We start from the raw sequence: 67,430 nt of genomic DNA, 5'->3' as shown, positions 1-67,430 counted from the left end.
TCTCTCAAGTATATAACCTGACAACAATCCAGCTCCACCTGTTCTAGCTGTGCCTGCTCCAAACCCTAGCCGTGCGTCGCCCACCAAGACGCAATTGTCAAAAATGGTTGGCACGGCCAGGCCAGGTCTAATCGTGTCGTGCTTATGGCCAAGTTCATAACTGCTTTGACCAGTGCTTATGACCAACTATTTTAACAAAAACGGTAAGGCGCCGTCTCTCTCGGCAGGTCGTACGCTCCGCCGTCGTTGCGCGCGAATGATGGGGGTCGAGACCACTGCAGTGCAGCAAGGGCGCAGCAACGGCAAAGTTTTAAGGTGGGAGCTGAGTCGGCGGGAGTTCGATACTTCGCCCAAGTAAACTAAAGCACAAATGCGACTATTCTCCCCGAATGAACTGCCCCAAGCTAACGCTTTCCTTTTTTCCTTTTTTTGTTGCTTTAATTGTAATTCTCATCAGGTTTATTCATCTTATTAATATAATAGGCAGCTCCTTTATCGTTTCAAAAACAAGCTGAACCAACTAAAAATAGACTCCCTGTACACTGTACGATTTGTGCATCTCCAACATGCTGCCTTGTCCTCAAGCAGCTGGGCTGTGAGATTTCAACATTTGAACCGCAATGGGATGTTGAAATTATATTGTGCACCAATAAGAGTATATAGAAAAAATCTAATTTAACAGTCATGCCGATCTCTCTTTAGAGCATGGCCACATCCCAATAAATTTTATGTCTATGCTTTTATTTTTTTATTATGCCAAGGTTGATTTTATTTATAGTATTCTAACTAGTAAGTCACTAGTTAATTCGTGTTTTTAGAAGATAACTCAATTACTATTCCCCAAACCATAAAAAAGAGAAAATGAGCGCTTAACACTGACGGCGGGCCCAGACTGATTCTCGTCCTCAAAATGCTAGGAAATGCTCTGGCGGGGCACTTCTGGCAGAGAGATGTAGAGCCCTGGCTTGGTGGCGCTTTGACGTTTCTTTGGCGCCACAGCGTTGCGCGAAACGAAACCAGCTTTGGAAACTTCATGTTCGCAGCAGTGTGACCTAGGCCAATAACTTAGCTTTCTAACTGTAATATTTTATTATAATAATATTTAATTAAAAATTAGTCTCTTTAGTTTGTTTTACGAGTTAGTGTCTTTTAACTATATAACACATAAAATTAGAAGAAGAGATATAAATTATGTTAATTGAAGAGAAAATTATTTATGCCTTAAATTTGTACTCGAATCGTATACATGTATTGATTTGATTCATATACATTTTGATCAATTGTTGAAATCGTACATCAAGTATAGACAGTCTAACCAAATTCAGAATAAGTTTGCTTTGCTTGCATATTTTGTCTTCCTTGCTGTCTGCTTGATACGAAGATCTTGAGCTCCACGGTGTTTAAAAAAATCATTATTTTTCATTATGAATTTTAGCTATTGATAAATTGTAGTATTTTACATGACTCTTTATTTACGTATTTGATTTTTATAATATTTTGATTTTTTTTTCTAAAACTATATTTGTGTTGGGGATCATCTCCCGCCACCCCCTGACTCGAAGGGAACTGCGAAGTTTACTGGAGATGCTACGTGATAGCTATCGTGCTTATTGCAGGAGTTCGTCCGTCAGTCGCGGAGATCAGGGAGCGAAGTTGGTCGAAGGGTGCGGGCGTCCACGCACCTTCAGGTCCCCGAATCGGCGAAGGCGGAGGCTAATCGACTTCGACTGTCGAGCGAAGCCTCGGTCCGCGCCCTGCATCTTTTGGAACGAGTGAAGGCATGACCTGGTCTTCACCGGGGGGTGAAGGCTGCCCGTCATGCGGCCGGGCGAAGAGGGCTTCGACACCCTTCAAATGGATGGCCAGCTCGACAGTGGGCCCGACTACGGTTGTGCTGGGTACTGTTGTAATTATGTGATCATGCTCATTTGTACCATATTACCCCCCCGGATATTCCAGGAATGTAGCAGGTTAGGGGGTAAGATATATAAACGGGGCCCGTGATCGCCGGGTACGGGCTATAAATAGAGCCATAGTGTAACCGTAAGATGTAATTGAAAACTGTTCCACTTTCAGTACGTGTCACTCTAAGAGACCTTCGATACCTCCACTTTCGAAGGTTCGCCTTGTCTGGAACTTCGATCCCAACAGTTGGTGCCGTCTGGGGGATCGAACCCACGAAGGCATGCCACCCAAGAAGAAAGCGAAGCCACCCAGAGCAGCAGAGGCGTTACTGGAACCCCCAGCCGCGGTCGGACCTTCGACCGACAGAACCACTCCGGCCGTACCAGGATCAAGTAATGCTTCAGCCGGGGGGGAGGGGGGCTTCGGCTGGACGAGAGCGGCATTGCGAAGTTGATACAGGGCCACAACAACCTACCGATGGCCGACATGATGACACACTTTGAGTGGACACGGAGCAAATGCCGGTCATGGAACCAATGGATCGCACTCGCTTCGATCTTCTAGAAAAAGAAGGCGAAAGGGGGCGGAACGAAGAATGGGAGGAACTCGGCGATTTCGCGGAGTTTGAACATGAGGAAGAAACAAACGAAGAAAGAAATGCGAGGCTAGAAGCTGAGGAGTTGGAAAGGCAGCTTGCGCACAAGAAGCGCATGTTGGTGGCCTAGCAGCGAGCTGGAAAGCCGCAGAGTACCGCAGGCGGGCAGACGAAGCAAGAAAAATATTGGAAAATATCCAAGAGGAAATCGATATACTCCAAGCGGAGGGCATGTCTCGCCGGCCGACGCCACCGGTAGATTTGATACAAGCTGCGCAAGAAGTTCGGCAAAGACCTTCCACGGGAGATCCTGAGTCACCCCTAGCAATGGACCTGCAAAATCAACCATGGCTGCTGGGATTCAAGATGCCCAGAGTGGTTATGTTTGATGGAGAATCAGATCCGAGAGAATTTGTCATGAGTTTCGAGGCAGCTGTAGAGTCAGCCGGTGGGGACGGTGTAACCTTGGCGAAGGCCTTCGTATTGGCGATAAAGGGAATAGCAAGGTCATGGTACTCCGTCCTACCCCCGGGATCCATATATTCATAGGAACAGCTACGCACTGCGCTGTACAGCAACTTCCAGGGGAACCGGGCAGACAACATCACCGTAATCGACTTCTTCGCGCTGAAGCAGCAACCAACAGAAACTTTACAGAGCTATATGCGCCGATTCGTACACATACGTTGTCAGGCGAAGGGGTTGAGCGAAGATACGATCATTGATGCCGCAAGATAGGGCATCAGAGGGTGCCTGTTGGCAGGAAAGCTCACCAGAAAAAGACCCGCAAGCGTCCAGGAGCTGCTCAACAAGATGGAAGAATACTCAAGGTCTGAGCTCGATCATCTCCGAAGGAAAAATGAATTAACGGCCTCTAAAGTAAAACATGCACCACCTAAAGAGGCAGGTGGTGGCAATCACAGAGACAGACTTCACTGTCCAAGAAAACCCGAAGGTTCTGATTATCCAAGCCAAAAAAGAAGTCAATCAGATTAACCCCGGCCTGCCCGAAGCAGTCCAAGGATCGTGCGAAGCCTACAACTTGTCCAATAGAGGAGGCCGAGCGGGCAGGGGAAGAGGCCGCAGAGGTAGAGGAGGACGAGCTCCGCATGACCCAGCAACCTTCTACTGCGAGCTGCATGGCGAAGGAGCCGGCCACCGGACTAAACATTGCCCACAGGTCGTGGCTATGAAAGAAAGTTTAGCGAAGCAGTCGGCCGATAACGGAAGGACAGTTCACCATGCAACAAGCTTCACAAGAAGCGAAGGGTGGCAAAACCACAGTCAGAATGTGGTGATTTCAAACCAATGGCAGCAAATTCCAGCACCATAGTATGCACCCGCACCTTCAGCTCAATTTGATCAAACTAGGCAAATGAACATTCGGGGTGACCTACCCCTGCCACCGCCAAGACCCGCAATCGAGGCACCACTAGAAAGTAGCAAATCAGTTAATACTATAAACCATGGGTACAATGTGGTGCTGACCATTTCAGGGGGATCCGACCAGCAAACAGAATCCAAGAGACAACGAAAAGAATACGTGAGAAGGGTTGACCATGTCAGAGTGGGTCCAACGTACATCAATTCAAGGTGGTCTAGCATTCCCATTACATTCTCGCAAGAGGATATGAGGGTATTAGATTATCCGCACACAAATGCCTTCGTCATTACCGCGGACATCTCGGGAAATGAAGTACATAGGATATTGATCGATGGAGGAAGCTCCGCGGGCATTATCTTCGCTGATGCCTTCGACAAAATGGGGCTGCGAAGAAGTGACTTAAAGCAAGCTGGATCGCCGTTACTACGCTTCGGCAGAAACACAATCAACGCTATGGGAAAAATAACAATCCCAGTGTCGTTTGGCGAGCAGACGAATTTCCGCACAAAAGAAATTACCTTCGATGTGGTGGACATTAGCTACCCGTACAATACGATATTTGGGAGGGGGTTCCTCAATACATTCAGAGCAATACCGCACCACGCATATTTGTGCATGAAGATGCCTGGCCCGGAAGGAGTCATAAAGGTGTTGGGAGATCAGCGAGTGGCTAGGCGAATCGAAGTGGGAATAGCTCCAGGAAGAAGAAATGTCCACAACATCACAGACCCTTCGACGGGTCGCGAAGCAGGCCACAACCAGCCAAATACAGGGAAATGTGCGAAGGCTGCACCAGAAGGAGCTACCAGAATAGTACAACTAAATCATGAAAAAGAAGATAAAAAGATCACAATAGGAGCAGAGGCCCCAGCAGAGGATCAGCAGCAACTTGTAATGTTCCTTCGCGACAACGACGATGTCTTCGCGTGGTCCCCCAGAGACCTGCAAGGAGTAAGTCGGAACATCATTCAGCACAAGCTAAATGTGGACCCCAAAGCGAAGCCAAGGAAGCAGAAGCTTAGAAAAGCTTCGGGAAAGAGAAGAAGCAGCAAAGGCTGAAGTAGAAAAACTGCTCGATGCCGGAGTCATACACGAAGTTATGCACTCGGAGTGGCTGGCCAACCCTGTGTTAGTAAGGAAAAGCAATGGAAAGTGGAGAATGTACATCGACTTCACAGATTTAAATAAAGCTTGCCCCAAGGATGACTTTCCACTGCCTAGAATTGACCAACTTGTAGACTTCGCGGCCGGTTGCGAGATGCTAAGCTTCCTAGATGCTTATGCAGGGTACCATCAAATATGGATGGCGAAGGAAGACGAAGATAAAACGAGTTTCAGAACCTCCTTTGGAACATACTGCTTCATAAGAATGCCTTTCGAACTCCGAAATGTTGGAGCAACCTTTACAAGGTTGGTACAGGCTGTATTAAAGCCGTAGCTGGGACAAAATGTATTGGCCTATGTTGATGACATAGTAGTAAAAAGTACCAGGAGGAGCCAACACATCGAAGACCTCCGGGAAACCTTCGATAATCTACGAAGAGCAGGTTTAAAATTAAACCCGGAAAAATGCTTCTTCGGAGTGCAATTCAGAAGACTCCTAGGGTTTCTGGTGTCAAAAAGAGGCATCGAAGTGGATCCTCAGAAGATACAAGAAATTTTAGATATGAAGCCGCCGTAGAACAGAAAACAAGCCCAACGCTTGGCAGGAAGGCTAGCAGCATTGAACAGGTTCATTGCAAAGTCCGCCGAGCGAAGTCTACCATTCTTCAAGGTGTTAAAAAGTTTTGACCCTTTCAAATGGGGTGCCGAGCAGCAGGCATCCTTCGATGAGTTTAAAATCTACTTGACGAAGCTTACAGCACTGACCAGCCCGGATCCAGGCGCATATTTGCTGTTATACATAATGGCATCCCCCTTAGCAGTCAGCGTTGTACTTGTACAGGAAAAACCCGAAGACAATAGGCTGCGCCAAGCACCGGTGTACTATGTATCCGAAGCACTAGCAGGCCCAAAAAAGTCATACACAGAGTTGGAAAAAGTAGCGTATGCACTAGTAATGGTATCCTGCAAGCTCCGCCACTATTTCACTTCTCACAAGATTACAGTGCCAACTTCCTTACCCCTTCGCGACATATTCGAAAACAAAGAATCCATCGGAAGAATAGCGAAGTGGGAAACGGAGATCGCTCCATTCATGATCGTTTTCGTGCCACGAACATCATTAAAATCGCAGGCGCTGGCAGATTTCATGACGGAATGGACACCTTCATCCGAAGCCTCGGATGACAAATTACCAGAACCTATCTGGACCGCGTATTGCGACGGAGCTTGCGGAGCTACAGGAGCAGGAGTTTCGGTAGTAATGTTTTCACCTTCAGGGACGAAGCTGCGATACGCCACCAAGTTAGAGTTCCGCTCCACAAACAATACGGCGGAATACGAAGCTGTACTACTGGTACTTCGCAAGGTGAAGGCTTTTGGAGCCCGGAGAATACTTGTCAAAACAGACTCGAAGGTCGTAGCAAGTCAAATTGAAAAAACATTCCAGGCAAAGGAACCAGAGCTAATCAAGTACAGAGCAGCAGTGCGAAGAATGGAAAAATACTTCATTGGATTCATAGTCAAAAGTGTATCAAGGAATGATAACAACGAAGCAGATGAGCTAGCGAAAGCGGCTTCGCAGAACCTGCCTATGCCTCCAGACTTTTTCTAACAGAAGCTAACTGAACCAGCCCTCGAAGACAGTATCAACCAAACGCGCCTGGTTGCAACAATCGAAAGCGAAGACTGGCGTTTTTCAATAATGGCATATCTGCGGGGTCAGAGAGATATCGAAGATCGGGTCGAGGAAAAGCGCATGGCTCAGAGGGTCAGAAATTATAAAGTTATAGACGACAATCTATACAAAGCAGGAGTCTGCGCACCATTCTTGCGATGCATATCTCAGAAAGAAGGCCAACAACTGTTAAGCGAAATTCACAGCGGGTTGTGCGGTTCTCATATCGTAACAAGGGCTTTGGTCGGAAAAGCATACAGGCAGGGCTTATATTGGCCAACGGCTGTAAATGAGGCGGACCAACTGGTACGAAGTTGCCAACAGTGCCAATTCTGGGCGAAGGGATCAAGTAGACCGACGACGAAGACACAACTCATTCCGCTGATCTGGCCATTACGGCGATGGGGAATTGACATTGTTGGGCAACTGCCGCCAGCCCCAGGGAATTTGCGGTATGCGGTGGTGGCAATAGAGTACTTTTCAAAATGGGTAGAAGCAATGCCACTTGTGAGCATAACGTCAAGAAACATACAGAAATTCCTATGGCAGAATATTGTGTGCCGCTTCGGGGTTCCAAGCGAAGTAACCGTGGACAATGGCACTCAGTTTGATAGCACAGGTTTTAGAGATTTCTGTAATGGTCTGGGCATAAAAGTAATTTTTGCATCAGTATACCACCCACAATCTAATGGCGCAGTTGAGAGAGCAAATGGCATCATCTTCGCGAGGGTCGTGAAGCGTCTTCACGGATTTCCAAAAGGAAAGTGGGTCGAAGAACTGCCCAAGGTACTATGGTCATTAAGAACAATGGTTGCAAGACCAATGGGATATACGCCATTTTGACTCCTCTTCGACGAAGAGGCCATGACTCCAGAGGAATGCAAAACAAAATCATTCAGGGTCGGGAATGAACTAGACCAATGCGAAGAACTATCATCGAAAGATGCCCTTGAAGAAGTAAGATTGCAAGCCGCAAAAAACATGGCCAGTTATAAAAAAGAGACAAGAAAATGGAGAGATAGGAATGTATCCGAAAAGACCTTCGCCCCCGGAGACTTGGTGCTGCGAAGGTTCGGTACAACAGCATCGGTTGGAAAACTTCAGAGTAAATGGGATGGCCCTTTCATAGTTAAAAGATCTCTGAGACCTGGCTCATATCATTTAGCTAATATGGAAGGTGAGGAGCTTCCGCACACCTGGAACACAGACAATCTTCGCAAGTTCTACGCCTGAGGGTCGGCAACTAAAGTCCGAGACTCCAATGTAATTTTTAATTTCGCAGTATTTCTTGCAATCACGTTGTAAGGGTACTGCACTCTTTTCCTCACAGGGGGACCCCTTCACTAGGGGGTGAGGTTTTTAACGAGGCAGAAACCCATATAAACAATGATAGTGCCACCCCCAAAAAAATGTTGCTTGTCTCGAGTACTAGTAGTTTTCGTCGAAGTGCGCCAGCCTATAGATAGATTGGTGCACCAATCGACGACTAGAACGCGGTGTGAAGTGTAAGCAAACAAACGTACACTTGCGACCTTCGGGGGATTACAAAAACCGCTAGGGGGCTAAGAGTGCCTGCCCCCGCACCGAAGGGATAAACATACCTTCGGGAGAAAAAACGAAGTGTCGCTGAGCCAACGAAACAGCAGCGCACTTCGCCAGAAGTCGGGGGCTAAGAGTGTCTACCCCCGCACCGAAGGGAAAAATATACCTTCGGGAGAAAAAGCGAAGTGTCGCTGAACCAATGAAACGGCAGCGCACTTCGCCAGCAGTCGGGGGCTAAGAGTGCCTGCCCCCGCAACGAAGGGAAAAACATACATTCGGGAGAAAAAACAAAGTGTCGCTGAACCAACGAAACGGCAGTGCACTTCGCCAGAAGTCAAGGGCTAAGAGTGCCTGCCCCCGCACCGAAGGGAAAAACATACCTTCGGGAGAAAAAATGAAGTGTTGTTGAACCAACGAAATGGCAGCGCACTTCGCCAGAAGTCGGGGGCTAAGAGTGCTTGCCCCCCCCCCCCCACCGAAGGGAAAAGCATACCTTCGGGAGAAAAAACGAAGTGTCGCTGAACCAACAAAACGGCAGCGCACTTCGCCAGAAGTCGGGGGCCAAGAGTGCTTGCCCCCCCCCACCCCAGGCCGAAGTTACCTGCGACTAAAAGTCGGGGGGGGGGGGGGGACAACATTTAAAAAAATATATATTAGCCCCATGCAATCGCAGGAAACTGCGGCGAAATTCGGTGGGAGGGCTTCGCCAAATACGTCTGACCCGAAGATCCAACTAAGATTCAGAACGCCCCGAATCATAGAAAACGCTTCGGGCGCCATGCCACTAAAAGTATAACAAAAGGGCAAATCATAATACAAAACTGATTTATTCCACATCAGAATCAACATCTGGATCAACAAAATCCTTATACAAACGACTGAAAGAAAATTGATAAGCAATGCCTTCGCTGGCATGAAAACGCGACGTTGGGGCCGGGTGGGCCCCAACTTGAGTACAATATGATGGTGATGTAGGGATATCGTCGTCGCTACCACTGCGCCTCACTACCTGCGAAGAGGGACCACACCGATAGCAAATTTGCGGTCTGTGCAAAACCGGCTCTTCGTCCTGAGGTTCAATCTTTGGCTCAAGGAGCACCGATGTGCCTTCAACGTCTCCTTTCGCTGCACGGCGCAGATTCCATTCAGTTCGTCGACTAGCTAGCGTCGAAGGACTAACAGATTTCCAAAACGCTTTTGTCCTAGCGTTCATATCATCATACGACCTACACTTCGCATGCCAATACTGCTCGAGCTCGATATCGGCATGACGTCGGTGAAATAATTCCCAGCAAGACCAGGACACATAAAAATTGTCCCTCATCATGGTCAAAGGCACAGCTTCTTCGGCTACCTGCGCAGTGTCCGAAGGAAGGACCTGCGTAGGGAGCGCAAAAAGGTCAATACCACTTCGATATAAACATAAAATATATTACACAACCAATGTGTTACATCGTCAATTACAAAAGCGAAAGCATAAACAATACAACCCTTCGTGCCGATTCAACCCACCTTCCCAGTATCTTCGGCTGTCGTGGTCGTCGGTTTCGACGAGGGGTCATCCCTCACCTTGGCCTAACAAAAAATTAATAATAATAAATTCATTATTACTACACATAACCCCTTTTATAATCTTCGATCAGACAAAACAAAAGTTAACTCAACATACCCTTTGTCGGTTCATTTCGGCTTCTCGAAGAGCGAGCTCGCGGCCATGCTTGCACCAATAATTGGTGGTGAATGATCGAGCAGTGCTCTTCGATGCCTTTGTAATGACCGAAGTTGACAGATCCGAAGGGTACTGGAAGGAAGGCCTTTGGAGAGCAGTATGATGGTCGTAACCCGTCATCTTGACAGACTGCACAAGACTTCGGGCAGCAACCATTGCGCAGAAGTTGCCGTAAAGTTGTGCGGCAGGAAGGAGGCTACCACTGGTCTCATTGATCCAACTAATAAGTCCACCCAGCCCTACGAGTTCGATTGATGGGGGAGTCATCGAGGCGCCAATACCTTCGAAGGTATGACTGATTGCTTCACACGCGGCGGCCGCCTTTGGCTCAAGCTCCCCAATGACATTAAGAGCATCGTCATTATAAGCCTTCGCTTCGCTTAATTCAGCTTGCAGCCGCTCAGCTTTCTCTTTCTCCGACGCGCAAAGTGCTTGCAATTCGCACACTTGCGCCTCGAAGGACTGCAGGTTCTGGCGAAGATAGCTTACTTCGCTGTCCGCAATCCCCTTCTCCGAGCGAAGGGTGCTAACCTCCCTTTCAAGCTGCTCCAGTCGTAATTCTGCATCCTTCGCTTGCCGCGACATCTCGCGTTTCTGGCCCTCAGCTTTTTCCGCCTGTTTTTGCAACAAGTCAATCTGAGCCTGAGCGCTTTGGGCCCGGGCTTCAGATTTTTAAGCTTGCTTACGTTGAGCTCGTGAGAGGAGCAAAACCTGAAGTATCGAATACAAGTCAGCAAAATACCAAGTTTTTTAATGTAAGAAAATATACGATATACCTTCGCTATAGCCACATCGGATGCATCGATCAGCTCGCTTGTAGACTTCTGGGCAAGCGGAATCTCGAGTTCAATAAGGACGAAGGTTCCAAACATCTTCTTCGCATCACTGACCTTCCCGATACTCGGTTCAAAAGTGGCGGGCCGCAATGCCTCAGGCGCAAAGGCCTTTGCGTCAAGCAGCCCGCCAAGACCCATCAAACCCTTCCCTTTGCGGCGGGGCGCACTCGGCGTTGACTCTTCGGTCTCGGAAGATGAGCTCGAAGGTGATAAGGGCGATGAGTACGCCGCCACTTCTACGTCGTCGGCACCTACGGCTTCGGGCTCCTCCTGAATGGCGGGCTTGGTTATTGCGCCTGCCTCTGTCAATTCCTCCTCATCGCTCAGAATTAACGTTGGAAGATCAACGCGTGAGCAAAACAAGGACTTCGGCGCCTGGACCTCCTGCACGCCTTCAGAACTCTCCCGACGGGCCATGTCACGCGAAGCAGCAGAGCCCTCCGGAGACGTTTCTGTGTGAAAAACCTCGGGCGCGGCTTCGCGCGGTCTTTTCCAGAGGGCAACAACTTTCTTGGTGCGGCCCACCTTCGACGACCGCTCTGGGTTCTTCCTCTTCGTCGAAGGGCCAACAGCGGGCTCTTCGCCCGCTTCCACTACTGGGGAGTCCCCCGCGCTACTTTGCAGCACGGCGGCAATCTTCAGTCGTTCAGCATATGACAGACCTCGATACTCGAAGATTTTGTTCAGTCTTCGGGTAAGTCCCTGGTTGGCGCACAGCTGCGCTTCGCCAGGTGTAATCTTGCCAACTAACATTATAGCCTTCGCCTCCACCTCGACGACTGACAAATCTGGAAAAAATCATAACCGTTAGGCAAGGAAATTTAAATTATGTAAAAATGCGCGGACAAGAGGGCACCTGCGAAGCCGTCCAAAGTAGGATGGGGCCGGCAAAGCCCCTCGGGCCCCTTGTCCCCGAATTCCGGAATAACCCAGCCATGGCTAAGAGGCCAGACTCCGGCAGCCAAGAACTCCTCCACCAAATCACGGGTAGAAAGATGCTTCGCACACCTAGCGAAGGCTTCAAGGGCAATTTGCTGCGATGATTTCAACCGCACATCTGGCGCGCGGTTTCCCTTCACTTCTTCGCATTTAGATACAAGGTATTGTTAGGCCTCCACCTTGTGGTAGAACCACCACTGAGTCCAATCACTAGGCCACTTATTCTTGTTCACAACCGCGGGCGTAGACAAGCCAGCGCGATAGGAGAAGTTCAGACACCCATAGTGGGCCTCGCTCTGCACTCCGCGGGCGAAGACCGACTTAGGTTGGTGATGCAGTAGGTGCACGGCGGAGAAGGCCCTGGCGGACGCCTTAACCCCCTCCGAGTTAGCGTCCCAGGCGAAGAGACTCATTCTAACTATGACGTTAGGGGTCAATTGATGCAAATAGACATTGAAGAGTTTTAATACTTTGATCACCATCTCGTCACAAGGAAGCCGAAGGCTAGCCCAAAAATAGTGCACAAACACAATAGCCTCATCGTCAGCGGACTCCGGTATCTCTTGTTTGCCGGGAAGCCGGACCTTCGAGACATCGCTAATCAAACCTTCTCTAACAAGGCCAGCCAGAACTTCGCCGTCCACACTGGATTGTTCAATCCAGTAGGTCTTCGGTTGGGAGGATCTAAGCTTCGGAGCCATCTAGTCCAAGAAATTCCTTCAACAGCGCGATGACAATCGGGGGCTTCGTCTAAGGCGTCCAAAAAACTATAACTGACTTCGTACAAGAGCGGCAGCTTTTAGCAAGGGCACGGTGAAATTTTTTTGATAGCAGCCCGGTATTTATAGGGCGAGATGGCCGCGGTTACAATTTGCAGCATCAAAAATTGTACCGGCACCAAAAACCATGCTCGGATATCCACCATGAACATTAAATGCAGGCAGTTATAGAGATCGTTGCGTCGCCGCTAAGGAGCATTAAAAAAAACATACAACATCTAAAAATTAACAACGTGCATTGAATCCAGCAAACTTCGACAGTGCATTGAATCCAGCAAACTTCGACAGGCCGAAGGGGGACGACGTTTAGATATCTCGAAGGCTACAGGCTTGGCCTATCGAAGATAAACCTTGCCAGTAGGGGGCTATTGTTGGGGATCATCTCCCGCCACCCCCTGACTCGAAGGGAACCGCGAAGTTTACTGGAGATGCTACGTGATAGCTATCGTGCTGATTGCAGGAGTTCGTCCGTCAGTCGCGGAGATCAGGGAGCGAAGTTGGTCGAAGGGTGCAGGTGTCCACGCACCTTCAGGTCCCCGAATCAGCGAAGGCGGAGGCTAATCGACTTCGACTGTTGAGCGAAGCCTCGGTTCGCGCCCTGCATCTTTTGGAACGAGCGAAGGCACGACCTGGTCTTCGCCGGGGGGCGAAGGCTGGCCGTCATGTGGCCGGGCGAAGAGGGCTTTGACACCCTTCGAATGGATGGCCAGCTCGATAGTGGGCCCGATTACGGTTGTCCTGGGTACTGTTGTAATTATGGGATCATACTCATTTGTACCATATTACCCCCGGATATTTCAGGAATGTAGCAGGTTAGGGGGTAAGATATGTAAACGGGACCCATGATCGCCGGGTACAGGCTATAAATAGAGCCACAGTGTAACCGTAAGAGGTAATTAAAAACTGTTCCACTTCCAGTACGTGTCACTCTAAGGAACATTCGATACCTCCACTTCCGAAGGCCCGCCTTGTCTGGGACTTCGATCCCAACAGTTTGATATGGATTTTTTTCTATTATAATCCTAATTTTAATTATTAATAATTTAATTTTACTTGAACTCTTTATTTAGATATTTAACTTTCCAAACCTTATGGAAATCAAATTGCTACTTTTAAATAAGTTTTAATTCTAAATTTAGCTATTTATTAATCATATCTGATATGTATTTTTTGTTTAATCTAGACCGCTAGATGTTCATAATAATAAGTGATCTAAATTATTTTTCTTTTTTCAATTAACGTGGTATTTTCATGACTTTGAGAGTGAATATATTAATCATATTTGATATGGACTATTTGGTTTAATATAGATCGTTAGATGTTCATAATAATAAGTGGTAATTCTTTTTTTTCCTGATGAATGTGGTAATTTTGTGACTTTGAGAGCGAATATGGTGGCTCCTTTTAACACTCAAATAATAATATAACTAGCAAGGTGGTACATGCTAATATCGTGACTAGTCTTGTTGTAATATTTTATCACGATATTTTTTGTTTAAAAATTTGCTTCTTTAGTTTTTTTATTGAGGTTACTACCATTTAAGTGATCCACGCTAATAGCGTGATTGGTCTCACTGCAATATTCAGGTAATTCAATGTACTCAAATAGTCGTGGGTGAACTGTTTATCCTCTATCATTTGCTTCTTTCTCAACTCCAAAATCTATGTAGTCGAGAACCAAGCCTTGTCTTGAGTAGTTAGTGGAGGTGATTGTATCACCAAGATGGAGATTTTTTAGTGGTAGGTGGCGTATCCGTCAACATCAAGATATTTGTGACGACTTCATTAATCTCTAATTTCTGTATCTCCGGTTTAAGTAGACGTTATGTAAGTGCATGCGTGTGGTGATATTAGTATGTGCATGCTGCTGCACGTTGTGGAGTTTCGTAGTCTGTACATTAGATTTTTTTTTTCGTTTCTAGTAAGTAGAAATGCAATTGGCTCATCTCACGTTAAATGTCCTGGTTTGAAGAAGAATCAATATACTCACCATAATTTGGTGGTTTTGTGAGTACCCGGTGGCAAATGCAATCGGCTCATCTCACGTTAAACTACGCGGAATTCAAACCTTGCTAACCTAATCCCTGCACGCTATACGCACGCGGGTACGCGACTTCTTTTTCCCCTACCTTGGATGAGAGTTTAACGTGGGCCAGACCGATTATCGGCCTCAAAACGCCAGGAAATGCTCTGGTGGGGCACATCTGGCAGAGAGATGTGGGGTCCGCTTGACGGCTCCTTGCATCTCAGTTGGAGACATTTCTTTGGCGTCGCTCCGTGGGGTGGATGGTATGGTTCCGTCACCGCGAATGATCCGGCGTTTGCGGTTGTTGAGAGGGAGGGGGGGGGGTATGTGTATGTATTGACGGCGGTGATACCTTGAATCTTGAAATCGAAATCTATACGGAACCTGCTTCGGAAACTTTATGTTCATACTCAATTTGGAAACCAGCTTAAAACCTTCCAAACTTGAGGGGTTAGTGAAATTTTGCTTCGAGATCCGAACCTTGAAAGTTGAAATACACTGAAACTTCCTTGTGGCTCGAAACATGCTTTACTTGTGCAAGTTAAAACACGCTTGAAATTTAAATGTTGTTTGTTTAGGAAAAGAGAATTTAGAATTGTTGAAATATTTTGTGAAGCTTTTCTCTTGGAACTAGTTGCTTGTTTTTTTTAAACCTCTTTTTGCTAAAACTCTGTTGAAACTTGAGTGGAATAACACTTGAAAACTGCTACACCATGTAACTCAAATTGAATCTTAATCTCTCAAAAAATCAGACTTCCTATCCATTTGGAATTTAACTGTGCTTGTTGTTTTCAGTGAGAAGGATCGACGACAGATGAGTAGAATATTAGATGAGGTATGATTACTTTTACAGATGACCAGTCAAAAGAAGGCAATCCAAGGAACCATCGGAGACAAAGAAGCCAAGAACCAGGTTTTCACGCTAGCGCTGAAGTCAAAAGCTTCCAAATTTTATACTCGATAACTATTGACGCTTCGATTTGATCTAACGAATTGGCAAGCAACTTATTTCTTTACAGAAAAAAAGCTTCATCATATATCAAAAGTTCGAACGAGACCAAAAGCCAACCATATACAGTTTTCAGAAATTGCACATCAATCTCCATGTATAAATTTTCAGAAATTTCAGGAATTGCTCATCAATCTCCATGTATCGGTTTTCAGAAATTGCACATCAATCGCCATATTTCACAATGGGAGGAGCGTCTGTGGCTTCAGATTTAAAGCTTAAACATATAATACTATGTATAGCACAACGAGCACAAAACAAAAAGGAGAATATAACAACCAAACAAAAGGCACAAATTCGAATCCTATCAACACACCCTATTCAGGATTCAGCTACGAGCTGCCGCGTACACACGAGCGGATCCACTTGCCGCGAGGCCCGCGACAAGGCAGGCAGCGACACCCATCCCCACGATGGCGACGGTGCTCGCCCCGAACCCCTCCAACTGCGCCGCGGCATCGGCGGCGCCGGGCGGCGGGCGGGGCAGAAAAAAGGAGCGGAAGATGTGGATCGAGACATTGAACAGAGCAGCGAAGAACACGACGGTGACGACGGCGGCGGCCGAGGGCAGCCCGAGCTCCGCGGCGGCGGCCGCGAATGGCTCGACGGACCACGACGCGGACATCAGGGCGGCGAGGACGAGGAATGCGGAGGCGGCGGGGTCGGTTGGGCGGAAATGCATCATGGGTTGGCGGTCTGCTGAACGACGTCGCGCGACGAGTAAGTTGAGTGAGAGCATGGTCCAGTGGAAGAGCGCTGCAACGGCAAGGACGACGCAGGGGACGACGGCCGGGTGGAGATGAAGCTCAGCGGTGGCGTCCACGATCGGCTCCAAGTGCATCAGAGCGCTCATGGCGAGGCAGAGCGCAATGAAAGGGGGGAGTGGAGATCTCGATGCGGTGCCGGGTTGCGCTGGTCCGCCGGTACCGGTTGGGCGAAGCAGCATACTGGGCTTGCCTTCGGCTGCCCGGCGCGCGACGAGGAAGTTGAGGGAGAGGACTGCCCGCTGGAAGAGCGCGGCGACAGCGAGGACGACGCAGACGAAGACGGCTGGGTGGAGGTTTTGCTCGGCTGCGGCCACGAGCGGCTCCGCGTGCAGCACAGCGCCCATGGCGAGGCAGAGCACGATGAAATGGTGAAGTGGAAGTCTCGAGGCCGAGCCGGTAGGCGCTGAAGCGGCGGTAGCGGTTGGGCGTAACAGCACCTCGGGTTCGCGTTGGGCTGGCCGGCTCGCGACGAAGCAGGTGAGGGAGTGGATCGCCGAGTGGAAGAGCGCGGCGACAGCGAGGACGATGCAGGCGACGACGCCCGGCTTGAGATGGAGCTCGGCCGCGGCGGCCACGAACGGCTCCGCGTGCAGCAGAGCGCCCATGGCGAGGCAGAGCGCGATGAAAGGGGGAAGTGGAGTTCTCGACGCGGAGCCCATCGGAGCTGCTGCGGAAGTAGCTGTTGGGCGGAGCAGCAGCCTGGGTTCCCCGTCAGCTGGCCGGAGCGCGACTTGGAAGTTGAGGGAGAGGATGGCCCCTTTTATAACAACGGTCAACGGAGGGGTGGCGGGGGGCGTTCGGCGGAGGGGGCTGTTCGCTGAAATTGCGTCGGTCGAGACGAGTCACGAGTGGGAGCGGGGCCCACAACAATGCCACTCGGGATCTCCGGTCTGCCGCCTAATCCCCTGAGTCAATCGAGATGATGGGCTCGTGTCGTCTTGCTGGCCCCCGTTCGAATCGAGACGAGTGGGCACGTGTCGTCCACGTGGCCGCCATGTAGTGCGCGCTGTTCGGACGCCGGATCTCTCGCTTCCCTTCCCTCGTCTGAGTCAGCCGCCGCCGTTCGAATCGATTCTGAGTGTGTAGAATCGAATATTTAATCAGACGGGTGAATGATCGTGAAGCTAATTTTAAAATTTAAAATATCTCAATTAAATATTCAATTTATTCATAAAATTTAGTTCGAATGAACAGCTATCACGTCACTGAAAACGATACCTATAAATTTCCAACCGTTGAAATATCTTTAATTTTTACAGTAAAAAAACTAAACAATCATGCAAAATTATTCTTATAAAAATCACGTCAATCGAATATATAAATCTAAAGATATAAATTTATAAACAGATTGTCACATATTGTAACAAAAATAGATCAAACGTAAATAGTGCATGAATTATGAAAATTTGATCAATTAAAATTTTCAAAAATTACCTTGATGCGTAAATAGCGCATATATTTTTAGGAGTGGATACCGCGAGCAAAGCTATACTTTTAGGAGTAGATACAACGACCAAACATTATCGAATGCGAATACGAATTGGATTGTTCAAATCCGAATTTACATTCTAATACGTACTAAATTCAATTGTATACATAGTCCGCTTTATGTTACTTATATTTATATTACATAGAAGTATTTCTACATATTCGAATACAGATATTATGCATATCTATATCTATTTCTGGGAAACGAATTCAAATGTATCTATATTTGTATCCGTCTGTCAATCAGATATAAATTTTTCTAAACACATTTATATTTAACAAAATACACATATCAGATAATACGAATATCTCCTATCCATTATCCACCTGTATGTATTTGTTCCCCACGCGTAAACGTGCCAATTACCGATACTTACGGCCGCGCGGCGACCACCTGCCTATATTATTATCTACCACGGAACGGGCAGGGAAAGCTATTAGCCTATATTTTTTTCAGACCGTCTGTTTGCTCTCGACAAGTAGTTTTTCAAAAGATAAAAGCCTCTACATTTTATACTCATTTTATACTCGATGACTATCACTCTTCAATTTCACCGCCCTATGGCTTGGCAAGAGAGACATCTCTCTACAGAAAACTCCATATATCAAAGTTCGAACGAAACAGAAGGCCATCTGACAAGCACGAAAACAACCACTAGAAAAAGGTCTAGTTTTAACACAAGCATCCAGTGGCACAGCACGGATTACAGCACCCAGAACATCGACATCCTTCTGTTCATTTCCTACATGACCAAACACACCCACAAGAACATCCGGGGCACGACGGTTTGGGAACACTGAAGCATGATCTGCAGCAGCAGGTGCTGCCATCTTGTCCCTCGCAGCACGATGACTGGCACTTACAGCAAGAAGGCGGCCCCTTACAGCACGATGACTGGCAGTTGAAGCACTGCTTGCAGGGGCACCCAAATAAGTTGGAGCATTTGAAGGACTTGAAGCAACTGAAACAGCTTGAGCACCGAGGGCAAGAGCAGGAGCAGCATTGTGCACAACTGCAACATTGTTTGTTGAAGCAGCTACAGTTTGGCTTGCAGTCGCAGCAACCGTTAGAACATGAGTAGCACTGTCTGCATCTGCCGCAGGGGTTGCAGCAGGAGCAGCTTGGGAGGCTACAGGTGCAGCAATTTGGGCTGCTGCAACTGCACTTGATTTTTTTACAGCATGAAGGGATCTTGAAGCAGCTGCAGTCAAGTTTGCAGCATGATGGATGGCAGCACGAGCTGCAGTTCGGACAACAGGATGAGCAATCAGGTTTGCAGCAGGACGCGTGGCAACAGGACAGCAGTTCGGCCCACAGCACGGCTTGTTGCATGATTTGCAGCTTGGCTTGCAGCACGACTCATTGGAGCATGAGCAGCAAGAGCAATCGAAGCAACTTGGTCTTTTGCACTTAGGAAAGCACTGACAGGAACAGCAAAACCATGACATGCATATGCACAATTTTGATCTGCAGGAAAAAAAGAGAGAGTAAGCTCAGCATTTTCACAGTGCAGATAATTGTGCCAGAAGTTCAATAAGGAAAGTCATTTTAAGTTGTTACACTGCTACTAGAACAGGGTGGTACAAATGTGCATTGTATTGCACCGTTGTGAACAAGAAAATAAATTATCATCTTCGATTCGTATAAATAATATAATGGAATTAAATCAATGGAAAATGTTTTATGATCTACTACAAAAGAATATTATAAAGAATTCCAAGTAAAACATGAGTTCAGCCGTTCAGGGCAAAGAAGTGTCGTGCCATAATAAGTCTTTAGGAATTGCGGCTTTACAAGTTTCAGCAAAGAATAATCCCTCGGTGTGTCTTTCTAGTGCAATGGAAGGTTTCTAGAAAAACAATGCAGGCACCAGAACTAAGCATAAAAATTAGCCCGTTTTGCTTCATTGTAGAGTCTGACATCACTTTGGTTGAATAGAACATGTGCTTACAAAAATCAGATTTGATCACAGAACATATGTAAGTGCATCTTTGTTTTCAGAAAACCAAAAAGTTCAAGTATATCTTCCAGCAAGAAAACACTGCGGCAGCAACAAATAGCCTTGCTATTCCCACAAAAAGAAGGCAACCACGTCACCTGTAGTACTTGATGCTGGCATGTAGGACTAGTTACTCTGTTGAGAGTGGTAAGTTCTACAAATCACGTGTCATTTATGAAAAGCGACCGTGCCAAATGAACTCCACTAGCAAGAAAATGAGACTAAGCATGTCGAGTCCTTGCGCTATTTTTTCAAAGAAGCCAGTGGATTTGCAACTTCTGTACCACCAAAATGAAAATGCAACAATCTACTTGTTTGCTCATTGAGATGCAAGGACAATATTAACATGCATTCTCCAAGAAGAAATACATCATCAAGATTTGCATGCACCTGCCATGCAATACCTGAAAGGAACATATAATGGAATGCATACTTGATCCACCAAAAAAGATGACAGGATCTGTGCCTCTTCTTCTGTCTGAACATAGAACAAAACAAGAGCTCCCCAGAATTTTCTGAATCAGTCAACACTATGACAACACAGATGTTTTAGGCCTCAAAATGTGGAGAAAAAAAATCTGCATTTTGCAGGTGTACAATCTGTACAAAATTTTTTCCACAACATCCTTTTGCATACACAGAACTTCAAGCAACGCAAAGCAAAATTGTTGGGATCTTATTCTTCTTTTTCTTCAAACCGGAGTGCTCTGCTGCCTCTTCTGGGTCATTAGTTTACCGCGTACACATGTCAAACAAATTCTTCAAGAAAGTCCAAATATGTTAAAAAAATTAGGATAAAAGGCATAATCAGGATAATGGAGCATGGACCTTGATTAAACTTTCAAGTGAATGTACAGACTAATTTATTTGACATCCTAGATTAGCAATGTCCTTTTGTATTTTAAGTTATTTGATAAAATTTGCTTTTGCTTGAAAGGACTGTTTGCTGCTCAATTTTCAGTAGCATGCTACTTATCAAAAGGAGTAACTTCTTTTTGCCAGCTGGACCACATATATTGCACTAATATATGCTGATTGTACACGAGCGTAATAACCTGATTTCTAGTACCAAGAAGTAAATAATGTGATGTCTCAGTATTGTACAAATATCCTCTCTTACTTATTTTTGGGAGCCACAAGCAAGACTCGCTGGGGGTAACTATTGCACAGATATCAATTTCAATTATGCTTTGAGAGATGTAGTGAGCAATTGATGTACGGCACAAGCACTGAATCTCTCAGTATGATCAGTAAATCGGTGATGAATCCAAAATGCCCTTTGGAATGTTCAATAGAAACAGGACATACTCTTTTTACGTCAATCTTCAGAGATTCATTTTCTAATTGATGATCGTGCCAAATAAAAGCAACATTACAATTTCATAAATACTGATAAGTACTGCTAACTGATTCCACCATCAAACACTGCCTACTTCTCAGACATTTGATTCCAGCAAACTTTTGGGGTCCAACATGGATCCCCTGATCTTAAAGCACACGCTGGCAAATATCCACGATGTTTTTATTTTATTTTACTTTTTTTTTAATTTTTCTTGACAAACTACATATACTTGTATAATCTATGTTTGACATACACTCGTTCCTAGTATACTCTACACGACTGTACAAGTCTACACTGTATATTACACAAAGATCGCAAAACACAACGTAAATAAATCACTAAATCACGTAGTCGAATTTAACCACCATTGACCATCCATGCTGTTCAGCTGCGAGCTGGTGCGTACCCATACGCCGATCCACCGGCGGCAACAAGGCAGGCCACGACCCCAACCCCCATGGCGGCGATCGCACCGACCCCTTCCCACTGCGCCGCGGCGAGAAGCGGGCGGCGCAGGAAGAAGGAGCGGAAGAGGTGGACCGTAGCGCAGAAGAAGGCGGCGAAGAGCACGAGGGTGGCCACCATGACGGCCCAGGGCAGGCGCAGCGTGGCGGCGGCCGTGAACAGCTCGACGAACGGCGAAACGGACATCAGCGCCGCGAGGATGAGGAATGCGGAACGCACGAGGCGGGATTGGGAAGAGTCTACTTCGGTAACCAGCCCATTCGGTTTGCACCGTTTTCTTAAATAGATCGATTTTTGATAAAGTTTAAATTTAAAATTCAAAAAAATAAAAATTGATAAAATTCAATTGATTTCTACTTAATTACTATGCAGTTATCGTGGTTTTCATGGTAATCTTCGAAGGCCGGTTTTCAGAGGTCAAACGTATTTGTAAACCCTTATTACACCGCTTCATTTAGGATGCGACCTCTTGGAAGTTTACACAGGAGGGGAGTACACGGCAGCTCCGACTTACGAAGCACAGTTCCTAGGCTCCTTAGAAACGAATTGCAAATCCTAATTTGGCAGGCGTGGTCACCACCGAAATGTAATTTTTTTGCATGCTAGCAAATCAGAACAGACTATGGATTTCAGATAGGCTGGCCAAGAGAGTCTGGCCCCACAATTCGTGTTGTCTTCTGTGCAGAAAGTGATCCTGAAACAGGGCTCCACCTGTTCGCTGAGTGCAGATTCTCGCAACGAGTCTGAAAATATCTTACAAATTGGGTGTCGCAACCATCTCTCAAGTATATAACCTGACAACAATCCAGCTCCATTCACCAATGGTGGACAGGGATGGCTTATATCCCAAACCTGCCAAAACAGGGACTTAAGATGACAGACTTAAGATGAGAGACTTAAGGAGACTTAAGATGAGAGACTTAAGTCCCTGTTTTGGCCACATCCCAATAAATTTTATATGCTCGTATTTTATATGAGAGATCTCTCTTTAGAGCATGGCCACATCCCAATAAATTTTATGTTTATGCTTTTATTTTTTATTATGCCAAGGTTGATTTTATTTATATGATTCTAACTAGCAAGTCACTAGCTAATTCGTGTTTTTAGAAGATAACTCAATTACTATTCCCCAAACCATAAAAAAGAGAAAATGAGCGCTTACTTTGCAGCCACCTGCTGTTTCAGCATCAACACCAGAAGCAACACTCAAAATAGGAGTATATATCTTTAGGTAATTCTGTATACTCAAATAGTCAAGAGTGAACTCTTTATCCTCAATCTTAATCACTGTAGTCCAAAATCAAGTCTTAGCTTAGATAGTTAGTGGAGGTGGTTGTCTCACCAAGACATGTAACCATCGACAGCGACACGTTTATGGTAACTTTGTTAGTCTTTAAGCTCTGCAACTTATATCTATAGTATGCGTTGTGTGAGCACGTGTGCAGTGATGTTAGTGTGTACACATATTATACTAAGGTTTCTATTTTTTTCTGTAGTCAGTACACTGGATTTTTTTGTTTCTAATAAGTAGAAATGCAATCGGCTCATCTCACATTAAACGTCCTGGTTTGAAGAAGAATCAATATACTCACCGTGATTTGGTGCTTGTGTGAGTACCCGGTGGCAAATGCAGCCGGCTCATCTCACGTTAAACTACGCGGAATTCAAACCTTGCTAACGTAATCCCTACACGCTAGGGTGTACCAAGGGTGCTATGTTGGTTGGCAAACTTTTATCCATCTTCAAGCTTTTGCTCTGATGTGATGATTATATAATAGGATAGCTTGTTGTGAGCTTTTTTAGTTTTTGTCAGCTGATGTTTCTGTTCGTTTCTGGTAAACTGGTAACCTCGGTCTATTACAGAACTGATGTTTTCGCTTTCTATAATAGCAGGGAGTATCTTTTGTCTAAAAAAAATCCCTACGCGCTACATGTACGTAGGTACCTGGCCTCTTTTTCCCTGTACCTTGCACGAGCGTACACTGACAGCGGGCCCAGACCGATTATCATCCTCAAAACGCCAGGAAAATGCTCTGGTGGGGCACTTCTGGCAGAGAGATGTGGGCCCTGGCTTGGTGGCACTTTGACGTTTCTTCGGCACCACAACGTTGCGCGATAGGAAACCGAAAGTTAGCTGTCTGACTGTAATATTTTATTATAACAATATTTTCGCAGTGTGACCTAGGTTAATAACTTAGCTGTCTTACTGTAATATTTTATTATAACAATATTTTCGTAGTATGACCTAGGTTAATAACTTAGCTGTCTTACTGTAATATTTTATTATAACAATATTTCATTAAAAATTAGTCTCTTTATTTTGTTTTACAAGATTAGTGTCATTTAATTATATAATACATAAAATTAGAAGAAGAGATATAAATTATGTTAATTGAAGAGAATATTATTTATGCTTTAAATTTGTACTCGAATAGTATACATGTATTGATTTGATTCGTATACGTTTTGATCAATTACTGAAATCGTATGTCAAGTATATACAATCTAACCAAACTCAAAATAAGTTTGCTTTGCTAGCATATTTTGTCTTGCTTGCTATTTGCTTGATACGAAGATACTGAGTTACACGGTGCTTTAAAAAAATCATTATTTTTCATTATGAATTTTAGCTATTGATAAATTGTATTTTACATGACTCTTTATTTAGTATTTGATTTTTATAATATTTTTATTTTTTAAAACTATATTTGATATGGATCTTTTTTTTCTATTTTGATCCTAATTTTAATTATTACTAATTTAAATTTACTTGAACTTTTTTATTTAGATATTTAGCTTTCCAAACCGTATGGAAATCAAACTGCTATTTTTAAATAAGTTTTAATTTTAAATTTAGCTATTTATTAATCGTATTTGATATGTATTTTTAGTTTAAACCGCTAGATGTTTATAACAATGAGTGATATAGATTATTTTTCTTTTTTCCGATTAACGTGGTAATTTCATGACTTTGAGAGTGAATATGTTGGCTCCTTTTAACACTTAAATAATATTAATCGTATTTGATATGGACTATTTGGTTTAATATAGACCGTTAGATGTTCATAATAATGAGTGGTCTAAATTCTTTTTTTTTTCTTGATGAACATGGCAATTTTGTGACCTTGGAGCGAATATGGTGGCTGCTTTTAACACTCAAATAATAATATAACTAGTAAGATGGTTCATACTAATAATGTGGCTAGCCTTGCTATAATATTTTGTCACGATATTTTTTTTAAAAAAATTAGCCTCTTTATTTTTTCACGAGGTTACTACCGTTTAAGTGACCCACACTAGTAGCGTGGTTAGTCTCGCTACAATATTTAGGTAATTTAGTATACTCAAATAGTCGTGGGTGAACTCCTTTATCCTTATCATTTGCTTATTTCTCAACCCCAAAATCTAGGTAGTCCAGAACCAAGCCTTGTCTTGGGTAGTTAGTGGAGGTGATTGTCTCACCAAGATAGAGATTTTTTATATAGGTGACATATCCGTCAATAGCAAGATATTTGTGGTGACTTCATCGATCTTTAATTTTTTTATCTCCGATTTAAGTAGACGTTATGTAAGTGTATGTGCATGGTCATATTAGTATGTGCGTGCTGCTGCATGTTGTGGAGTTTCTAAAAAAATGTAGTCTGTACATTGGATTTTTTTTCGTTTCTAGTACGTAGAAATGCAATTGGCTCATCTCACGTTAAATGTCCTGTTTTGAAGAAGAATCAATATACTCACCGTAATTTGGTGGTTTTGTGAGTACCCGGTGTCAAATGCAACCGGCTCATCTCACGTTAAACTACGCAGAATTCAAACCTTGATAACCTACCTTGGACGAGAGTTTAACGTGGGCCAGACCGATTATTGGCCTCAAAACGCCAGGAAATGCTCTGGTGGGGCACATCTGGCAGAGAGATGTGGGGTTCTGGCTCGGCGGCGCCTTGCATCACAGTTGGAGACGTTTCTTTGGCGTCGCTCCGTGGGGTGGATGGTATGGTTCCGTCACCGCGAGTGATCTGGCGTTTGCGGTTGTTGGGAGGGTATGTGTATGTATTGACGGCGGCGATACCATGAATCTTGAAATCTAAATCTATACCGGAAACTTCATGTTCATACTCAATTTGGAAACCAGCTTAAAACCTTCCAAACTTGAGTGATTAGTGAAATTTTGCTTCGATATCCGAACCTTGAAAGTTGAATACACTGAAGCTTCCTTGTGGCTCGAAACATGCTTTACTTGTGTAAGTTAAAACACGCTTGAAATTTAAATGTTGTTTGTTTAGGAAAAGAGAATTTGAATTGTTGAAATCTTTTGTGAAACTTTTCTCTTGGAACTAGTTGCTTGATTTTTTTTAAACCTCTTTTTGCTAAAAGTCTGTTGAAACTTGAGTGGAATAACACTTGAAAACTGCTACACCATGTAACTCAAATTGAATCTTAATCTCTCAAAAAATCAGACTTCCTATCCATTTGGAATTTAACTGTGCTTGTTGTTTTCATTGAGAAGGATCGACGACAGATGAGTAGAACATTAGATGAGGTATGATTACTTTTACAGATGACCAGTCAAAAGAAGGCAATCCAAGGAACCATCGGAGACAAAGAAGCCAAGAACCAGGTTTTCATGCTAGCGCTGAAGTCAAAAGCTTCCAAATTTTATACTCGATAACTATTGACGCTTCGATTTGATCTAACGAATTGGCAAGCAACTTATTTCTTTACAGAAAAAAAGCTTCATCATATATCAAAAGTTCGAACGAGACCAAAAGCCAACCATATACAATTTTCGGAAATTGCACATCAATCTCCATGTATAAATTTTCAGAAATTTCAGGAATTGCACATCAATCTCCATGTATCGGTTTTCAGAAATTGCACATCAATCGCCATATTTCACAATGGGAGGAGCGTCTGTGGCTTCAGATTTAAAACTTAAACATATAAGAGACCATATACATGTAACTTTACACAACTGTAATACTATGTATAGCACGACGAGCACAAAACAAAAAGGAGAAAATAACAAAACAAAAGGCACAAATTCGAATCCAATAAACACACCCTATTCTGGATTCAGCTACGAGCTGCCGCGTACACACGAGCGGATCCACCTGCCGCGAGGCCCGCGACAAGGCAGGCAGCGACACCCATCCCCACGATGGCGACGGTGCTCGCCCTGAACCCCTCCAACTGCGCCGCGGCATCGGTGGCGCCGGGCGCCGGGCGGGGCAGAAAGAAGGAGCGGAAGATGTGGATCGAGACATTGAACAGAGCAGCGAAGAACACGACGGTGACGACGGCGGCGGCCGAGGGCAGCCCGAGCTCCGTGGCGGCGGCCGCGAATGGCTCGACGGACCACGACGAGGACATCAGGGCGGCGAGGACGAGGAATGCGGAGGCGGCGGGGTCGGTTGGGCGGAAATGCATCATGGGTTGGCGGTCGGCTGAACGACGTCGCGCGACGAGTAAGTTGAGTGAGAGCATGGTCCAGTGGAAGAGTGCCGCAACGGCGAGGACGACGCAGGGGACGACGGCCGGGTGGAGATGGAGCTCGGCGGTGGCGTCCACGATCGGCTCCAAGTGCATCAGAGCGCTCATGGCGAGGCAGAGCGCAATGAAAGGGGGGAGTGGAGATCTCGATGCGGTGCCGGGTTGCGCTGATCCGCCGGTACCGGTTGGGCGAAGCAGCATACTGGGCTTGCCTTCTGCTGCCCGGCGCGCGACGAGGAAGTTGAGGTAGAGGACTGCCCGCTGGAAGAGCGCGGCGACAGCGAGGACGACGCAGACGAAGACGGCTGGGTGGAGGTTTTGCTCGGCGGCTGCCACGAGCGGCTCCGGGTGCAGCACAGCACCCATGGCGAGGCAGAGCACGATGAAATGGTGAAGTGGAAGTCTCGACGCCGAGCCGGTCGGCGCTGAAGCGGCGGTAGCGGTTGGGCGTAACAGCACCTCGGGTTCGCGTTGGGCTGGCCGGCTCGCGACGAAGCAGGTGAGGGAGTGGATCGCCGAGTGGAAGAGAGCAGCGACGGCGAGGACGATGCAGGCGACGACGCCCGGCTGGAGATGGAACTCGGCGGCGGCGGCCACGAACAGCTCCGCGTGCAGCAGAGCGCCCATGGCGAGGCAGAGCGCGATAAAAGCGGGAAGTGGAGTTCTCGATGCGGAGCCAATCGGAGCCGCTGCGGAAGTAGCTGTTGGGCGGAGCAGCAGCCTGGGTTCCCCTTCAGCTGGCCGGAGCGCGACTTGGAAGTTGAGGGAGAGGATGGCCCCTTTTATAACAACGGTCAACGGAGGGGGGGCGGGCGGCGGGCGGCGGGCGGCGGAGGGGCCCACAACAATGCCACTCGGTGTCCCGTCTCCCGCCTAATCCCCTGAGTCAATCGAGATGATGGGACGTGTCGTCCACGCGTGCTGGCCGCTAAAAGAGGACGACGCAGACGAAGTGGCTGGGTGGAGGTTTTGCTCGGCGGCGGCCACGAGCGGCTCCGGGTGCAGCACAGCACGTGTCGTCCACGCGTGCTGGCCGCTAAAAGAGCAAAAATGTCTTGCCGTATCCCTGTGCATATATGGAATGCCGTTTTGCGTCCTGCGCCTGCTTCAACAGAGACTTCCCGTACGGAATGCCGTTTTGCTTCATGCGCCTACTTCAACGGAGACTTCAAATGTCTTTTTGCGGTACGCTACAGGGACGAAGGTTCCGACAGATAGCGGTATTTTGGCAGCGTGCCGACGGCAGCCTGTTCTGTGTATATGTATGTGAGTCTGAGAAAAGAAGAGGAAGAATAGAATGTAGGAAATAGAGTGTCTGTTGGAGATGAAAAAAATATAGGAGACTATAATAATGTTATAGAGTGTGGATTTTTAGAGTTTTTGTTGGAGTTAATGTTGTTCGGACGCCATATCTCGCTCTCTCGCTCTGCCTCACGCTTCCCTTCCCTCACCTGAGTCAGCTGCCACTGTACGAATCGAGTCTGAGTGTGTAGAATCGAATATTTTATCAGATGGGTGAACAATTGTGGAAGCTAATTTTAAATTTTAAAATATCTCAATTAAATATTTAATTTATTCGTAAAATTTAGTTCGGATGAACAACCATCACGTCATAAAAACGATACCTATAAATTTCCAACCGTTGAATTGTCTTTAATTTTTACAGTAGAAAACTAAACAATCATACGAAATTATTCCTATAAAAATCACATCAATCGAATATATGAATCTAAAGATATAAATTCGCAAACAGACTATCACAGATTGTAACAAAAATAGATCAAACATAAATAGCGCACGAATTATGAAAATTTGATCAATTAAAATTTTCAAAAATTACCTTGATGCGTAAATAGCACACATATTTTTAGGAGTGGATACGGCGAGCAAAGTTATACTTTTAGAGTAGATACAACGAGCAATAATTTTTAGGAGTGGATACGGCTAGCAAAGTTATATTTTTAGAGTGGATATGGTGACTAAAGTTGCCTATATTTTTAGAGGTGAAAACGGATATGATACGAATTGAATACTCTATTTTTTTCACATTAATATCTATATTTTAATACGAATACAAATATAAATCCAAACATTCTCGAATGCAAATACGAATTGGATTGTTCAAATCCGAATTCACATTCTAATACGTACTAAATTCAATTGTATACATAGTCCAATTTATGTTACTTATATTTATATTACATAGAAGTATTTCTACATATTCGGATACAGATATTATGCATATCTATATCCATTTCTGGCAAACGAATTCAAATGTATCTATATTCATATCTGTCTGCCAATCAGATATAAATTTTTCTAAGCACATTTATATTTAACAAAATACACATATCAGATAATAAGAATATCTCCTATCCATTTTCCACCTGTATGTATTTGTTCCCCACGCGTAAACGTGCCAATTACCGATACTTACGGCCACGCGGTGCCCACCTGCCTATATTATTATCTACCACGGAACGGGCAGGGAAAGTTATCAGCCTATATTTTTTTCAGACCGTCTGTTTGCTCTCGACAAGTAGTTTTTCAGAAGATAAAAGCCTCTACATTTTATACTCATTTTATACTCGATGACTATCACTCTTCAATTTCGCTGCCGCTGCCGCCGGCTGGATGCCCAGTGCCCGGCGGCCCTGGCGCAAGCGCGCAGCGCCGCTCGCCGCACTGCCACAGCCTGTAGCCGTGTGCCACGTGCTGACGCGTCCTGCACGGCTGCGCCCGAGCGAGTCAGTGACAACGCCGAGAAGCGAGAGCCCGCCGCAGCGCCGTCGGACGACCGGAGGCTGGAGTTAGGGTTAGATACTAGAGAGGGATTTCGATTTTTAGGGAATTGCTGTCTACCGCGGTGTCGCCGCCCGCTGGAGAAGGAGGAGGTGGAGGAGGCAACCGTCGGACCGGATTGAGGTGGAGACTGAGATGTGTTTCGTTCAGTGCTAGCAAGAGTAAGACGTGCGAGAAAATTAATCACATGAATAATTACCAAACTACTTCTGTTTATAATAAATCATGTTCCTAAATTGTCCTTATTAGATCAACGGCTCATTACAATCCGAATAGGAGGTACCACATATTCCCCTCAAGCACCGTAACATATCTCATATAATATATATTTTATATAGATGATATTTGGCGAGTGTTTTCATATATTTATTATTAGTTTCGAAGCCCTCTAGCATTAAGCAGGCAGCCCACATACAACTTTTCTAGCGAGAAGGCAATAGCAGCTGCCTCAGTGGTCATGCACAGGCGTGGCCACTGCCCACGCCGATAACCACAAGAAGGTAATCAATAAAATCCTTGGGAGACAAATTGAGAATTAGTTTTTCAGAAGATAAAAGCCTCTATATTTTATACTCATTTTATACTCAATGACTATCACTCTTCAATTTCGCCGCCCTATGGCTTGGCAAGAGAGACATCTCTCTACAGAAAACTCCATATATCAAAGTTCGAACGAAACAGAAGGCCATCTGACAAGCACGAAAACAACCACTAGAAAAAGGTCTAGTTTTAACACAAGCATCCAGTGGCACAGCACGGATTACAGCACCCAGAACATCGACATCCTTCTGTACATTTCCTACAGGACCAAACACACCCACAAGAACAGCCGGGGCACGACGGTTTGGGAACACTGAAGCATGATCTGCAGCAGCAGGTGCTGCCATCTTGTCCCTCGCAGCACGATGACTGGCACTTACAGCAAGAAGGCGTCCCCTTACAGCACGATGACTGGCAGTTGAAGCACTGCTTGCAGGGGCACCCAAATAAGTTGGAGCATTTGAAGGACTTGAAGCAACTGAAGCAGCTTGAGCACCGAGGGCAAGAGCAGGAGCAGCATTCTGCACAACTGCAACATTGTTTGTTGAAGCAGCTACAGTTTGGCTTGCAGTCGCAGCAACCGTTAGAACATGAGTAGCACTGTCTGCATCTGCCGCAGGGGTTGCAGCAGGAGCAGCTTGGGAGGCTACAGGTGCAGCAATTTGGGCTGCTGCAACTGCACTTGATTTTTTTACAGCATGAAGGGATCTTGAAGCAGCTGCAGTCAAGTTTGCAGCATGATGGATCGCAGCACGAGCTGCAGTTCGGACAACAGGATGAGCAATCAGGTTTGCAGCAGGACGCGTGGCAACAGGATGAGCAATCAGGTTTGCAGCAGGACGCGTGGCAACAGGATGAGCAATCAGGTTTGCAGCAGGACGCGTGGCAACAGGATGAGCAATCAGGTTTGCAGCAGGACGCGTGGCAACAGGAACAGCAGTTCGGCCCACAGCACGGCTTGTTGCATGATTTGCAGCTTGGCTTGCAGCACGACTCATTGGAGCATGAGCAGCAAGAGCAATCGAAGCAACTTGGTCTTTTGCACTTAGGAAAGCACTGACAGGAACAGCAAAACCATGACATGCATATGCACAATTTTGATCTGCAGGAAAAAAAGAGAGAGTAAGCTCAGCATTTTCACAGTGCAGATAATTGTGCCAGAAGTTCAATAAGGAAAGTCATTTTAAGTTGTTACACTGCTACTAGAACAGGGTGGTACAAATGTGCATTGTATTGCACCGTTGTGAACAAGAAAATAAATTATCATCTTCGATTCGTATAAATAATATAATGGAATTAAATCAATGGAAAATGTTTTATGATCTACTACAAAAGAATATTATAAAGAATTCCAAGTAAAACATGAGTTCAGCCGTTCAGGGCAAAGAAGTGTCGTGCCATAATAAGTCTTTAGGAATTGCGGGTTTACAAGTTTCAGCAAAGAATAATCTCTCGGTGTGTCTTTCTAGTGCAATGGAAGGTTTCTAGAAAAACAATGCAGACACCAGAACTAAGCATAAAAATTAGACCATTTTGCTTCATTGTAGAGTCTGACATCACTTTGGTTGAATAGAACATGTGCTTAAAAAAATCAGATTTGATCACAGAACATATGTAAGTGCATCTTTGTTTTCAGAAAACCAAAAAGTTCAAGTATATCTTCCAGCAAGAAACAACTGTGGCAGCAACAAATAGCCTTGCTATTCCCACAAAAAGAAGGCAACCACGTCACCTGTAGTACTTGATGCTGACATGTAGGACTAGTTACTTTGTTGAGAGTGGTAAGTTCTACAAATCACGTGTCATTTAGGAAAAGCGACCGTGCCAAATGAACTCCACTAGCAAGAAAATGAGACTAAGCATGTTGAGTCCTTGCGCTATTCTTTCAAAGAAGCCAGTGGATTTGCAACTTCTGTACCACCAAAATGAAAATGCAACAATCTACTTCTTTGCTCATTGAGATGCAAGGACAATATTAGCATGCATTCTCCAAGAAGAAATACATCATCAAGATTTGCAAGCACCTGCCATGCAATACCTGAAAGGAACATATAATGGAATGCATACCTGATCCACCAAAAAAGATGACAGGATCTGTGCCTCTTCTTCTGTCTGAAAAATTAAAGGAGGTCAAAATAGAAACAGTAGATGCTTAAAAGTAATTGTGATATCGAGTCCAGAGGCCATACATTGGTATTAGTGGGTCTTGTTTCGTACCAATAAATTCATAGACCCTGACAGGTTTTGCATGAGAGAATGTTAGCAAAATGTAAACAGAGCTTGCTTCAAACAGTAAATACTGTAGAAATATATGCAGTATGGCCGAAGTTTGGCTAAAGTTTATATTGGTTTTCAATAGCTTCCTAATTCAGGTATCTCAACTTTCAAAGAATTATCACAACATTTCAATATGAAAAAAAATCAGTAAGTGATAATTTAATAGTCTTCCCAACAGTATAATGCACATTCCGTGCTTCAAACAAATGTCAACACAAGTGATGAATTCAGAACTATTAGTCCTAAATAAAATACAGGTAACTTTTGGCCAAAAAGGGTTCCTTTTGAGTACTTACACCAAATATAGTAACAAAGACCGTATCTGTCGCAGGTGGCGTGCTTGAATGAGAATAGGAGCGGATGGGATAGTCCTGGTTGATAGGAGGCCTTGGCCTTGGATCTCGCCAGCGCGGCGGAGGAGCTGTGATCAGCTACTACACCGTCGAGGTAGGGGAGAGGGAGAAGAGTAGTTAGGATAAATTCTGCTTGCTTTATTCCTCACGCATTCCCCCTTTTATAGATCAAGGGTTGATGCTAAAAATCCCCTAACAAATCGGTCTAATCTTAACAAAAGTATCTAATCTTAACAAATGGAACTATCAAGGCTAACTGAATCCCTATCGATTGCAAGCAGCGTGAACTGATTTGCCTATGTGGCCGTCGTCTTCTTATTGCACCGGCTGTAGGTGTGACCGACCATGACATCTCTCACCTCCTCCGGAAATAGGTCACCCTTGAGCTGGAATTGTGGATACCGCAACGTGAACTCCTCCAAAAGCTCCCAAGAAGCTTCAGCAGCAGATAGACCATGCCATTGCATGAGCAGCTCTTTGCGACCGCGTGCCAGGCGCACCTTGAGGACCTTGGATGGCTGGGGAATGGCTTTGCCATGCAACAAAGGAGGAAGCGCAAGCACCATAGGTGGGGGGGGGGGGATCGCCATGAAACGGTTTCAAAACGACCACATGAAACACGTCATGAATGTGAGCGTCAGCTGGAAGATGGGAGTAGATATGCTACCTCGTTGATGCGCTCCACCACTTCATAAGGGCCGAAATATTTGGGCCTAAGTTTAGTGCACCCTTTGATGGATATGGTTGAAGCATGACGATGCAGGAGCTGGAGCCACACCCATTGGCCTATGATGTACTCATGGTCATTGTGCTTGCGGTCGTAGTGTCGCTTGTGGTATTGCTGAGCCTGATAGCCGGTCCTGGACTTCCGCCAAGAATGCATCGTGGTCGGCTAGGAGTTGATCCATGGCTAGACGGTGAGCGGAGCCGGCCTCATAGGAACGAAGTGACGAAGGCGGCCGGCCATAGACAACGGCAAACGGTGAAGCTTGAATGGAAGACTGGTATGAAGTGTTGTAGGTGAATTCGGCCCATGGCAGCCAACGAAGCAAGTCCTTCGGCTTGTCGCCGCTCAGGCAATGTAGATACATTGTGATGATTTTGTTGACCACCTCCGATTGCCCATCCAATTAGGGGTGAAAAGTGGAGCTGAAGTTGAGCTTCACACCCACCAAGTGAAACAACTCTGACCAGAAGCCGCTTGTGAACACTGGATCTGATCGCTAACAATGGATGTTGGCACTCCGCAGAGACGCACGATGCCGTTGAAGAAAATCCGAGCGATGGACTGCGCCATATACGGGTGCACGAGTGGAAGTGCGTCATCTTCGAGAATCGATCAACCACCGTCAGGATGACAGTCTTGCCATGAGCGCGGGAGTCCCTTGATGAGATCCATCACTATGTCTGACCACACAGTCGAGTGAACCCCGAGCGGTTGAAGCAGGTCGGCAGGGTGTAGTTGCTCCCCCTTGTTCCGCTGGCACGTTGAACAAGTGCGCACATGGTTCTGGACCAATGTGCAAGCGTTCAGGATGTGGAAGTCCGTGCCTAGTCGTTGCAACGTCTTTTGCACGCCTTCATGCCCAGCGTTGCGAGCCGCAGCGAGGATGACAGGGAGCGACATCGAGGTGGACGGAACATAAGATACAGCCCTTGAACGTGACAAGGCCGTCCTAGATCGCCCACGGCCCACGCTGCTTGCCCGAGGTAATTTTGTCGCAGAGGCCTTGCTGTGCGGTGTCGGTGGCCACTTCCGTGCGTAAATCATCGAAGATGGCGAAATGCGTCGCCGTAAGAGCCATGGTTGTCAAAGGTTCCATGTCACGGCAAGTTAGAGCATCTGCCACAACATTGCTGCTACTTGGTTTGTACTCCACATGGAAATCATGTCCCAATAGTTTGCTCACCCAATGGTGCTATGGAATTGTCAACAAACGCTGGTTAAGTGAATACTTCAAACTGAAATGGTCAGTACGTACTAGAAATCTACGACCCCACAAATATGGGCGCCAGTGGCGCACTGCCTACACGAGACCAATGAGCTAGCGTTTGTATGCTGCAAGCTTGGCATGGCGCGTTTCGATGGGCATGCTGAAGAAGGCGATGGCACCCATGCCCTGGTGCAAGATGGCCCCGAACCCATCCCCGGACGTGTCGCACTCCACATGAACTCGATGGGCATGCTGAACAAGGCGATGGCACCCATGCCCTGGTGCAAGATGGCCCCGAACCCATCCCCGGACGTGTCGCACTCCACATGAACTCGACAGCGAAGTCAGGCAGTTGTAGTACTTGTGCTGTTGTTAGCGCCTCCTTCAATGCGTGGAACGCCTGGTCCGCGTTTGCTGCCACGCGAATGCCTCCTCCTTCAATAGCTTGGTGAGTGGTGCGGCAATGACGCCGTAATCACAGATGAACTTGCGATAGTAGCCTACCAAGCCAAGAAACCGCGCACTACCAGGGCTGATTGTGGAGTTGGCCAATCGACCACCGTCTCGATCTTCTACTCGTCCATGGCCACGTCGACGGCGGAGACATGTCCGAGACATGCCACTGATTTTTCGTCGAAGAAACACTTGGAACGTTTGAGGAAGAGTCAATGCCGTTGCAGGGCCTGGAACATGGCGCAGACGTGCTGAAGATGCTTTGCCCACGATGTGCTGTAGATCAGAATATCGTCGAAGAAGACGAGGACGAAGCAACAAAGAAATGGACAGAGCACCTCGTTCATGAGCGCTTGGAACATGGCTGGCTCATTGGAGAGGCCGAATGACATGACCAAAACCTTGAAGATGCCTTGATGTGTGCGAAATGCCATCTTTTGAACGTCGTCCGTGTGCATCAAGACTTGGTGGTAGCCGGACTGGAGATCGCTAGTGAATCTGATACCAAAGATGTCACAAGTGCCGTGCTTGAATCGAGAATAGGAGCGAATGGGATAGTCGTGGTTGATAGGAAGCCTTGGCCCTGGACCTCGCCGGCGCAAAGGAGGAGCCGTGATTAGCTATCGCACCGTCGACGCAGGGGAGAGGGAGAAGAGTAGTTAGGATAAATTCTGCTTGTTTTATTCCTCACACATTTCCCTTTCTATAGATCAAGGGTTGATGCTAACAATCCCCTAACAAACTGGTCTAATCTTAACAAAAGTATCTAATCTTAACAAATGGAACTATCAAGGCTAACTGAATCCCTATCGATTGCAAGCAGCATGAACTGATTTGCCTACGTGGCCGTTGTCTTCTTGTTGCGCTAGCTTTAGGTGTGTCCGACCATGACAGTATCATTTAGATTTTCAGGACCCCCAAAAAGGGGAAAAGATAGCGGAACAGTGTAAATTGGATCACTGGACCACAACCTAAAAATGAAGAAACAGACATTCGAAATGAAACAATGTACTAAATGTTGTGATGTGTGTGGGGTTATTCAGTGAAGAGTAGTTAGGGAACAACCCTTAGTAGTATAAGAAAATATGCACTCAGGTATAACATCAAATTAAGAATAGCATAGCAACAAAAGCTTCCATAGACCAAACTAACAAAGAATTGGATTAATGTATAAACTAAAACATATACCAATAAAAACAATTTTGCGCCAAGATATCGAATGGTACATGATTGGTAAAAAAAAACAGAAAGCTGAGATTTAGCGCAAAATGATAAATTCAATGACATTTAACATGATGACCTGCATTTCATCCTAGCCACAAACACTTGCAACAAATTCCAATGGCAAGATTAATATGCAACGAAAGAAGGGCAACAGTGCATACTCTTTACAACTTCTAGAAACTGGTTGAACTCCTTCGAGTGATTGTAGCTCATCCTACAAAATCAGATTGCTGTCAAACAAATGTAGTTCTTTCTCCCTATACTACGTGTGGAAGTGCTAACAAAGAAATCTTGGTGTCAACTGTAAGCTGGATCACGGGTGAGAAATAATGTGAAAGGAATTACTAAACATTTGGTACTATACATAGTTATTTTTTATTTTATTTCTTTCTAACAATATCTAATGCATGAGACTGGCCGTGTAGGGCCTTCTCAAAAAAGAATGAGAATTTAAATTTAAAAAAGAATAGCTCAGGCAAATTTTCAATTATTATGCTGTAGCAGTAGCACACACTAAAACCAACCAAACACTAAAACCTGCTTCACTTTACAACAGAAACTAAATGTGAACCCAGACCTCCGACAGACTAAATTAAAGGTGGATTCTAGTGTCAAATATGGTGAGATAACTAATTAACTCCTGCTTTACTGAACTTGCAAAGCAGAACTTGCAAGGCGAGATAAAAGACGACCAAAGCACATATGACCACTAAAGAAGTACTTTAGTCATCTGAACACCATCGCAAATCTGCTCCTTGAAAGCGGAGCACGGCGTCAAAAAGACCTTCATCTCCCTTAAAGAAAACCGCACAATCTAATCTAGCGCATGAAAAGCCCCGAACTGTGGCAGCCCAGCCCATAAACACCAGTACAGTACGGTACACCACTTGCCTTTCCTCTGCACGAACCCTCATGATAATGCCTGACGAGCCATGCCGTGTGCGTGTCCGCGAAGCAAGAACGGAGAGGAGACACGCCCACCCGGTGCTCCACGCGCAGCACTGACACGGCCAGTGCCACTGCCCATGCGTCCTCCTTTTTCCCACAAGGAACCGAACCCGCACGGCGCAGAGGTACAGCCGCGGCACGCCCAAAGAGGGCAACCCTGTCGCGCCTCGGGTTAACTGCGCTGCCGCGATCCCCCTCCCCCTCCCCCCCCCCCCCTCCTCGCTCCGCGTTAGGCTCCTATCCCCAAACGAAAACGAAATAAATGGCATGCTCCTAGCAGCAATCGGACGCGCCTCCCTACGGTGCCCAATGAACAGGGCCATTGCCTTCGCACCAACCTACCATTTACTATTGGATTTCGCCCACGCTGGTAATACTACTTGCTCGTCCTACACTGCACTTGTTTCTTAGAAAAAGAATCGCGCGACGAATCGGATCCTACTAGTACTTTTTTAATGGAGGAAAGTCAAAAGGGAGACGAAGCGAGAGCACGGCCCCCGAGGGGTCGGGCGCGGAGAGGAACGGCGCAGCCGGCTCACCTTGAGGAAATCAATCTCGCGGTTGAGGATCTGCACCTCCTGCTGCAGCCGCCGGCGTCCGCACAGGTCCGGGTACCTGGGCGGCGACTTGGGCCGCGGCGCCTCCACCACCACCGCCATCTCCTCCCGCATCGACCTCACATGTACTAGCAAAGTATCTACTACTGCAGCCTAACGAGTGCCGGAGGAGGAAGAGGTGTGTGTGTTGGGTTGGGGGGGGGGGGGGAGCGTGGACGTACGAAGGCGGGCGGACGGGCAACGCTCGCGTGCGACGGGACGAGGGTGAGGAGGAAGCAGAGGAGGTGGTGGGAGAAGTGGATGAGGAAAGCGAGGAGCAGGACCCCATGTAGATATAGCGAAGGAGAGAGGATGGCCTGCGCTGCGTGGGCAATAATGGCAGAGAGAGGGGGGGGGGGGAGTTCGGAGAGAGAAACGGGAGGGAGTGGGGTTTAATGAGAGAGAAGGAAGGACGCTGTTGGGGTTTAATGGGTGGGGGCTTTCTTTGACTGCGAGGTGGGCCCGAGTCCCACGGGAAATGGGGGTTTAAGCTGCGACGTGGGACGGATCACGGACGACGTTTGATTGCGGCACGGAACGGGGTCGGGCTCTGACAAGGACAGAACCGCGACGGACTCGCTTCACCAACCACGATAATGCCCATTGACACGTCGACGTCCGTCCTTCGGACGGACCCACAGGTAAGTCCCAGCGCGACGAGTGCGCTGGCGCCCACGTCAGAGAGGTACTCCCACTGACCTGGCAACGGAAGAGAGGCGGGGGAGCACGGGCCTCGCGGGCCCAGATGTCAGCGACGCCCGTACAGTGAGCCGTACGGCGCGGCTTCCCGCCGGGCCACACGCACGTTGTGCACGGAGCCCACTTGTGCAGTTATGGTGGCGTGGCCCGCCGCGGGAATTGAACAGCGCCCGGAGCCGTGGAGCTGCCGCCGCCGTGCTCGATTCGAAAAAACGGGCGAGCGAACGCACGCGAAATTTTTTAATGCGCGCGGGGGCGGCGCGCTTCTTCCTCCATTGCGGCCTTGCAGGTCTACTGCGACGCGACACTGCTACCCTGTGGAGCAGAGCAGAGCAGAGCAGAGCAGCGCAGCGCAGGAGTGGGGATGTGGCTGCCGCATCCCGTTTCAATGCTCGTCACGCACCGGATGTGCCCGTGCAGCCAGCGCGCGCCGACGCTCGGCAGACGGCGAGGAGTTTCTGCTTAGGAGCGATGAGCTTAGGAGTCTCTGCTGAAAACCGTGGAACGGTGGAAGAACGATGGAACGGTGAGCTTAGGAGTTTCCGCATTAGCCTGGAGTTCAGGAGAAACAGAAAGGCCGCCCGCATATGCGAGGCTGCGACGCGATGCTGCATAGAGATGCTATGGAGCATCGGTCATTGTAAAAATGTGATGAAAGAGTTAAGGGAACTGTAAAAGATCCAAATATATGTTGGCCCTTTTAGATCATCGTTTTTTTTTTTGCGAATTTTTAGATCATCTGTTTTGGCTCGAAGTGGTTATTCTCTATGCCTTTTTGTTACGTTTTAGTAGAGAATGGAATATTTTTTTAAAAGAAAAAGGAAAGCATGAGCGGCATATTATTGTGAATCAACAGTTCATCTATATCTATACTACTATAAAATATATAGATTTGATCGATCTTCACCGTTGATTCAAATTCATCGATCGGTTATCATGCAAAGTTAGACCAATTTCTACTTTCAAAATCTATTTAATCTCATACTCATAATATGATGTATAATATTTAACTTATTTAGCTTCCAAAAATACATTTAATATGTTATTATTTATCTTTAAATACTTTTTCGAATTGATATATCCTGATGAATTCTACGTGTAAAATATGTATGCAGTAGAAACAGCAGTACACCACCCTCCGACGTAGCGTAGAAACAGCAGTACACCACCCTCCGACGGCACCGTGGTCCTGCGACACGCCGGAACGTCGCCTTGGACGCTCTGGCCGGTTGGCCGGCCGACAGCGGCGCCACTAGCAGCCGGGGCCTCTCCTGACGCCATGGGACCGCCGACGTGGACAGGAGCGTGCGGATGTGGGGCCCAGCTCGCACGCCCATCCACGTCTGAAAACGGCTCGCTGACGTGCCCAGTCAGGCCGGCAACAGCGGCTGAGCCTGCGCTGCCAGCAGAGGCAGAGGACGCGGCAGCGCTTTGCCCCCCACCCCCCTCGCGGTTTGCGTGCCGGATTCAGATGGGCCTGTGCCCCATGTATTCTCGCCCTTCAGAGGTTTTATGTATTTTTTTCTCGCAAGTAATCCTCCTGTTTAAAATTGAGATCATTCTGTGTACTCCACTCAAAAAAGGAGAATAAATCCTACTGTGTACTGAACTACTAATAAAATTTAGACAGTCAGTTCTCAAATATTACTGCAAGTTGGGGTCGTGTACAGAAGTACGCTGAATTGTCGACAATGTTAGCTGGGACCATAAGGTTAAATGGATACGAGCTTCTCACTGTTTTTTTAGATAATGGAGCTTCTCATAGGCAGAAGCAAGGATTTGTTGTCTTAGAAGGAGAGTTTGCCAATATTTTCCTCGCAAAGGTCCGTTATAACGTTATAAGGTACTGACTTTTGGGGGCATGGAATCAGCAGCAGACAGCAGCCATAGCTCTTAAGCTTGTCATGCATACTGAGAAATCAAATTAAAATGTACATCGATATTTATTTGGTTTAACGATATTCAGTTTTGAATGAGTTTTGATGTAATTTGAATTATTTTGAGATTTTATTTGAGCATATTAATTATGGATTAATTGGAATTGGAGTTAGAGATATGTGTTTATTTGTCTCATGGTGTGCAAGTGATATATGCAACTTAGCGATCAATGGCGAGATGATCGGGGTCAAGCGGAGTGCTTAGTGCCGAACGGTCAAGTAGGCCGAGCGGAGTAAAGGGTGATCCTAGCTGAACACGTGGAGGTCAAGCAAAGCAAGGAAGGCAGATGAAAACGGTGTGTTGACAAAGTCAAGCGAAGGAGATGCCAGTACAAGTGACAAAGCGGCCCGAGGGATCGAGAGCATGAGAGACTTACCGACTGTCAGGATCACAAGACGAAATACACGTGTCGACATCAGAGCACTTGCTTAAGGTGTAAGCAAGTGGAGAGTCACGTTTTGATAAGCGTGCTAGGGTTTCGCGGTTTGGCCTTAAAACCGTAGGAGGACTGGAGGAGTATCTGGCACCATCGCGAAGCTTGCATCGAGACGAAGCTAAGTCGTGAAGACGTCATGACAGTCCGATAAATCAAGAAGAAAATAGACCAAAATACCCTCGATAGTAGGTATAAGTGTACTACAATAGAGATGTATTTTGGAGAAAAAAATTAGAAAACTTATGGATCAAGTTTTCTAGGTTTATAAATAGAGGGGTATGGCTATAGGAGGAGATGAATCAGCTATTTTGAGTCCCTTGTGCCATCTTTATGAGAGCCTTATGCTAGGGTTTTAGATGAGAGAAAGATGAGTGTTTAGCCTATATATTAGGTGAGAGTTTTGTGAGAAAAAATCTTTGTAATCTGTTAAAATAGGGCTGACCTCTACTGCAATGAAGTTTATTTTTCTTTATGTTATTATGCTCACCTCCTTCCAATTTTCCTCTATTGGTTCCCTTGCAAGTTTGCAAGTTTTTCAGTTTCCAGATTTGATTTTCGTTTTGATTTTTTGGCTGAAATTTCAGCATCTTGTGAGGTCATTCTTCTTGTTGTTAGAGGTATAAAATTTGCATACATATATTTATGTGATGGAGTATTGAATTCCCTTGCCTCTAGACAATCAAGTTGGAGAGTTTCGTTGCTCGATGGTCATCTTTTATTGTTTCTTTGTAAGTTATGATCTTTCGAGTGTTAAGACATATGAATTTTAATCTTAAATGGAACCTATGGTTCATATACCATCCGTATAGTCATATTGCCTCGAATTTCTCCTGTTAAAATTTCTCTCTATTGCTTTTGCTTGAGTTTGTGGTATTTGTGGTGTTGGGATGATTTTTATTTTTATATTTTTAAATACAAAATTTGTAAATATCTATGTTCGTTTTGAAAAGTTGCAAATTTAGACACTTGTCGTATGTTAGAATGGCGATAGGTAGATATGGTCTGCCAACATGGACAGACCATGCTACACGTGGCCTGTACAATTGGCGGGTGGCAGGTTCCTATATTTTTTTTAGTGAAATAAAGATTGGTTTTAAATTAGGATTGTTGTGGATTATTAGGACGAGGAGAGTAGGAGCAGGTAATTTGATTTGTAAAGTTAAACATATACGATAAATACAAAGTTCATGGTACATGGTTGTAAAAATTACAACGCAAGTGATAAAACATGGGTTCTACTACATAGATTCGGAATATGTTCCCCTTCTCTCATGCTCCGCTTCACGCTCCTCGTCTTTCTAGCGATGCAGGAGAGCTCGACGCCTTTGAAGTTCGGTTTCCTGTTTCCTTAAAATGTCTTCCTGGAGGTGGCGTTCCTCTTCTCACATTTGAAGATCCTCAACCTACTTCTTGAGTTCTTGTTCTCGCCGCTGACGTTCTTATTGCCACGCATGACATGCCACTTGCGTCTATCATGCTTCCTCCATTCTGTTTTCGTACTCCTTTTTCGTTTCAGCCTCTCTAATCCATCCCCCATTGAATTGCAACCTAACCACGTCGATCCATTCCTTGAAAGGGCAAGGTTATTTAGCAAGTAAATGTTGTGTTACGAGGGTAGTTTGTAATGTGTATTTGGTAGGTATGAAAGAGTGTGAAAGAGGATCATATCATGAAATCAGGGTTAAGTTCGGGACACATGTATAACCAAAGGTCTCCACCTCGAAGGACGCTCATGCTAGTGTAGCACTCCAAAGGGATGTATCCTCCAGGAATCCATGGCACCCTGCTAAGATGTGCATTAGTAAATAATTTAACAGAACATAATATTACAATAAGTCAATAACAAGTATACATCATAACAGGAACTTAAAATAGCACAATATTACAATACCAACACAATTCATTACATCGTAAGTCATTACAATATGAAAATAATAAGTTCGATAACATGAATTACACACAGTAAGGTTCGTTACAAATTATTTGATACAACATGATCATAATCGGTCACATAACTCCATAATGTGTAGAGGAAGCAGTTGACTGATGAGGCCGTGGATGTCTCCCATCGGAACCTGGGCTAGAAGGATCTGCTTCACCATCGTTGCCACATGCTGGACCTTTTGGTGCACTTCTTGAAAGTATGTCCTATTTCATTACACTTGCTGCACAATTTCACACAATGTCTGGCTTCGAACTCGTCTATGTCATTACGAGTTCTTGTGGTCATGCGACATCCTATCTTCTGCTTCATGTTGTCGAGTCCAGAACATGCAACTTGTTCGGTCTAGGGTCTGGTGTGAATGATCCCACAATATGGAACCCATATAGATAGTGATTCCACATCTGGAAGAGACACTACTACAGAACATGCCATTAGTGACGGTTCAAAATTGCCATTTGTGGTGGTTCAAAATTGCCATTAGTGGCAGCTATTGAACCGCCACTGATTACTCAGCAGACTATTAGTGCCGATTATGTTACTGGCACTGAAAGTCCCCATCACTACCGGTTTATGGCTCCAACTGACAGTGATAGGTGGACTATCACTGCCAGTTCGTGGCTCCAACTGGCAGTGACATTTGTTTCCCGCCCTTTTCAATATTTTGTGGTTGACGTAAATAGCGTGCCTATTTTCAAATTTTAGCCGTTGCCGCCAATAGTGTTTGACATATTTATAGACACACACGTATAAATATAATTCGCGAGACATCAAGTTTCATCACATCATGTATACACAAGCACATATAAATTTAAGTCATAAAATATCTAGTCTCATCACAGCATATATATACTGCATACATGTCAAGTTTTATTACAACAAGGATAAGCAATTTGAGATTTCTTGCTAATCGAAGGGCATGAACTCTGCCTCTTGTTGTTAGATGACGATAACGAGATTGATCAGCCAATTTCATGGTACTCGCTGATTGGACTAATGACATAGTTATTGATGAATCCGACAAGTTGATCTTGAAGTGTGTTAATTTCAATAGGCAAGAGTCAATCTGTGGCCAACTTGAGGAGCTGCAATTTCAAGAATTAAAGAAATCAATCCTTATGAACACGTATCGGACCTTACAATTAGTCATCAATATGTATGCCACTTACATTAGCCTCGATCTCTTCGAGAAACGCGTCTCTGGTGAATCCATACATGAATTCCCATACATAAAAACCACATAAATTGTTGCCCGCGCCCTGCTGCCTATAAGGAAAGTTGTGTCGGACTATCCATTCTTTTGTGTATGGCCGGTGTCTAACACTCTTCTTGATGTATCGTGTGTACACTATGTATGTGTGTGATTATTACTGTAATTAGACTTAGATTTAATCAAATCAAATATTACAATAGCAATAATGAAACGATCGAGTTTACCTTTGTAGCAAGTCAATAACGGTTTTGTAGCTTTCTTTTGGATTATTTTGTGAGTCCAAAACAACAATCTTGCTAATGTCTAGAGAGATGATAAGGAGTATACAATGATAACTGCACATATATCAGGATGTCTGACGCATCCCGATAGTAGCAAATATCGAGGGCTCAACCAGTGTGAGGTAGGGGCCTGATATGTTCCGTACAGCGACGGTACGGAAAGTGAATACGTTAGCAATAACATATGAACATCCACCATACGATGGTAGTTATGGTCGTTGTCGGTGACATGGGAACCAGGGGTCCCCGAGTCCCGAGGCCAGGACAGCAGAAGGCCACGTGGCGCCTTCCCTCGGGGACTATCTCCCCGAGGCCCGAGAAGACCCAGTTATTGGGAGGTGTGCTCGGGGCCATGAACAGTGGTCTCCGAGTACCCATAGTTCCCCGAGGACCTGAGAAGACACAGTTCCGGGAGAGGGCGCTCGGGGCCATGAACAGTGGTCCCCCGAGTACCCGTAGTTCCCCGAGGATCCGAGAAGACACAGTTCTGGGAGAGGGCGCTCGGGGCCATGAACAGTGGTCTTCGAGTACCTGGAGTTCCCCGAGGACCAAGAAGAGACATATCCGGGAGATGGCGCTCGGGGCTATAAACAGTAGTCCCCGAGCACCCAGAGTTCCCCAAGGACCTGAGAATATCCTTGCCGGTAGACCCCACAAGGGCTCAGCGGTGAGGTGTCAATTGGTGAGAGGTCCGATGTTGCATTTAAGAGGGAGCGTGGTCTGTCACTTCCAACCACTCCCCCCACGCCTGTTGTCAGTCCCTACCACCGCTTGGCAGGAAGGCGTGGGGACATTTAATGCGACGGGTCCCATCGCACGTCACCTTGCGCGGCTGGAAGATGTCGTCGCTGGGCTCGAGGCTTATCGCCTGCCCCTTTGCTGTGTCAGACCCACTCTGACCGAGCGGGCAGTCGGGGTGGTTCGGCGGCTGCCCGGTGGGCCCCCCCTCCTGCAACTGCTAAAGCCGAGCGTAATGGGCGACAAGACCGGCCGGGGATGCACTTTTCAACCCTTGTAACGTCAAGCTGCAACCCATGATGGTTGCTTTCCATATATGGCTCATGAGAACTCGTGCCCTCCTTTCTGGGCACGCCAAGCCTCCCCGAGCAGCATAAAGGGGGGGGTGTTGTCCGGAGAAAGACGAGCTAGAACAAGATGGAGACAAGCAGAAAAGTTCAACGGACGTCTTAGAAGACCAAAGCTGAAGCTCAAGCACAAGTCTGAGAAGTCGAGCAGAGGTTCACTCAGACCGAAGTTCTAGACTTAGACAGAAAACCTTGTAACACAAGAGATCCAGAGAAAGGCATTCCTAGAGCATTTATAGCATACACACAGGAGTAGGGTATTACGCTCCGTGCGGCTCGAACCTGTCTAAAACCCCTCGAGCATTTATTTCAACTAGCATCCGATCATCCGTCCCGCCTGCATCTCCCATATACTCGCATTAATTTCACGTACGAGGTAGATTCAGAATCATCCCTCCGGCCGAATCTCAAAGGGGGTCCCTCAGAATCCCTGCTTGAGGAGTTCATCCTCCGACAGTCGTCTACCCATGTGGCGATTGCATGGGGTGTCCCGTAAGGCGATGGTTTGGGAAGTAAATACGTTGGCAACAATGTATGAAATGGTGCTTGTGCAACTCACACCATTCGCGCGAATACCTTTTCTTTTAATGCCAAGGGTGATGAATGTGATTGTGATGCTTGTTGGTGAGAGGTGCACTCGAGAAAGAAACGAGTAGATGAGGATCGAACATACTTTATTTTTCATTGATCATTCTGCACCATGCCTTCGAACATGCATTTTCATCAATATATAGTATATGGATTCAAGCAAGCGATGTCCGATGTAACAAAGTATCATCAATTGGAATTCAATCTTTCACCTATGTCGGAGTTTTCTCGAACTAGCTGGTTATTACCGTCGGTTCACCGAGAATTTCTCTAAGATCGCCAGGCCCATGACTGAGTCATTGAAGCAAGGGAGTGTATTCGAGTAGTTAAGCGAGTGCAAATCAGCTTTCCAGACTTTGAAGAGGCTGTTCATGACCGCTCTCGTTCTTGCTCAACCCGAAGTGGACAAGGGTTTCGATGTATATTGCGATGCTTCCCGTATAGGCCTCGGATGTGTCCTCATGCAACAGGGCAGGGTTGTCGCGTCTGCCTCATGCTAACTGAAGCGTCATGAAGAGAACTATCCAACCCATGACTTGGAGCGTGCGACGGTTGTGCACGCTCTGAAGAACTTGCACCACTACCTACTGGGTAATCTGTGTCGTATCTATACGGATCACAAGAGCCTCAAGTATATCTTTACTCAGGCAGATCTGAATTTGAGGTAGAGAAGATGGCTCGAGCCGATCAGGGACTATGAACTGGAAGTGCATTATCATCCTAACAAGGCGAATGTGGTTGCTGATGCACTGAGTCGTAAGGTTCAATGCAATTATCTCATGGTCGAGCCCGGGAATGTCATACTTTGTGATGATTTCCGAAGTCTTGGACTCGCAATGGTCCTGGAGGGATTCCTTGCAAACTTGGAGATCAAATCCACCCTCCTATATCAAATCAAAGAAGCTCAGAAGGATGATAAGGGCATGGCATAAATCCAAGAGAAAATGAAAGAAGGCACGGCCGCATGCTTTTCTGAAGATGATCATGGTATTCTGTGGTTTGGGAACCGGCTTGTGGTTCCGAAGGTTGATGCATGAGAAAGAAAATACTAGATGAAGCTCATGATTCTTTGTTGTCCATCCATCCCAGAAATACTAAGATGTAGCAAGACCTCAAGCCAATATTCTGATGGATTCGCATGAAGCGAGAAATCACTCGATATGTCGCTGAATGTGATGTTTGTCGAAGAGTGAAGGCCGAGCACCTTAGGTCGGCTGGTAGGCTCCAACCCCTGCCTATTTCCTTCTGGAAATGAGAGGAGACCGGTATGGATTTCATTACCGGTCTACCAAAGATCACTAAGGGGTATGACTTGATTTGGGTCATTATGGACTGACTCACAAAGTCCGCACATTTCCTTCCGGTGAAGACTCAATATAGTGCTAAGGACTATGCGGAGTTGTACCTCACCAGGATTGTTTGTCTTCATAGAATTCCGAAGAAGATCGTCTCCGATCAAGGTACACAATTCACCCCTCGTTTCTGGAAGAGCCTTCATGAAGCCATTGGAACCAAGCTCTTCCATAGCACCGTCTACCATCCTCAGACCAATGGTCAAACTGAGAGGGCAAATCAAATTCTAGAGGACATGTCCCGAGCTTATGTTCTCACATATGTGAAGAAGTGGAAGATTTGCCTATCGTTTGCAGAATTCTCCTACAACAACAGCTATCAAGCAAGCATTGGAATGTCGCCATTAGAGGATCTCTATGGCTGAAGATGTCGAACGCTGTTGAATTAGTCCAAATCTGGCAAAAGAGCTTTTCTCGACCTGGATTTGGTCAAAGATGCGGAAGAGCATGTCTTAACCATTTGCAAGAGTCTTCTCACGCCTCAGTCTCATCAGAAGAGCTAAGCCCATCATCGATGGCATGAGTTGGTGTTCAAAATTGGAGACTTGTCTATCTTAAGGTTTCTCCCCTTAGAGGAACACATCGTTTTTAGATAAAGGGAAAGTTAGCACCTCGTTATGTTGGTCCTTTTCGAGTCATTACCCGGCGTGGCGAGGTGGCTTATCAGTTGAAGTTGCCTCCATCCCTCTCCGTCGTGCATGACGTCTTCCATGTCTCGCAATTAAAGAAATGTTTTTGAGTCTCAACCGAGGTCATTGAGGTTGCAAACCAAGAATTGCAGCCGGATCTTTCCTATCGCGAGCATCCAGTCCGCATCCTTGATGAAACAGAATGGAAGACGCGACTCAAATCAATCAAGTTCCTCAAGGTTCAATGGAGTAATCACTCTGAAGATGAAGCAACATTGGAATGTGAAGATCACTCCAAGCCGATTATCCTAGGTTCTTCTCCAACATGTAAGTATTGTATTAGATTCTATTTCTCACAAGTATGGTATCTTTTCACAACGTGGTTCCTAGATTCATCATACTCTTCCCCGACTCATACCTAATCTTGGGATGAGATTCTTTTTAGGCGGGGGGGGGGGGAGGAGGTTTGTCACGTCCCAAAACTATAATCATGTAATTAAGCACAATCATGCTTCATAAGCATTATTTTTAAATTTTGTGTAGTTTTTTTTGGAACGCTAGAGCATTTCGTTTAGAGTCAATCGGTTGAGAGAAAGTAATTTGGGAGATAAAAAAATAGAATTCGCATTTAAAATAGGCTTCTTTCTCTAGCATGTGGGGCCGACATGGGTGGCCAACCACTCCCTCTCTCCCTTGGGTAGCATCCCCACTTGCTCCCTCTCTCTCCCTCACCCCCACGCTCTCTCCAACCAGCCAAGGCAAGGGAGAAGCTCCTCTCTCTCTCTCTCTCCCTCTCTCTCTCTTTCTTCCTCGAATCTGCCTTCTAGAAGCCAAAACGAGGTATGCATATGGTACTCACTCGTTCCTTAGCTCCTTATAGATTTAGGACGTGACAAACCTCATCCCTTAAAACAATCTCATCCCAAGATTCGGTACAAGTCAGGGAAGAGTATGGTGGCTCTAAGGACTTCATGATTTGCGCAGTAAAGGAAAGATTAGGAGATTATTGATATGTCACGCTATGAGATACCACGTTATGAGGAATAATACTAAAATAACACTCATAGGTTGGAGAAAAACTTACGATAATTGGCACGAAGCCAATTTCATGCCCCCATGTCGCTTCATTCTCAGAGCGATTACTCCATTGAACCTTTAGGAACTTAATCGACTTGCACCACGTATTCCGCTCTACTTCATCAAGGATGCAAATTGGAAGCTCATGATAGGAAAGATTCAGCTGCAATTCTTGAGTTACCACTTCAATAGCTTCGATGGGGACTGGAAGACATTTTTTCAATTGTGAGATATGGAAAATGTTGTGCACGATGTAGAGGGATGGAGGTAACTAGCTGATAACCCACCTCACCATGCCGGCCAATAATCCAAAAAGAGGCAACATAATGGGGCGCTAATTTCCCCTTCATCTGGAAGTGCTGCATTCCTCGGAGAGGAGTGACCTTAAGATAGATAAAATCTCCAATTTTGAACTCCAGCTCATGTCGACGATGGTCGACATAGCTCTTCTGATGAGACTGAGCTATGAGTAGATGCTAGTGAATGGTTAAGACATGCTCTTCTACCTCTTTGACCAAATTCGGACCAGTTCAACGGCGTTCGGCACCTTCAGCCATAGAGAGCTTCGAATGGAGACATCTTAATGCTCGGCTGACAACTATTATTGTAGGAGAATTCTGTGAACGGCAAGCAAATCTCTCACTTCTCCCCATATGTGAGAACACGAGCCCGCAACATGTCTTCGAGGATTTGGTTTACCCTCCCGGTTTGACCGTCAGTTTGGGGATGGTATGTGGTGCTATGAAAGAGCTCGGTTCCCATAGCTTCATGCAGGCTCTTACATAAATGAGAGGTGAATTGAGTGACTCGATCAGAGACGATCTTCTTTGGAATTCGATGAAGAAAAACAATTCGAGTGAGGTACAACTTCGAATATTGCTTGACTGAGTATGTGGTCTTGACGGGCAAGAAATGAGCTGCTTTGGTCAACCGATCCACAATGACCTAAATTGAGTCACACCCATGATATATTTTAGGTAAACCAGTAATGAAGTCCATACCGGTTGTTGAGATATTTTAGGCAAACCAGTAATAATCTCCTCACACTTCCAGGAGGGAATAGGTAATGGTTGGAGTGTACCGGCCGGTTTGAGGTGTTCAGCCTTCACTATCTGGAAACATTGCATTCATCAACATATCAAACGATTTCACGCTTCATGCGAGTACACCAGAATCTGGACTTGAACTCTTGGTACATCTTGGTACTCCTGAGATGGATAGACAACAAAGAATCATGAGATTCATCCAGAATCTTCCTTGGGGATGCCACTATTTTTATATTATTTGAGGATATGTATCAAGTGTACCAGCAATGTTCTGTCGATGTGTCATATATGTATAATTCACGGTATAAATTTTTATACCATTAGAATTAATATCTTAACTTATTTCTTATGTAGAATGGATGTGAGGAACTATTCAAATAATATTTTAATTAATCACTAAGTCGATCATTTACATAATAACGACTTCAACGATTAACTAGAATATCATCCCGGTAGTCCCGACACGTCTTTTGTGCCTAAGATTGAAACGCATGCCTTACCAACATTTAACATCACAACATAGCTTAATAAAGAGTGAGTAATTAAGATTATATTACAAGTTCTTAAACATTTGCAAATTCTCATAATTTATAGCGAAAGAGCTAGAAGGATACTAAAACTTATAATTTATAGAAAAAGAGAAACTATGCGGCGGAAGCTAAAGCTATAAACAACAAAAGGATGATCTCCGAGTAGTTTCCTACTCATGCCTGCCACCCACATCGACGGGTGTGAAATAGACAAAGACCAACTCCTCCACTCTGGTAGAACTTGAAAGAATAGCATGAGTACAAAGGTACTCACCAGACTTAATCCATAATGTGTACTTATAGATAACCCGACTCCAAGGATTATGCATTTTGATGTTAGCAAGAAAACGGCCACATGTTTAAGTAGATTCATATGCGAAGCAGTTTGACATAAACATGTGAGCAACTATACTATACTAAAAATACCATTCTACCATGTAACCAACAACATGAACATGTAAGTAATTGGAACCATATTAGTGTAACTGAACAAAACCACCTCAACCACACCAACCCATAATCGTGACTCTACGACCGATGCGGATGGACAAAAACATGCTCATGACCGAGAGCGCGGGAATTCGAATCGATTTTACACCCTGCAGGGGGATACTCCTTTAACCACATGCCTCGGGTCCATCCTCTTGGCCCTCAATGCAACCTTTCTTATACCTGGAACTACCCACTCGCACATGCCCCTATGTCACCGAGGTTACCGCGAGCATGTCCTGGACACCTCTGGCTCCCCGCCACCTTGTTTTTCCTCATTCTTTTTCATACGCGTCATAGGGCCTCAAGGCGAGCGTCAACACGACGTATGGTACTAGGTTTACCTTACCATTAGATCAACCTGTGGTGAGTACGGGAAGTGCCAAAGCCGACAGATGGTGCTTAACTGATGCAAATGGTCTATGGCATCCGGGTTCCTTTCCCGACCTACCCCTAGAATCACCCACATCTCGCCTTATCCTCACACTCAAACATCCCTACATCTTAGTCATATCCTTTGTGAACAAGTAACTAAGCCCTAAGCCGCGAACGGGGATTGAACCACCGCTCGACTTCTACCGAAAGATTTATGAATTTCTAAGCATTTTGAGCGACTCTTAAGTTAGACATCAACAATATTATCAAGGCTACAAGGATACAGGTTACCAACAATACAAGGGAAAGATAAAGCATCAATATAGGTTCTACCCATATCAACCCGACACTCGACTCATTCTCATTAAAACATACATAAAGCATTGTTTATCACAATAGACACATGTTGATCCAAAGTACTAGAAAGAGTATGCTTAGATGCTTACCTTACTACTCTGGTGACCGCCTGATGCTACACACGCAACACTCGCAGAATTCTGGTAGAATGGTGTCGCCTTCGCCCACACTCATATCACGCTCCGGCTCTTCATTCACTAAAGAAGAGAGCATGCAATGATGATCATGAATGAGCTGGAACAATGTATGCTACAATATGCATAACAACATGTAAGAATGCAAGATATGCGAAAGAACAACAAAGTTTGTGATCTAAACAACGCCGGAAAACTAACAGGAGGCTAGAGTTTCCAGGTTGAACTCGGAATATCCGGGTTCCAGAACCTCCAGGGTGTACTATGGACAGGGGTTCTTGGTTAGCCAGTTTTCGATTAACTCAGAAGTTCCAGACTGAGTCTGGAACCTCCGGGTTAGGCTGGAATGTCCAGGTGAGGCTCCGAGCGAGGGTGCTCAGTTAAAAGCACCGTGAAATACCTAGACCCTCTGGGTTTAACCCTAAATATCCGGGTTGGGCAGACTAGAACTTCTCGATAACTTTCCTCGGTCGATTTGATTCACATGTTAAATCTATCCTACATAGACATGCATACACACTATACAAGGGTTTCTAGACCCAAAATGCACCCTAAACCCTAACGATTTCTAAGTACAAAATGTTGGGATTTTCCCTGGGCTACCCAGAACCTTCGGGTTTAACCCGTACTATCCAGGTTGTTGCAGAGAGGTCTTTTCGTGGGGGAAATGGCTGATTTCATTTACGGGGAAAATAAAAATGAATTAGATAGATGAAGGGATCATGTGATTAAGCCTAATTGTGTGTCATTAGCATCGTGCCTAAACTTAGGCAATTTATTTTGGCATACTAGAGCACTTCGTTTCGAGTCAATCAGATGAGAGAAGGAAATTCGGGAGAGAAAGGAATAGAATTCGCGTAGCAAATATCTTCCTTCTCTTGCATGTGGGACCTATTTGAGTGGTCAACCACTCCATTTACCTCTCCCCCACGTGCAGCCACCCACTCCCTCACTCCCACCGTGCTCTCTCTCTCTCTCTCTCTCTCTCTCTCTCTCTCTCTCTCTCTCTCTCTCTCTCGTTTCCAATCGGCCAATGAGAAGAGCAGCCCCCTCCCTCTCAAGCCCTCTCTCTTTCTCCCTCGATTCCTCCCTCTAGAAGCCGAATCAAGATATGCATGTGGTATTCACGCGACCACTAGCTCCTAAGCTCCTCATCCATCCAATTCATTTGAGTTTTCTTGGAAGATTTGAGCTGTTCTTGATGTTCTTGGTGTTCTTGTTTGAAGCACAAGAAACAGCAGTTGGACTCCTCTTTTCGAGCGATTTGTTTGTTTCCTTCATCACCCGGTGGTCACCAACCTCCACAAGCACCGTGGGTAAGTCCCTTAGTCTTCCCTCGGCAAGAATGCATGAATTAGTGGGTCGATTTTGAGTTTGGAGCTAAGTTTGCGGAGTTCTTGAGTTTTGGAGCAAAAAGAGAGGATTCATATGAGATTTGTGCTAGAAATTGTGTTGCTAGGTTGGTGAGTGAGTTCTAAATTCTATGAACTATCTCAAACATGTTTAGCTTTAGTTTGGAGAGGCTCGCAAATCAAATCGGACAAGTTTTCCCCCTCGAAGCAACCTCTCTAGATAACCTGGATAGTCTGGGTATTGCCCGGAAGTTCCGGGTAGACCTGGAACATTCCGATGAATTGTGCTAAAAAAATTGTTAGTTTAGGGTGCAATTTGAGTCTAGAACCTTTTGTGTAGTGTATATCTTTGTTTAGATGGAATGGATTTAACATGCAAATCAAATCGATCGAGGAAGATCATCGAGAAGTGCAAGTCCGCCCAACCCGGATAGTCTTGGTTGAACCCGGAGGGTCCGGGTTAGTTCGATTTATATTTAGCAGAGAACCCTTGCTCGGAGCCTCACCCGAACATTCCAGCCCAACTCGGAGGTTTCGGACTCAGCCCAGACCTTCCGAGTTAATTTTAAAATGGCTAACTGAGAACTCCCGTCCGAAGTACAACCCAGAGGCTTCGGAACCCGGATGTTCCGAGTTCAACCCGGAGTCTCCGACCTCATGTTAGATTTCCGAAGTCATTTAAATCGTAAAGTTTACTATTATTTCACATGTCTTGTACTTTTAGCTTGTTGTTATGTATATTATAGCATACCTTGTTGCACCTCATTCATACTCATCATTACACGCGTTTTTCTTTAGTGAACGAGGATCTGGAGCGTGACACGGGTGTGATTGAAGGTGACACTGAGCCACACAGGTTCTGTGAATTCTATGTGGGTAGCATCAGACAGCCACCTGAGCAGCAAGACAAACATCAAGCATGTTTCTCCCATTAATTTGGATCATATATGTCTAATGTAATAAAAATATGTTTTATGTACGTCATGCATGTTGTTGAGTCGATATTGAGTTTTGTATGGATAGAACCTATGTTGATGCATTACACCCCATCTTGAGTTATTGGTGATCCCAATTAAAATACTATTTAGACGGTTCGCCACAGCCATGTGCGGCAATTAGATTTTGGATGTGCCATTTCTGCATAAAAATTCTAATTACATTAAGTCATGAATTAATTGTAAATACATAAAAATTCTAAAATACATGTTATGATTTACATGCCAAATATATATTCATATTATGACGTGTTAACTGAAATATATGTAAAATTTACTAAATACATGAAAAATTCACTATATACATGAAAAATTATAAATACATGAAAAATTACTTGCTTGCTGTTTTAAACCAAAATTGAATGAGGTAGCTCAAACACACTACTACTACACTTCTGCATGGTCCTTCCTCATATTAGCATCAGGGAAATTCCAAAAAGTCCCAAATGTTTCAATTTTTGGAATGTCCAATCATATTTCATGAAAAGAAAAAACAACAATTGACAAGATAATACTGCATTAGAAAACATAAAATGGATGGAGCACATGAAACAAGTAGCTTATAATTAAGTTGAACTAATATAACCATAACGTTCTTTAATTTTTTGTTACAGAAGCATATTCTTATGCTGCGGATTATGATTGGCTGCCAACAATTAAAAATGAGGATGGATGGAGCTTCATACAGGTTTAAACAGATTCCATATCAACATGCCAAAAAAATGGAGAATTGGTTATTTCTTGCCGCAGCAGCTTACATGGGGCATTCAAAACTCATTATTTGCATAGAAGAAGTAGCTAATAGGGTACACAATTTTGGCAGATCAAATTGTTCATTGAACATAAGCATTTTGTAGCAGAAATTGAAAAGAATGGCTTAGGAGCTATTGACCATTTACAGCAGAGGAGCACAAGTTACCAAAATCTTGAAGATCATGATCCAAATTCTTTAGCCAATTTTAATAGCTGTTACTAATTTGCATCTTTGGATCGAGGCACAGTAGATCCTGATTCCTGACAACAACTGGGTGATACTTGACAACAAATTTGGAGCTCACTGTATGGATGAAATTCCTGCGTGATCACTTTATGTATGCATCTTAGCATAACCAAGCACACATACAATTGCAGAAAACTACAATGAAATTGAGATGATTTTATGGGTACTCAACAACTTGTTTCCGCAGTGTCAGGCTTCCATTGAAGCTTATTTAGTAGTACATTTCACATTCTGTGAAATGTGCTACTTCGAAGTGTTCAAGTTATATGAGTTCAAATCTGTGTGGAGCCATGTGTAAATGTGAATACAATGCAGTAGAACCAAAAAGAAAGACGGATGTTTTATCACTATTCCACAATCTCAGAAAACTAAGAACGTGTACAAGTCATAATGTTGTACAATGGAACAAAACTAAACTAAGACAAAAGTCCATGTACAGAAGAAACAAGGACTGAAGCACAGCAAGGCTAGAACAACATGCTCTTATACAACATGTTATCTATATTGGCAAATTTTGGCTCCCGTGTGCTATTGACTCAGTTTGGCATTGATCCAGAAACCAATCTGTTATAAAGCATCATTTTTCTTTAGAGAAAGTTGTTGCTAGTTGTTTGTCCTTGTTTTTCTATAGAGAAAGTTGCTGCTATTTGCTGCCAAGATTCAGAGAATTGTTTGCCTCTGGTCCAACTAAGATAAAATCCAGAGAGAATAATTTGTTGCTTTAGTTCATCTAGCTGAAATAGAGCTTACTTAATTTTTCGCTGCTAGTCAACCAATGATTGGATCAAACCAATGATCTACAAATCCACTATTAAATAATCTACAAATCCACTAACAAAAACACTATTTTCTAGGATACCTATAGAGCAACAATGGGGTGTAAATCATCACAGCCTCAGGGATTTTGGATACATGGCTAAACCTCGTAGTAGGCTAGTGATGCTGAAAGGTTTCGCACTGAGCTTGAGAGCAAGATCGTGCATAGACGAAACCTAAAGACAAGATGTTGAGCTCAATGGCGCACAGATGAAACCCAACGGCGGTAGCACGCCATGGAAAGAAAGAGAGAAAGGGGAGGGGCGTGGAAGCTTCACCTCAGCTTAGGCGAGCTCGTGGTAGGGTCGGTTTGGATCAGGGACAGCCGGAGTAGGCGGTCGATGGAGGGGTGAGGAGGCTCGGGTGGCTAGCCGTTAGGAAGAAGACTGTCACGTGTTGCCTCTGGTCCGCATCCAGCATCAGGATCGTGTCGAGAGGAGGCGGCGGCCGGCTGTAGGGCAGCATGTCAGGAGGAGGAGACAGCGTCGGGCTGAATGGAACGAGTGAGTTCTAAGTGCTGGCTATACAGATAAGGCTTCAGTGTCAGTTCTAAGTACTAACCAACACTGATACATGTATCAGTACCGGTTCTTGGTAGAAACCGGCATTGATTGCCGATTATTACTTAGAATCAGCACTGACCATTTTTTTTATTTTTTTCCCAAAAAATATTCTTCTATTGCATATTAAGCTTCTTAGTTAATACATGCCCTAAATATAAATTAAAGTATATTATTACTTCATACAAATTAAAGCATATTCTTACATCATCTATACATGTTCTCAATACAAATTAAAGTTTATCCTAAATTTATACAAATTTCACCAAATACATGAAAGCTGCTTTCATTAAACAATTAATGCTTAATTATGGTTACGACATATGTAGGTAGCTTCCTCAGTGTCATCAATGAGAGGATTCGATACAGATACATAATCAACTATCTTAGATTGGTAACGAGTGTTGCAGCACATAGGATCTACGGAAATGTATGAATAAGGTATGCGAAAAATTGGTTAAGATACTTCAAAGAAAGTTATGAGGCCCACAATGACGTTTTTAGAAACAGTACAGTTTTCAGCTCCTTACTGCGACAGCCAAAGCATACACTTTGAATAATTGGATAAAATATTCAATTAGCTTTCTAATGATGTTTGGAGAGTGCCTTGACTGTGGATCGATTTCAAGTAAAACAACGCAAAAATCAACTTGTTTGGTTAAAGCTTCACAACTTAGATCATTATTTGGTCTAATATCTTAAATTGGTAACGAGTGTCGTAGCACACAGGAATGGGCGACACTTTTTGATACAAATTAAAGCTTATCCTAAACTATAAGGTCCCCAATGACCAGGCAACACTTTTCGATACAAATTCAAGCTTATCCTAAATTAATACAAATTTCACCAAATACATGAAAGCTGCTTTCATTAAATGATTAATACTTCATTATGGTCATGGCGTATGTAGGTAGCTTCCTCAGTGTCATCAATGAGAGGCAATTCGACATTCTCTCCAAAAGGAGGCATGTCATTGAATTTATCGTAGTCTTCTTCATCGATAACATCCTCAACACTTATAATCTTTCTTTTTCCATGAAGAATCATGTGATGATCCTCCTTGTTAGCTGGGTTTGGGTCCTTTACATAGAATACTTGTGCAACATCCTTAGCAAGCATGAATGGTTCTTCTCTGTATCTGACGAGTTTGAGATCCACAGTAGTCATCGACCTTAACTCCCCCTAGGAGTTTGACCCATTGGCACCGAAATAGAGGGATCCTCAACTCACCATATTCAAGCTCCCAAATCACCTCTATGAACACATAGTAGGTCTCCCCATTGCCAGCGCGGTCATATGCATCAATACAGACACCGCTATTTTGGTTAATGCTCTTGTTATCTTGTCCTCTCGTATAAAATGTATAAATGTTAATATCGTATTCTTGGAATGTGTGAATCGTAATCGACAGGCCGTTAGCCAGTAGTTCCAACTGAGCATTGTCGACATCCTTACCCATCATGTGTTTACTTAACCAATTACCAAAATTATCTATGTGCTCTCTTGTGATCCAATCATCTGATTTTGTTGGATTTGTGGAGCATAGCATGCTCATGTGCATATTGACATACGGATCCACTATAACTAATTATTGTAGAACTGTGAAATATACTTAAGTGAATGAAACACGATCTTTGATATGGATTGAAGTATGATCTATCGTCTCTTCCCCTTTAGCCTCCCCCATAGCAAGATATAGGCATACCAATCGCATCCAGTTTCATGTAGTCAATGCAAAACTCAATGACTTATTGTAGTCCACCCTTGGGCAATGCAATCTCCCGGGCGACCTCGGTTAACAAAATATTTATTTAGAACACATATGAACCTTTTGTAAGGATATATATGGTGCAAAAATACGGAGTCAAGACTCTTTATCTCACCCAAAATGTGAATAATTAGATGGGGCATTATATAAAAAATATTGGAGGGAAAATAGTCTCAAACTGATATATAGTATGGACCACATCTTCCTACAGTTTTGTCATTTTGTTCGGATCAATGACCTCTTGTGAAATTACGTTGAAGAACAAACACAACTTTATGATTAGATCTCGGACCTTACCCAGCAGAATACTTCTAATTGCTACTAGAAGCATATGCGTCATCATCACATGACAATCATGAGACTTCATACCAACTAACTTCTTATCTTTCATGTTTACTAAGCCCCTGATGTTGAAGGAGTAACCAGTTAAAACTTTGATATCATGCAAGCAAACACATAAGCTGATCTTCTCTTCCTTGCTCATAGTGTAGCAAGCTGTGGGAAGTTTTTTTTTTTGCTATTATCTAATTGTATGTAATGTAGGTTCTTCCCGAGGTTTATTTCTTTCAAGTCCAGACATGCATTTAGTGTATCTTTTATTTTATCAGATATGTCTAGTAAGGTACCAATCAAACTATAAAACACATTCTTCTCCATATGCATGGCATCGATTGTGTGTCAGACCATAAGATACTTTCAATAAGATAGCAACCAAAATATTGATCTCTTTTTCTACATAGGAGCATGTTGGCTAGCCGGGAATTTTGTACAATCTGGCCCCTTTCCAAGTACAACTCTAAGTTTCTTTACCATCTTAAATACGTGTTCTCTAGTGTAAATTTTAAGAGCTTGACGAGGCTCCATTGTCCCATCAAAAGCTTTTTTTTATTCTTGCAGTATGGGTGATCCAGAGAAAGGAACCTACGGTGACCCATGAAGATCATTTTCCGATTATTCGTCAGCCACCGTCCCCCTGTTTCCTAAGCACTGAACACATCCATTGTACCCTTTTATAGTCTACCCTGATAGGTTACAAAGAGCATGCCAATCTGATATTGTTACGAACAACATTTGCATAGGGTGAAATTCTCACGTTTGTACTCATCCCATACACGTACATCATCTTTCCACAGTACAAGAAGATCTCCAACCAATGGTTTAAGGTATACATCAATATCGTTCCCTAATTAATTCGGTCCACTAATCAACAAAGGTATCATAAGGTACTTCCGCTTCATACACATTTAAGGTGGAAGGTTATAGATACAGAGAGTCACGGGCCAAGTGCTATGAGTACTTATCGTGTTGCCGAAAGAATTCATCCCATCTATACTCAACCCGAATCTTATATCCCTCACTTTATCTCTGAATATCTTGTAATTTGAATCAAATCTCCTCCATTGCATGCTATCAGTAGGGTGTCTAACCATTCCATCTTTCTTGCGTTGTTCAGCGTGCTATCGCATCAACTCGGCATTCACTTTGTTAGCAAACAATTGCTTCAAACAGGGGCTTATAGGAAAATATCAAACCACCTTAATAGGGGGTCTTTTCTTCTTTCTCTTCACCCTCACGTCATCAGTCTCAATATCATCAACGTTGCACTTGTGCCGTGGTGTATTGCAAACGTGACACGCTTCCAAGTCTGCATCCTCACCATAGACCAACATGCAATCGTTTTCACATTCATGTATTTTCTCTACTTGCAATCCCAACGGGCACACAATCTACTTGGCATGGTACATATATTCGGGCAACACGTTTCCCTTTGGAAGCAATTCCCTCAAGAATTCTAATAATTTATTGAAACCCTTATCGGCCCAACCATTGCTAGCCTTCATTTGCATCAGTGTTAGCACCACATGCAATTTGTTGTGCTTATCTTTGCAGTTTAGGTAAACTGGTGTTTTAGAGTCCTAGACCATGTGTTGAAACTTTTGATATTATCTTTCACTTGTAAAGTCCCCCTCCCCATCACGTAACATTTATTCCATGTCATCTTCATTGTTGCCAATAAAAGTATTGCATTTGTCATTCTCAATAAAAGTATCTTCGAATGCCGACATATTGAAGTCTTTGTTAGCTTTCATATTGTTACCTCTGTCTTCTTCAATTGTTGGTTGACCTTCATGCACAACCTCTTCAAGTTCACCGTGCTCAGTCCAACGGGTATAGCTAGCCTTCAAACCCTCCAAATTAAGTGTGCACGAATCAGCTCTATGTTTGAAAACTACTTCTCGTTCTTGTAATCGACACACGGATAACATATATAGTGATCGGCATACTTCCTTTTTGGCTTCTTGTACCCCGCGATAGCCCTAAAAAAGTCTCAACGCTATTAAAGAACTCTGGCCCATGATTCTTGTACATCCATAACCGGTTCATCTGCAAATCATTATAATTAAACCCATACAACTTATAACCATTAACCATTTCAAAATCTAGAACAAATTCATTGAATTACCTTGCATCTTGATTGGTCCTTATTTGAGGGCCCATCTACTTCTGGCACTTTTTCTGGGTTGGGGACCCACCTTCCAAAATCTGTCATGTTCAATTGCAACTCGTGGTTGGACGTGCCATTCCTACAACACTATATTCTATCACTTGTGTTAAATTCACTACGTTGATTGATGAATAGAGAAAAATCATTAGATTAATATTTAAATTTAAGACATTAAAAATATACGCAATCCGCATACTAGAAAATTGAAGCTAGATTTCAACGTACGCACCCACATATATTTACATGTGATTTTAATATACTCTTTAAATCATATCTATACATCAAAATTGCGACTTTTCTAAATATATCTCAATTGGAGCTCTTTCTCCTTCCAAAATTCATTACCAGGGAACAACCACCTACATTCAAACCTAGAGCAATCTAGCAAGTAAATCCAACTACAAATAAAATATAGATCATCCCTATATATTTAACTATGATAAAATTGTAAACTTTTCCTAAGTTATATCTCAATTGGATCTCTACCTCTTTTCAAAACTCATCATCATAGAACAACCACCTACATTCTAATCTAGAGCAATCTAGCAAGTAAATCTAACTACAAATGAAATATAGATTATCTCTATGCATCCCACATGACAAAATTGCAATTTTTTTTTCTAAATCAGAGCTCAATTGGAGCTCCACCTCCTTTCAAAATTCATCACCATGGAACAAGCACCAACCATCAAACATATGGCAATCTAGCAAGTAAATATAACTAAATATAAAATATAGATCATCTTACTAACCATGGAGCACCTTGATTGCTCCAAATTTTGAATGCTCCAACCGCAAGGATGGCAAAAATGGCTGGCTCGTCAGTCAGCTTTGTTCTGGTTGGCCTCATGGAAGAAGGGATCGACCTTTATACTGTACCAATCATTAGTGCCGATTTGTGGCTAGAACTAGCACTGATACTGACTATCAGTGTCAGTTCTTAGCTACTCTATTATGGTTTAGACGCAAGAGGTTAAGAACCGGCAGTGATACATTTTCACTGTCGATTCTTGTATAACCAGCAGTGATGAGCCACCATCTATGGCTAGTTCTATAGTAGTGAGAGCTTCATTCATGAAGTAGTTGGAGACATACCTCTGAATCCTCAAACCATGCTCAGCACAAGCAACAATAGGAGCATAACTTTTGCAGTTGCCTTGGCTTCTAGCAGGTGCAATTACAGCTTTATTAGCGAGCATACACTTCTAAATAACTCTTTCATGGTTGCCCACCCCCTCTAACCTTGTCCCTATAAAAAAATTATATTGATGTTGCGCAGTCCCCATGAACTTCACCTGGTGCATCTGTGCCTTCTCGTCTTATCAGTTGTGTACTGAGTCAAGCTGGTTCCATAGATCAACCGAGTGTCATTCATTGCCATTGATGTTGTTGTATATCAGTCTATGAAATATTTGCAAGTCCCTTACAGAATGAGTTTCACAATTCCAACTAGTGGCAGTCCCCTAATACCTTTCATAACCTAGTTGTATACCTCAATTATGTTTGTGGTCATAATTCATTACATTACTCCACTGGTGTCATAGAGCAAATCCTACTTCTCTTTTGGCTCATTGTCGATCCACTCGAAGAACGTCCTTACAAATGATCTAGCCATCCTCGTCATTCTTGGAGGATCTAGAGGGATGCTACCAATAGCAACAGGGATGTCCTCATGTCCCCTCATTGGCCTCCACATGTGGTCTACTATTTGCTTGGTGATAAGCTCATCAAGAGTTTTCCACAAAGCATTGAACTTCCGTTGTTAGTTCTTACTACACAACCTCTTGAAAAAATTCATCAGGTTCTTGTTCTTGAACTAGCTGAAGAAGTTGGCACCCAAATGTCTCATGCACCACCTGCTCTGCAAATTTTGCCAGATGGGTCCGTTTCTGCATTCAGCCGAACCATGTTGCAGGTCCAGGATTACATTCAGAATGACTGCATGATGGTCATGGATAAGGCAAACATCCGATCGATACACCACAACAAATATCCAAACACAATGCAGGAATCAATACCAATTATTTGTGTTCTTATTCTTGACAAAGGTGAAGGCCACTAGAAGTATTTTGTTGTTTCCATCAACACCAATTATAGTTAGTATCTGACCTTTTGTACTTGCCGGTAAGGAAGGTCCCATCGATGGAAAGGATATGGTGACAATGCTAGAAAGCTTGAATACATGCTCTGAAAGCAAAGCATGCACGCTTGAGGACCAACTTACAATATTCCTTCACCAACAGGTAGTGATCAATGTCATAGTAAGTCCCAGAGTTCCTTTGAGCAATAATGTGAAGCAAATATGAGAGATTATCATACGATGCTTCGTACGTCTTGAACCTCATCTCATTTGGCTTTCTCTTCACCCTGAAAGCCTTGTCGTAGCTAATGATGCACAGATACCTCTCCTCAATTGCCCTGATTATGGATCTATGTTCATAGTTCAGGTTGTGCACAATCTGAGCATACATGACATTGGTAACAAAATTTGATGAAAAGTTCATGTCCTGCTTCTCCAGTTCGTTCAACTGACAAGTGTGGTCCTCCACTATCGAGATCTCCCAATATTCAACATAGTTTCCCTTAAAACTAGGATTGTTCTTTCAGTTTCTTTGGTTTTGGGAGGTACGGTATATCAGTTAATATGATATTTTTTTGCTTGGTTAATATGGTGTTTCATTAGTGTATGGTGCGGTTTCGGTTAATAGCAATTTATTTCGATGCAGTTTTAGTTAATACCATATTTACCAAACTTGATGCGAATTGTAAACATGACTCGTCACAAGTTAACCCAACCCAAAATGAGAGTGATCGTCATCTGACCATGTTTGAAACTAAATAGAGGAAAGTCCTGACCAAGAAGAGAACTTTTTTTTGCCTTTTTATGGAGCTAAGGAACGCATTAAATGGTTAAAGTTTCTTCCAATAGCACTCAACGATGCTTTGCTCGAGTGGTTAAGTCATGTTTATTAAGTACATCTGGTTTGCCACCAGAGTTCTAATCCTCAGACCATTAGGCATCCTATCATTTTTGTTGAAAAATTCTAGATTTCTTGTAATCGAACCAAAAAACCGAACCAGACTGGTCAACTTGGTTTGATCGATTATTGGTTCGGTGTTAGAAATGCATTGCACCCGCTACGAGCAACCCTTATTAAGACACTTACATCATAACTTGACCACTCTAAACTGCCTCCAAATCGATGTAGCCCATTGAAACACATCATCTTTGAGAGCTTGGCTGCTAGGGTACTTAGCCCTTTGGCACACCTTATTCTCACACATGATAACCTTCACTAACCACTAGGTTTGTAAAATTTGGATTATTCTGGTCTCCAGGGATAGGAACATCATCCTCATTATCCGAGATGTCATCCACACGAGCTTCCCCGTCTTCCTGATCCTCCTGCTCCACTTGTTGAAATAAACCAGTAATTAGCACCCCTTGTTTTCCTCACCAGTTGTTTCATCAAATCATTTAAGGATTGCCCAACATCTAATGCTCAGATCACGTTTACCACCCTGTGTTCACCCTCCTTCACGGCACCTCCGCCCTACAACTCCCCAACTGCCTCCTGGTTCCTCCATCGCACAAACAACATATGTGTCCAACCTCTCTCTATTGCTCGCTGCAAGTACCTCCTCCAAACTAAGTTATCGGTAATCTGAAACATATTCTAAGAAACACCTTCAGTTCCACGGTAAACTACAAAGCTAGTTTTTCAGATCTAAAATTTCTAGCCATTTTTTGGTATTTAAATATATTCAAATGAAACAGTATTCAACTATAAAAGTGGTAGATATTGTCGATAAATATAAATTTTATATAAAGATCATCTCTATTTGAGATCATATTAAAAGATATGATTTTTTCTTTTAGTATCGTCTACGGGAGACATGACCTGTCAGAAATTACTCGTCGGCACACCAAATGTCGATAGACTATCCAATTGCCGACAAGGAACTAGTACGCAATTGGAGTACCAACTGGCTTCTATATCTGCAATTTTCTATTTTAAACTATATTTTTTAATTTTCTAATAAAATAATATTATTTAAAAAAATCAAAGCTATATGGGTCTCAGGCGGGCCATGCGACCTGGGCTGTACGAGATGATGTAGAGCTCGCTGGGCCGTTGCAATTGTTTATCCATCATTAGCGTTTTTCTTTTCAAATCATTTATCCATCGTTAGCTTTACAGTATGAAAAAGAACACCAATTTCAATTCTGAAACATCCAGTAGGATAGGACTACTACAGTCTTCTGACCCAATCCTACATATTAGAAACATGTAGTTGCGGCCGAACACACTGTTTTACCAGCTCGGCCCAATAAGAAGCACCATGTTCTAAGCAGAGAATTTATCCTTGTTGTATATATAAGCAAGCATATTGAGTTACACCATTATTCCACTATAGAGTCGACGCAACACAGGACGCAAGCTTGGAGGAAAACATACAAAGTAACAACACCAGGAACACTGACAGCAAGTCGACACGACACTGCACAGTACTGAAGAAATACGCACACATCAAGCCTCGGTGTAGAGGTGTGCCGGGAGCTTGGGCTCGACGACGGCCTCAAGCGGGTACTTGCGAGGCGTGGACAGCCCGAAGATCTCCTCCATGCTCAGCTCCTCTTTCGTCACGCCGTCGGGGAGCCTCCACGCGAAGCCGTGCAGCAGGTTGGCGAGGCTCACCTGGATCACCTTGAGCCCGAGGCTGTACCCGGGGCACATCCGCCGCCCGGAGCCGAACGGCAGCAGCTCGTAGTCCTGCCCCTTCACGTCGAGCTTGCTGCCGAGGAACCGCTCCGGCGCGAACTCCTCGGGCGCGTCCCACAGCGCGGGGTCGCGGCCGATGGACCACACGCTGACGAGCACGCGCGTGCCGGCGGGGATGTCGTAGCCTCCCACGGACGTGCCCTCGCGGGACAGGCGGGGCACCAGCATGGGCGCGACAGGGTGCAGCCGCATGGTCTCCTTGACGATCGCGTCGACGTAGGGGAGGTGAGGGATGTCCTTCTCCGTGACCCAGCGGCCGCGGCCGATGACGCGGTCCAGCTCCTCGGTGGCCTTGGCGATTACCTCGGGCTTCTTGAGGAGCTCCGAGATGGCCCACTCCACCGTGACCGCCGAGCTCTCCGTGCCGCCGGCGATGAGGTCCTGCACGTGCCATTTGAGATGGTGGTCAAGTGACATTCTCGAAGTGGTCATGATGATCGCACGACTTTAATTTCTCAAACAATTATCGAATTTGTGTTGATTAGGTGATGAGAATTCGGCGACGTGTTGGACTTGGATACGGCCCGGGTCTGAAAAAAAACCATGCTTGCAGATGTATGCGAGAAAAAACAGAACGAATAGAAGCGGAATCCTACTCCAGTTCAGCATATGGCCGTTGGGAAAGAATATATTGAGAGTCACCTGAGTGAAAGCCTTGACGCTCTCCCGGTTGAGCTCGACCTCAAGGTTAGGGTCGTCCGCGATTTGCAGCAGCACGTCGACCATGTCCTTCGCGACGAAGCTCTTGCCCTCGCGCAGCCGCCGCTGGTTGTGCTCCTCGACGACGTGTTCCAGGAACCGGTCGAACATCTTGCTGAGCTTCTTCATCCTCTTGATGTACCCCTGCAGGTCCATCCAGTCGAGCCACGGGATGGAGTCGCCGATGTTGAGCACGCCGTTGAGCAGGAACAGCTCGTCGAGCATCCACTTGAACTCCTCCGGCGTGCTCACCGACCCGCCGCCCTGCGCCGCCACCTCCTCCTTGTCCAGGTACTTCTTGCCGAGCACCATGCGGGTGATCACGTTCAGGCTCACCGTGGACAGGTAGTCCTTGAGCATCACGGCGCTGCCGCGGCCGGACGCTGCGTGCAGGTCCCGCAGCAGCGCGCGCACCTCCTCGCAGCGGATGTACTCGTACGACTCGAGCCGCTTGGCGCTGAAGAGCTCGGTGAGGCACATCTTCCGCGCCTGGCGCCAGTACGCGCCGTAGGGGGACCAGGTGATGTCGCGGTAGTTGTAGGTGGTGTACTTGCCGGCGGCGGTCTTGGGCCGGTCC

The 67,430-nt window shown here is 44.8% G+C and overlaps 3 protein-coding genes and 1 pseudogene across 3 annotated transcripts in view; all 4 read right to left on the bottom strand.

Annotated features, from left to right (window-relative positions):
- Positions 1–18,340: 18,340 nt before the first annotated feature.
- On the bottom strand, positions 18,341–21,771 carry LOC133896973 (guanine nucleotide-binding protein subunit gamma 4-like; annotated as a pseudogene).
- A 4,713-nt stretch (positions 21,772–26,484) lies between these two features.
- LOC133897391 (uncharacterized) lies at positions 26,485–27,817 on the bottom strand. Its single transcript, XM_062338119.1, has one exon. It carries the CDS (start codon positions 27,700–27,702, stop codon positions 26,659–26,661), a length of 1,044 nt encoding a protein of 347 aa, XP_062194103.1. The 5' UTR covers positions 27,703–27,817; the 3' UTR covers positions 26,485–26,658.
- A 2,610-nt stretch (positions 27,818–30,427) lies between these two features.
- LOC133897698 (guanine nucleotide-binding protein subunit gamma 4-like) lies at positions 30,428–38,547 on the bottom strand. Its single transcript, XM_062338501.1, has 5 exons — positions 38,146–38,547; positions 36,820–36,872; positions 32,607–32,651; positions 32,485–32,529; positions 30,428–31,519 (listed from the first exon to the last, which is right to left on the bottom strand). Exons 1-5 carry the CDS (start codon positions 38,275–38,277, stop codon positions 30,607–30,609), a joined length of 1,188 nt encoding a protein of 395 aa, XP_062194485.1. The 5' UTR covers positions 38,278–38,547; the 3' UTR covers positions 30,428–30,606.
- A 27,170-nt stretch (positions 38,548–65,717) lies between these two features.
- Positions 65,718–67,430, bottom strand: part of LOC133897554 (trimethyltridecatetraene synthase-like) — a 2,112-nt gene continuing 399 nt past the window's right edge. Inside the window, exons 1-2 of the mRNA XM_062338318.1 lie at positions 66,797–67,430; positions 65,718–66,535 (exon numbers count right to left, since the gene is read on the bottom strand). The exon at positions 66,797–67,430 is cut by the window's right edge and continues 399 nt beyond it. Of these exons, the coding sequence (XP_062194302.1) occupies positions 65,903–66,535; positions 66,797–67,430 (1,267 nt within the window). The 3' untranslated portion in view covers positions 65,718–65,902. The remainder of the gene's footprint in view (positions 66,536–66,796) is intronic.

This window comes from Phragmites australis, chromosome 17 (genome assembly GCF_958298935.1).
Source record: "Phragmites australis chromosome 17, lpPhrAust1.1, whole genome shotgun sequence".
NCBI lineage: Eukaryota > Viridiplantae > Streptophyta > Magnoliopsida > Poales > Poaceae > Phragmites > Phragmites australis.
Note: the sequence above shows the minus strand (reverse complement) of the source record. Positions and strands in the feature narration are given on the sequence as shown.

Coding starts and splice junctions, on each gene's coding strand:
- LOC133897698 (XM_062338501.1), bottom strand. CDS start 38,277: ATGCGGGAGGAGATGGCGGTGGTGGTGGAGGCGCCGCGGCCCAAGTCG. Junction 36,873..38,145: donor GCGAGATTGATTTCCTCAAG/GTGAGCCGGCTG, acceptor CTGATTTTGTAG/GATGAGCTACAATCACTCGA. Junction 31,520..32,484: donor CATCTTTTTTGGTGGATCAG/GTATGCATTCCA, acceptor TTTTTCCTGCAG/ATCAAAATTGTGCATATGCA.
- LOC133897391 (XM_062338119.1), bottom strand. CDS start 27,702: ATGGGCGCTCTGCTGCACGCGGAGCTGTTCGTGGCCGCCGCCGCCGAG.